This window comes from Eublepharis macularius, chromosome 9, assembly GCF_028583425.1.
Source record: "Eublepharis macularius isolate TG4126 chromosome 9, MPM_Emac_v1.0, whole genome shotgun sequence".
NCBI lineage: Eukaryota > Metazoa > Chordata > Lepidosauria > Squamata > Eublepharidae > Eublepharis > Eublepharis macularius.
The window spans coordinates 69336458-69408546 of record NC_072798.1 but is presented as its reverse complement, the minus strand read 5'-3'; the positions used below and the strand labels follow the sequence as shown (position 1 = coordinate 69408546).

General features: G+C 41.3%; 1 protein-coding gene and 1 long non-coding RNA gene across 3 annotated transcripts in view; one reads left to right on the top strand and one right to left on the bottom strand.

The window, feature by feature from the left end:
- LOC129336306 (uncharacterized) overlaps nt 1-10309 on the top strand; it is a 17702-nt gene extending 7393 nt beyond the window's left edge. Inside the window, exons 3-4 of the long non-coding RNA XR_008597660.1 lie at nt 9195-9308; nt 10078-10309. This is a non-coding gene — a long non-coding RNA (uncharacterized LOC129336306). The remainder of the gene's footprint in view (nt 1-9194; nt 9309-10077) is intronic.
- Nucleotides 10310-26983: 16674 nt separating this feature from the next.
- SLC38A4 (solute carrier family 38 member 4) lies at nt 26984-66690 on the bottom strand. 2 transcript variants are annotated; one of them, XM_054988067.1, is made up of 17 exons: nt 66565-66690; nt 61871-62045; nt 58324-58561; nt 55448-55538; nt 51731-51846; nt 49139-49212; nt 48534-48626; nt 44020-44101; nt 43846-43928; nt 43665-43723; nt 42703-42978; nt 41839-41918; nt 40386-40486; nt 38475-38599; nt 30236-30380; nt 28804-28901; nt 26984-28714 (listed from the first exon to the last, which is right to left on the bottom strand). In XM_054988067.1, exons 3-17 carry the CDS (start codon nt 58440-58442, stop codon nt 28613-28615), a joined length of 1644 nt encoding a protein of 547 aa, XP_054844042.1. In that variant the 5' UTR covers nt 58443-58561; nt 61871-62045; nt 66565-66690; the 3' UTR covers nt 26984-28612. The 2 variants fall into 2 exon arrangements, with proteins under 2 accessions (XP_054844042.1, XP_054844043.1); XM_054988068.1 differs by lacking the exon at nt 61871-62045.
- Nucleotides 66691-72089: the final 5399 nt, after the last annotated feature.

The following is a 72089-nucleotide window of genomic DNA, read 5'->3' as shown; positions in this document are numbered from 1 at the left end:
GCTTTTTGGGGGTGTAGAATGGGCCATTTGGTCCAATTCACATAAAACTCGAGGGTATTTATTGGACCAGTAGGACTAGGCGCCTTACAATTTTGATGTAGTTTGTGTGAAAAATGGCCTCTCCTCTCCCCCAGAAAGATTTCCCCAAAGGGAATAATGGAGCCAAATATATTCAGAACGTGGAATAAAACTTGAATCAGAATACTATACTGGTATTTTTGGATACGAATATTGGGAATATCAAACAAATGTGGTATTCTGGATACCCAAATCCAAATAACACCCCTAATGGCCAGTATTTGAATACAGTGTAAAAAAAAATCAACCCATTTGATCTTCAGTGGGAAGATGAATGAACAGGATTTTAAAAAAATGAACAGGATTTTTAAAAAATTAACTATAGGTCCACAGGGTCATTCTGCACCACTGATAGGAAGCAGGTTTAAGACAATGAGAAAAAAATCATTTTCCTTCTAAGGAATTTTCTCAGGCAGCCATAAAGGCCACCAGCACAGAATGTTTCAAGGTATTCACTTCCTTCACCTCCACTCTTCTTGTAATATCTGCTATAAAAAAAATATGATGTGATGTCACTGTACCCCAGATCTCTTCATACCCACCCAAGATCAATGACTATGGGGCTAAAGAATCTCAAATTGGGCATATTACTAATCATTACTTGGGAACAGAAGAGGACAAGATAACATTAAGTTCCTTCTTTACATAAATCTACATGACAAAAGGTTTACAAAAGATAGCAAGATGTGCAGCCTTCATGTTCAGAGAAAGCATAATTTTATCAGCCACTCTGGACAAAAATAGAAAAGCATTCTCTCTGTCTTGCCTTTCTTGTAAACCAAACGTAATATCCAACTAGCCAGTCTTTTAGACAAACATTATGGAACTACACTGACCGACCACTAACTCTGACTGGGTCTTCTGTTATACAAACTCTAGCCAAGCACACGGGCCTCAGGTTGGATAGCTCCGTTTATTTGCAAAGGAGAGGTTCTTTTTGGATTGTAGCCTTGGTTTCCACGGATAAGCCATCTTTGTTTATTTTGATGGGATAATTTGCTCATGTATTAGTACAGTTCTGATAAAAAGCAATAAACCACATTGTTTAGTCTGTGAATAGGATGGCAAAGGACAATGGAGGGTTTCCACTTCCTTAGTAGTTGCACTGAGGAGGAAATTTCTGGAATTGCAGTTTTTCTCACATTTGCGTAACAAACTGTACCTGCCAAAATCCCACCTCTCTGCAATTAAAAAAAGTAAATGAACCATGTCCTCCTTTGCATCATTTCCCTAAAATGAGAGGGAAAGGTGGGGGTGGAGGAGGGAGGGGGAGAGAGAGAGAGAGAGAGAGAGAGAGAGAGAGAGAGAGAGAGAGAGAGAGAGAGAATATATTCTTGTTTAGTAGGATGCAAATCATTTGCTAAAAACAAAACAGTGGTGAGGGGGGGAAAGGGAATCAAGGACAAAGACTACCTACATTTGCATTTTATCTGAATTACTCTAATTGTGCCCAGAATGAAAATTAAAACTTTCATTGTATACTTTGAATATGATATGGTATAAAAGGTATGAAAGTTGTTTGATGCGATTGCAACAAAATTATTAATTTCCAGCAAGCAGAAGCCCATTGACAGCATTTAGCCCCGGGAAAAAAGAGGAATCTGGTCATGGAACGAAGGCAACCAACACAGTTATCTGATGCTCTTCTCTACAAATCTTACTTGGGAAGCTGTGTCCATGATTATTCAGCGAACATTCTGATTAATGGATATTAGTTTAGCAGCAGAAGTCATGTCAGGAAAACATGCCCTTAGAGGCACTGTAAATAAAGAGGGAAGCATCCTGTCCTTCAAATTAGATTCTTTCCCTCCCTTGATTTTTGCCTCTGTCCCCTGAAGTACATACAAGCAAAAGTAAGATTTTGAAAAAAAGGACAAATTTGAATTTGAAATGCTGCAAACTGCTAAATGTTGTTCCATATCACTTTTCAAAGACTGACAAATACCCAATATCATATCCACAATCATATACAGCAGACTGCACATTCCAAAGCATGTCAGTTATCAGATTAACTAACAGCAATGCTGGCTCAGCATTCAATAAAGTCACATCAATCCACACATTCTTTAAAACAACAGAATGAAATAGAAGCTATTTTTATTAAAATGGATGAGGTAGTAGGAATTAAATGGGCTTTATAAGTAGTCTGCCTGCCCTGGATCTCACTTTTTTCCATTCTTATGGCATTGTCAAACAAAAGTCAAGTATTGAAATTAAGTATAAAATATTTGCTCAACATTTTAATAAGAGACAATGATTTCAGCTCAGTATCACACTTGCGCCTATTACAGCAAACTCAGATGCAGCAATCTCAGATTCCAGAATGGATGGGCCCTCCAGCCTTTTCTAACTTGACTCTTGCCTCAGCAATAAATTCTCATTCTTAGGCCAAGATCCTACTGGCAGAGAAAGAAAACCCTTACCTACAATCTGGATTCAATATAAACCAGACTTCCTGGCTCAAGCTGGAGGGGAGAGGAATATTGGTAATACCTGACTGGGGAAGAAGGAGCCCCCTATAGAACCTGTTTTCTTTTTAAAAAATTGAATATGGAATGAGGTCCTGAGGAGATTAGAAGATAAAACGGGTTTGGATGGCCCCCTGTAAGGCCCACGTTGGATTATTTCAGACCTCCTAGTCCTTCCTCATAATAATAGCTAGCAGTGTCATTCTTCAGAAATAGATCTTCAAGAAATACCCTTACAAGAGAGCAAAATTAATGGTACAGTGTCATAAAATTACAAAAGGTGTCATTTGGAAACCAACATCATGAAAGTCAGTGGTAGTAAATGCTGGCTATTCGGAGCTCCAGAAAAGATAAGCCAAGTTCTATTACAATGCCAGCCATTGAACAACAGGCCATAACATGAAAACTCTAGCCATGTACATTATATTTATGGCTCCCTGATATATGTACAGTGTTATGTTTCTACCAGTAGGGCTTCTAGGTCTCAGGCTTTGGTCTGAAGATTCAGTTTTTGTGGCTTCTTCTCAGAGCAGCAATTTGAAGCCATAGAATTGTAAAATAATCTAAATGATATATTGTTGAAGGCTTTCACGGCCGGAGAATGATGGTTGTTGTGGATTTTCCGGGCTGTATTGCCGTGGTCTTGGCATTGTAGTTCCTGATGTTTCACCAGCAGCTGTGACTGGCATCTTCAGTGGTGTAGCACCGAAAGAGAGAGATCTCTCAGTGTCAAACTGTGGAGAAGATGTTAGCAGGTAATTTATTTCTACTCAGGAAGGTGGGTTTGGGTGATCCTGTAAGAGTTTCCCAGGGTGTGGAATGCTAATGTTTCACTATATCCTGAGGAGGTTCTTTTGCATATGGATTGGTGCTTGATATGCTAATCTTATCTGCAGGGCTATTGTAAGATGTAGAGTATTTTGTTAGCCTGGTGTTTTTCAGGACTGGAAACCAAGCTCTATTCATTCTTAAAGTCTCTTCTTTCCTGTTGAAGTTGTGCTTATGCTTATGAATTTCAATGGCTTCCCTGTGCAATCTGACAAAGTGGTTGGAAGTGTTGTCCAGTATTTTAGTGTCCTGGAATAAGATACTGTGTCCTGTTTGAGTTAGGCTATGTTCAGCCACTGCTGATTTTTCAGGCTGTCCAAGTCTACAGTGTCTTTCATGTTCTTTTATTCTTGTCTGGATGCTATGCTGTGTGGTCCCGATGTAAACTTGTCCACAGCTGCAGGGTATGCGGTATACTCCTACAGAGGTGAAGGAGTCTCTACTGTCTTTTGCTGATCGTAGCATCTGTTGTATTTTTCTGGTGGGTCTGAATACTGTTTGTAGGTTGTGCTTTTTCAAATTCCCTATCTGTTTCACATTAACTATATCGGTCTAAAACTGGTACTCATCCTCATTCTGCTACACCTCCCCCCCCCCACAAAAAAACAGGATTGTCCTGACTTGTTCAAACCTGTCCTGGATTCCTTACACGTTGCTTAGTGGTTTTTCTGTGTCGTGATTTTATTGTTTACTGTGGTTGTGTTCTTTATAAAAAAAATTGAAACTAGCTTTGGTGAAAGGCAGAGTAAACACTTCAATCATTCACTAATAAAATAAAAAGGTGTAAGGACTGGAGTGCACAAATGAGTGGGTGTTGTTTGCATTTAACAGTTAATACTACCCTGCGGCCAAGCCAAAGTGCTGTTACTTCATTTCTGCCTATCATATAATTCAGTTTTCCAGGATTATAAAATCTGTGGATTGAGTGCTTTTGAGTACCTCTTTCAAAGGCTTATTTTACTACTCAACACAGTGCCAAATTGTTTCCTCTGTCAAAAATCCTCTTATAGTGAATACTTGAACCAAGAAGTCTGCAGTCCCCTTTAATAATAGTCTTATGAAACTATCTACTTGAATGTAACTTCCAAAAAAGCCAGTACACATTCAAAGGTTGTTGTGGTTAAATCTGACATTTTAAGAACAAGATTATTTCTTTCCGTAAAATTAACATTGGGCACAATCTAATGCCAAGTTCTCCTGCAGAAGCCTGGTTGTGGAGTGTTGTACACAGACACTCTTGCACAGTACCAAAACATTTCAGTGGGGATTTTTAACCTCCTGTTAAATCCTCCCAGTGCTTCATATAGGAACATTTCTTTTCCTTTTCTTTTTTGGCCAAAGATGCAAGATTGCCCATTAATTTTAAACTGTTGTTTTAAATCTAAGTGATTTGATCCTAAAGTGGTTCATTTTATCAGAATGAGAATTCCAGAAGCCAATGTAATATATACTGGACAATGGCTGGCATTATACTGGCTTAAGCTAACAAGGTCTTAATAGTAAGCTTAACCGGAATGAGACATACAGGAGCCAGGAGTTTCCTATGTCGAGCAGATAACGCCTAAATATAGAGCTTTAAGGAATTCCAAAGTTAAACAAGCATGAAATATCATCATTGTTGAAGATGCTTGAATGAGCTGTAGATTAATGTGACTTACTTTCGTGATCTCACCGCCGGGCTCTGCAGTTCTATGCAGAGTTGCTCCATTCTAAGCTCATTGATTTCAATAGATTTAGACTAGAATAACTCTGCACAGGATTGCACAGCCAATATCTTAGGCCAGGGGTCCTCAAAACTTGTTGAGACTGTGGGAATTTTGAGACAGGACAGTGAACATCACTACAAAATGGCTGCTGTGGAGTGGCAAAATGTCAAGTGTTTCTAAGCCAAGTGTGCTTCTATGATGAATGCTCCTAAATGAGTGCTCTCTGTAGACTAAGGCCTCCTGGCGCCGTTTGAAGCACCTCTTGCTCCAGTGAGATGGATGAAATCCAGGAATATCCCTTTACTTTAGGGAAGAGACAGTCTGGGAAAGAAACAAGTGGTAACAAGGAAACATTTTGGTGGACATTATTGTGCCCATGGACACCATGTTGAGGATGACTTAGGCAATATGATGTCTGGGAGGGTTGTATGGATTACATCCAGGGGTGATTTCGTAGAAAAAGAGCTGCAGGAACTCATTAGCATAACTCATTAGTGCAACTCATTTGAATATGCCACACCCCTTGCCATCACCAGAAGTGTGTCATTAGCATACCTGATTTGCATATGCCCCATCCCCTGACATCACCTATCCTGGCTGTTTTGGACCCAATCCTGGCCATTCAGGGCTGAAATTGGGCCCAAAATGGCAAAAAAGGGGCTGAAAATGGCTGAAAAGGAGCCCAAAATGGTCAGGATTGGGCCGCTGCTGAGCGGGAAAATGATCCACCACCCATCAGAGGCCCAATCCTGGCTGTTTTGGGACCAATCCTGGCTGTTTTAGGCCTGATCCTGGCTATTTTGGCCTGAATTGGGTGAAACGGGCCCCAAACGGCCAAAAATCAGGTGGGCGGGGCCACCTGACATGTGACCTTTTTGGAGAACTACCGGAACTGTGTTCCTGCGTGTTCCCCCTCAAAATGAGCCCTGATTACATCTCACCAAACCACATATCAGTAGTTGAGAATCTCACTGTGGGGAGGGGTCATGGCTCAGTGGCAGAGCACACAGTTTGCATGCAGAAAGATTCAATCTCTGGCATCTTTTGTTAAAAAGATCTCAGTTTTTGCCGTTGCTGGTCAGAGAAAGTGGGCTAGATTGTTATATTGTTGTGCAGCTGTTAGTGTACTTGTGATAAATTATTACTCTTAATTCCTGTTTACATGGTCTCTAACTGCAACAGTTGCAGCTGTGGCAATAACTATTGTAAGCTGTAGACGATTCAGCTACATAAACAAATGCTATTGGTGATCAGAGCTTACTTCTGGTCCTTCCATTTGCAAATTAAGGTATGTAATTCTAGTAGAGTTACCTGCATCTGCAAAAAGCACTTAAACAACAACTCTAAGTGTGTTTACAGCACTAACAAGAAAAACATAATTCTAAAGCTGGTGCTACTACTACTGTATTTCTAATACTGTAAATTACTACTGTATTTCTGCCCATGGTACAATAAACTAGGAAAGTCTCCTGAAGAAGTCCTTTCCCCCTTTTTAATTTTGTTTAGTTAGTTATCTGAAGGACTGAATGGCCTCTCTTCACAAAGCTGAAGAATGTATATGTGTAATTAACATTAAAACATTAAAAATGTTTTTTGAAGTGGTTAATATGTAAATGGCAGTCACTCTGCTGGCTGAGCAATTCTGTTCCTTCCACCTACCATCTGCTACATTGATATCACCATAAAGTCTCTGGATAGAACCAGGAGTGATGTCACACTAAAGAGAAAATCCTTTTTAAACATTCACACGAAGGAAAAGAAACCAAGGCCAGTGCTGGTCACCACCAGCCGCTAAGGTCTCATGATGTTTTGGTGGACAAAGTTAGACTCCCTTCTGCCCATAATATTTATGTATATAGCAGGTCAGTTGTTTCTTGTGCACCCCGAGAAAAATCTAATGCCTGCATGCATGAATGAATGAGAATACCTTAAATACATGCTGCACCATGTTTATTGCAAACAGGGGTGGGGCTGTGGCTCAGCAGTAGAGCATTTGCTTTGCATACAGAAGGTCCCTTCTGAGACTCCATGAAAGCCCATTTTTGGCCAAGAACAGACCCACTTATTGCAAATGGCAGTCAGACCCTTCTATTCTCTCACTCCGGGGATCCCTCTGACCCATGAGTGGCAAGTAACAATGACCCCCATTTTAGCAGTGAAGGGAGTTTGGGGTTGCTCTTTCTGACAGGTACAAATAAATAATACTCAGTACTCATTCCAGGATCAAAATGCCACTGGACTGTAAGTTGCCACTGGACTCAAATCCTGCGGTTCTGCAGCAGACCATCATGGCTGCCTACCTGAAACTATGTCCAGGATCAAGTAGATCAGGCAGAGGGAAATCTCGATTCTGGGAGTGGAGAAGAGTTCATTGTCTCAAAATGCTTTTAAAAAAAACACTTCACAGAGATTGAGTTTTAGACGTCCCTCTAGCCATGACCCAAGAGATAAAGATTCTTTATTAAAGAAAGAGGAAATTAAAGTAGCAGGGGGTAGGAGTGAAGAAATTTTGTTATTTGGGAAAGATCAGTGCCAGGAATGGGATATCTTCTGAAAGGTTCCAGCTTTATATTTTGCCTCGCTTATGCCTTGGTGTCATTTTAAACTTGCATGAGATGAATCATAAAATGAGATACCCATTGGACAAATAATGTATTCCTATATCTGGAGTGTAAACATTCATTTAAAAGATGTTTGGAACCATATGAAACCATGTTGTTTTAAACCAGGCACAGTATAGGAGGAGGACAAGGCTTTTGTACATTCCAAAGTAAAGAAGGGTAAAACAGTCTTAAGGAAAACGATATCCCTTCTTATCTAACAGATTTCCACAAAAGGAGCAGTGGGTTTTGATGGCATGCTTCTCTGATGGTATTGACTGACAGACTTTGTGATGGTGCTGCTTTAAAAAGACTTTGATAATGACACTCCACAAAGAAACAGTGTGGTCACATGGTGAGAAGTGAACACTCAAGGTTATGAAACTGGATAGGAGTGCGACTATGTGCTTTCACATGTCACAAAATAGACACCACATGAATGGATTTGCCAGATGACAGAGCCTGATTCAGGCTGGCTGGATTCATGCCAGTTTTACTTCCAAAACAGGACGGTAGTTGTATCCAGTAGATGGAGTATCTAGTTATGTCTAGATTTATTTCTCTCTCGATTTATTAACTAGACAAGATTGCACTGGTAAAACTGTTTGATGCCCTCCTCCCCAAAACGAACATTTGTCTTTTATCAAAACATTGTCTTGGTCCAGTTAACCTGTCACATTCTTTTGCAGACTCTTTCTAAAGAATTATTTTACATCTGCCAATATCCACCTCATTAAATGGAATACTTTATTTTGCACAGACTTCTAGAATGATATTCCTTTTTCTCTCCCTGAATATATTAGCAATATGTAGAAATTAGGGACTTGGAATATTTAACTGTGCTCAGCTGGACTATAAAATAGTTTATTGCGGAGCAATGTTTCTATCTGACAGCTTTCTTGTTTCGGCCAGTTTGTCCTTGGATGTCCACACACAGCTCCCTGCAAAGAATGAGCTGCAAACTATTTCTCTCTGTCTTCTATTGCAAGGTTGTTGCAGTTCAAAAAGAATCCTGTTCCTGCATTAAAATAGATCTTTTATAAATTACCAGAATATGAATGTCAAAGACCTTTTAAAGTTTACAAACACTCATTGTCATATTGCTGCTGGATCTTTCTAATAAATGGTATGTGCAGTATTTAGAGGGTGAGATTGAAAACTGGAAATTTACTTGTATTTTCAACAGCTTTATGACAGATGGGTCCTTCAACAAAGCTGGTATTTTAATAGAGAGACTCTTGTTAATTTCTTGGCAGACTTAAGTCCCCAGTAAGATGTTATTTTGATCTTTAGCTGGACTTGTAGTGTGTAAAGGGATTTGTTATCCAAGAGCAGAATGTGTGAAATGTGAAATTCACAGGCAGATCAGCCCTCAGAGAGCTTGCGGGAAATGTACTGCAATGACCTAGTTACCTGAAGAAACCCTAAACTTGAGACTGTGATCTCACAGATGCTACCAGATATAAAACTTGCTATTACAAACTCATAGGAAACTCTGGCCTATCTATCCAAAGGTGGGAAACCCAGAACTATTGGAAGAATGCAGAAATGGCCATTTAAACGCCTTCATGAAAATTGTGTCCACAGTTCCTGTGAAAGGCTTAGAAGTTAGAGAGAACATCTTAAAAGTAGGTGGGTTCATTGAGAAAAGCTCTCAGCCCCAAATCTTCCATTTTGAAATATGTCTCAGCAATTCATTTCCTACTACTAACTAGACATGGGTACGAATGGAAAAGAAACCCCGAACACCCTGTTCGATGCCAGAACCCCCCCCAAACCCCCCATTTAGCCCCCCTCCCCTCAAACCCACTTACCTGGCCCTTTAAAGATCCCTTTAAACTATCAGTTGGCACTGCCAGCTGATAGTTTAAAGGGCTGGGAGAGCAGTCACACAGCCAGGTTGCCTGCCCATTGTGAGAGAGGTGAGGAGATTCTCCCCGTCCCTCTCGCACCCAGTAGAATCTTCCCAATGTCCAATACCCACCAAATTTGCAGGGGATATAGTTGTCACTGTCTTCTGAAGACCCACCCCCCAGTTTCAGAGAGATTGCACCCTGGGAAAAGCATGATCCGTGGCTCTCCCCCTTTAGTCCTCACTGTCCTCTGAAGACCCCCCCCCCAGTTTCAGAGAGATTGCACCCCGGGAAAGGCATGATCCATGTGTCTCCCCCCTTTTCCGTCATTTTCTCTTTACAGTGTAAAAAAGGGGTCTGCATGTTCGAAGGCAGCTACTTTGAGGGGTTACAAACTGACCTTCCCAATGTCCAATACCCACCAAATTTGCAGGGAACATAGTCCTCACTGTCCTCCGAAGACCCCCCAAGTTTCAGAGAAATTGCACCCCGGAAAAGGCATGATCCATGTGTCCCCCCCTTTGTTGTCATTTTCTCTTCACAGTAGCAAAAATGGGACTCTCTGCTGGAAGTACTTTGAAGGGTTAAAGCCAGAAGGAAAGCCAGAAGGAGTTCAGACAGAGTTCAGTCCCTCCCTCTCTGGTTGCCAAGGGAATTGATTGCAGCAGGCTCCAGACTGTCTGGCTTGCTGGACCACTGCTGAAGGCAATGAAGAAGGCTTTTAACGACCACCCGTGCGTTTAGGGGCCTCCCGAACAGCTTGCTTGCGAACAGCAGGTTGGGCTGTTCGTGGGTTTTTTCTGTTCGTAATGCTGTTCGTGCCCATGTCTACTTCTAACTATGACATAAACAGGAACCAGAAAATGGGGGAAATGCGTGATATATAATTGTAATCATCATCATTTATCTAACTCCCAAGTGGCTGATGTGCAGATACTTAAATCTATGGATTGGGGCCACTTGGCTACAACCAGATAGTTCTACAAACTTGTCCCCCCACCCCCAGGATTGCAGAAAAATATGAAACCTTGAAAAAAATACATTGTGGGTTTAAATCACCCCCCCACAAGTGTTTTCTGTGCAAGCACGGAAAATGTAGTGTGAGAGAGCTTAGCTTACCAGCTAGGCTTCTTCCCTCAGGCATGCTGATGATGCAGAGGTGGGGGGTGGGAGGGGAGGGGCGGCCCAAACCCATATGCCCCCTTTGCAGCTGCCAACTCTGGGTGGCCCTCTGTGGCTGCCAACACAGCTATGTGCTCCTCCGTGACTACCGACAACACTGGCTGCAACCTTCTCTAGGGCACTAATGAAGCCTCAAGGCCCTCTGCAGCTGCTGCTGATGCCAGATGCAGCTATCTCCAGGCCAGGACTGCAGGAGCTGAAGTGACAGCAGGCGAGGAATTGCTGCCACCCTGCATCTGGATGCTTATCCAGGGGGGAGTCCCCCTGCCATTCAGGGACAAGGCTCATTTTGAGGGGGAACGCACAGGAATGCAGTTCTGGTAGTGCTCCAAAGCAGTCACATGTCAGGTGGCCCCACCCGCCTGATTTTCAGCCATTTTGGGCCCATTTCGGCCTAGATTGGGCCCAAAATGGGCAGGATCAGGCCCCAAACAGCCAAGATTGGTCCCACAACAGCCAGAATCAGGCCTCTGATGGGTGGATCACTCTCCTGCTCTGCAGTGGCCCAGTTCTGACCATTTTGGGCCCCTTTTTGGCCATTTTCAGCCCCTTTTTGCCATTTTGGGCCCAATTTTGGCCCTGAGTGGCCAGGATTGGGTCCAAAACAGCCAGAATAGGTGGTGCCAGGGGGTGTGGCATATGCAAATCAGGTATGCTAATGACACACTTCCGGTGATGGCAAGGGGCATGGCATATGCTAATGAGTTATGCTAATGAGTTCCTGCAGCTCTTTTTCTACGAAATGACCCTTGTTCAGGGGTAAATGGGGGAGTGGGCAAGTGGGACAGGGTAAGTGTTACAGAGAAGGGGTGGGGTGTAGGGGGTTAGAGTGACAGGAAGGGTGGAAGGGGGAGAGGGGGTAAAACAGGCACAGAAGAAGTGGGAGGAGTTAGGGGTAAGAGTGACCATTCCCTGAGCCTGGCATGGCTCCCTGTAGTGCCATCACTGCCCCGGGCCTGGCTCAGCTCCCTGACCCTCACTGTCATCACCACCACTCTTCCTCGGTTCCACAAGTTCCTTGCGTGACTCATCCAGAATCAGATGCTTTCTACTGTTCATCAACAGTCAGCCCATGAAAGCCAATATAGTGTAGCGGCTAGAGCTTCAGATTAAGATTTGTGAGAGACAGGTTCAAATCACAAGTCTGCCATGGAAGCTCACTGGGTGACCTTGAGCCGGTCACATAGCATAATCTACCCCACAGGGTTGTTGTTATGGAGGAGCTGAAATGATGTCATCTGCTTTGTGTCTTTATTGTGGAGAAAAGTGGGGTATAAATGCAGTATATAAATAATAAATGTAGCTGAAGATACCCTCACATGGATAGCCCAGGTAAGCCCGATCTCATCAGATCTCAGAAGCTAAGCAGAGTCGGTCTGGGTTAGTACTTGGATGGGAAATCTCTAACAAAGACCAAGGTTGCAGAGGCCGGCAATGGCAAGCTATCTCTGTTAGTCTTTTATCTTGAGAACCCCAGCACGGTTCACCATAAGTCAGCTATGACTTGAGGACACTCTCCACCATCATAGCTGAAGATGGGGTGGGGGCAGATAAAAGGTAGGTTGGGTGTTGGGTGGGAAGGAGAGAATGAAGCAGGGAAAGGTGAGAACATGGGAGTTTCCAGGAGGAAGTAAAGAGGGAACAGTGTGGGGAGGGAATTCAGGGGAAAGTGAGATAGTCCCATAAGTCTGTACAGGTTCCCCATCACATAGCTGGGCATAGCACAGCTGGCATCATGCAACCTGGCCAGAGTTTTCCCAGGGAAAGGCTGCCAGGGGGATGGAAGGAGGCAAAGCTGAAGTTAGGGAGGTAGATAAAGGTAAGTTGGCTGGCGGGTAGAAAGGAATGAAGGAAGCAGGAAAAGGGGAGAGGCTATGCGGCTTCCAGGGAAAGGAAAGAGGAAATAGTTGGGAGAGGAAATCAGATGTTTCTGTAAGTTCTTATGGCTCCCCACCAGTATATTTTAATAGTCAAGTGTGGCCCCAGATACTTAAATCTGTAGATCAGGGCCACACAGAAACTATATAGATTTTTCTCCAAACTTGGGGGACCTTCTAGGTTTGCAAAAAAATCTGAAACAGACATTAAACAGACTGAAACAGACACCAAACAGACAACGCAGACACTAAACAGGTTTTCTTGCAAACTTGGGGGACCTTCTAGGTGTGCAGAAAAATCTGAAACTTAAAAAAAAAACCCTCCGGGAGTTTAAATTGCCCACGAAACAAGAGCTGTGTAAGGGCAGACAACTCAGCTGCCTCCAGACAACCCAGTGGCAGTGCTGTCAGTGGGAGAGTCAGAGATGGCGGGATGCAGAAGAGGAGGCAGGCTTGTGCTATAGATGAGGGGGCGAGCAAGTAGCTTTGAATGGCGGAGGCAGGACGGTGAAGTGCCAACCATGGGGGGAGGTGAGCAGAGTGGGGAGCTGCTGAAACCACAGCAGTGAGTCTGGGGATACCCAGGATGGGGGACAGCTACCACGGCAATGAAGCCGGGGGCAGCTGGACTGGAAGGGCAGAATGGAATCACCCTGTGATTCTCATGGCCCCCTGCTTGTATATGCCTATCCTTCTATATCATCACCAAAACATACTCAAGGTAAGTGCCATTTGATCTGACATGGGGAAGAAAGTTTTACACAAGCGGCACTACCACAGAGAAGGCCCCGTCCCTATCAGTCACGTATCAGATGTTGGGGCCAACCAAAGTTGGACATCTGAAGAAAACTTTTAATGCCTAGTAGGCAAACAGGTTTTCTGATGAATTCATGGGTTTTTTAAATAAATTGCCACAGGGAGATACATTAAGGAACTGAGGGACTTTGGATGATTGAGAATTAGTATAGCATTGTGTCTCTTTGTATTTACTTTTCATAATTAAAAATACTAGTATATGGTCCTTGAGTGTCATCTGAGAAAAGTTTTAGACTGCATACTTTGCATACCCCAAAGATAGCTGTAATCGCTGCCTTCCAAACTGCCGGCTCTCCTTCTTGTTGCTTTGGGCTCTTCAGGAAATCAAGAAGCCTTTAGTGTTTCCTGCTTGAACTTACATGGTGCACAGTCCAGCTGGCATGAACTACTACTCATCTGGGCATGCAAAGACATTGACCTCTCTGACAAATGTAAGCTCTGGCAAAGATCCCCATCTGCTTGTCTTCTATGGCCTTCAGCTTGCTGATGTCACAAGATCAATAAATATATCTAATTCTCATCGTGGGCCCATCTGTGGATACATAAATCTGTGGATTGGGGCCATGGAGGATGAAAGGAGATTTTTCTACAAACTTGGGGCTCCCCCCAGACTTGCAGGAAAAAAAATGAAACGTTAAAAAAGACACTCCCTCAACAGAGGAATATGTTGTCTGCACAAATGCAGACAACGCAAATGTACTATCAGCAGAGGGAGAAGAAATTCAGGTGCCCTGAGGCAGCCCACCACCACCTCTCCTCTGGAAGCTGATGGGTGGGGTGGAGGAGCGTAACCCTCCTCCTTGGTGCCCTGCTTCAGTCAGCCTGGCAACAGGCAAGGGGGTGATTTGAGGAGCCAGAGCTGCTGATGTCCCCCTCCCCAGCAGTGGGGAGGACAGACAAGCGAATGGATGGGAGCTGCATTTTGAAAAAATCAAATGAGGCTGTTCAGATTTTCCTCCATAGTTTCCCTTATGGAAAGCTACACATAGTCCACATATTGGACTTTCTATAAATTGTTGCAGTCAGGTATTGACCGTGTTTTGCTTCCTGTTGACCTATTGGATTATACCTCATTAAACAGATACCGGCCATTCTCTGATGTCTTTTAGGAAACACTGGTTCTTTCCACAAACATTTTACAACTCCTCTGTGGCCTATCCTTCCTCTCTTGCCTTTGTCAAATTTAAAATCAGTAAAGATGTTTCCTTTTAAATTAGGGCTTAATTGGCTTCATTTCTAGGTTAATCAAGAGGGAATCCACACACATTGTTGGATATTATACTATAGTTATCATTCACCTGCTGGATATTCCTGCCCAAATAAGAAAATTAGGGAGGTAAATGTTTAGAAGATCACACTATCCAGTGACATGTGGATCCTCTGCAATGAATACTTCTGTTGATTAAAGCTTTTTTAATTTGCAAATTTTGCAGTCCTGTGTCAGTTGATTAGAGTAATGTGTTGGGCTGAATGTAAATGTCGAACAATAAAAAAAAATAGACACTCAAATAGTCTTGGTCTTAAGGAAGGAAGAAATTAATGTCTGCCATAAACTAAATAGAATATTCAAGACCAGAATCATGCTGCATAGGAATAACAAGGGGTGATGGTAAGAAACAAAACATCAAGGATTGTCATAAAAGTGGGCACATAGTTTATCCATCTTAAAAAGATTTATCTTTCTTATATATATATTTCTTAAATATATATTTCTTATTCTCTCTATATAATATACATAATATTATACCAAAAACATTGTATTCCAATTTTCAGTAAACAATATCCAATTCTTTCCAAAATCTATTTGATTGATTTTCTGTTTTGTCTCTTTTATAAAAGCTGCTTTCGATCCTTTAGTACCCAACTTTTACAGTCAATGGCTGTTTGATTTCCATGCAGTATACATCGTTGTCATAACCAGCTCTCTGTCATCAGGTTCAGCATAGCTCTTTTAAAAAATCCACAAAAAGCACCTTAGGTTGTACTGGTATCTCATAACACATTAGATCTACAATCAATATATAAAACTGTTATTAAAGGGGAATAATTATTGGACATGTCTAAAATATATGGATTACATTTGCATTCTTTGCTTGACAGCACTACAGTTTGCTGTATATGTTTGAGCCTACAGGCTATTAGATACCATCTCCATAGGAGTTTGGAAAACTTCCATATATACATTAATTATATTCTTATCAATATTACCCCAAATCTAACCCCATTCCCAGTCCAGAATGGGACACCAGCTATCTTTTTCTCATCTGTTTTTATATTATCAACCCTTACTTTTGCAAATCATTCAAAAGTCTATACATTTCTCCTGCTCACTCTTTACAAATAGACCTCTCTATTATTAATTAAAATTATGTTTTATGGAGGATTTCTTCTACACGTTGAAGCAGTCTTGACCTCCCACAGACCCACACTAAACTGAAAAGGGGCAAGACCAGCAGCCTTGGGATCTATTCTTCAGTGATTGCTGTGATAAAGCAGCTTGGAAAAACTCCTTTGGACATGAAAGCTGCTGCATCTGCGTTCCACAGGTCATACGTGGCCTGCAGATGGCTGAGAATGACTCAGAGCTTTTGAGAACTAGCCCACAGTTTCAGGGTGGACTACAAGTTACAAGAGACACAGAGTTGCTGCTTCATAAATTCCCCTCTCTATCTTCTTCATAGCATGATGATGCACATCATAACGCTGTGCATAGTTCTGTCTTCCATGACAACCAATGGTGGTTGTAAAGTGTGCACATAGAGGGGAGAAGCATGCTGCCTCTGAATATGGAAGTTTCGTTTCTCTATAAGGACTAATAACTATGGATAAAGCTGTTCTTGAATTTGTATTCTTTCCTTTGAAAGCTATTGAAGGCCTGGTTTGCAGATAAAGTACACTGAAGTGATAGAATTCCAGAGGGGTTATAACGGGTACTTCATACTGTAGGGCAGTGTGTGTGTGTGTGTGTGGGCGTGAGTCTGTTCACTTGCCATTCACTTGTAGCTTGGCCCTGTGTGTCACATTTTTAATGCTCCTCCGTGTAAAATATTTTTGTGATTAGACAGATGGCGACTGAGAAGAGGGCCTTCTTGGTCATGGCACCAAAACTCTGGAACTCCTTTCCCCAGGGAAATTCCTCAGTCCCCTCCTGTTACCATCTTCCACCAGCAGGTGGAGACTTTTTTTGTTTCATTTGGTATTCCCTCCTTCATGCTCAATGTTTTAATTGTTTTAAATGTTTTAATTATTGTTTTTATGTCTTGTATGTTTTTAGGTTTCGGTTTAATGATGTGTTGTGATTGTTTTGGTTAGTTTTAATCATTGCAAAGTGTAATTTTATTCTGTATAATTTATTAGCTGCCTAGGTGGCCCTGATGAGGACAGAAAGACAGTAAATAAAATGTGTTAAATAAAATAATAATAATAAATAAATAAAACATCCTTACAAACAAACAAAATGATTTCATTTTTTCAAAAGGTTCTGTCCCAGTGAATTGTGCACTGCTCAATTTTCCATTCTCACTGTTGAGCTGGGATCCCCAGTGTGGACCACGCTAATGCCATGGCACCTGCCAACGCGCCTCCTGGCACCTGCCTGCTGTTTCTTGAGTCTTGGGGATAAAATCCAAAAGGCTTGAATGGAGCAGGTGAAAAAAAATAACAGGTCATTCCTTACCAGTCTGACAAAATAGTGAAAGAGTGCCTGGGTACCACCCAAAGAGCACACCCTCTGCTTCTTTCCAAATGGAAGCCAAACAATGACTTTTCTCCAAAGCAAAAAACTGCCTTCTGTATGGCAACCCTTTTGTGATTGTCGCTGTTCCCCACAGCAACCATTTAGCAGTGGCACCCTCTACCTGTTCTCAGCTTTCCAAAAGTGCTCACAGGGTCAACACAGTTGAAAAAAATATAACTTTTCATTGGAAATGTGATGTGGTATGTTCTTTTCTGGAGGCAGTGCCATCCTCACAAGTTGTGCCAGTGAATTCTGTAAGTGCTATTGGGTGGAAAAGGCATGGCTAACTGTCATAAGAAACAAATGCCTGTAGAACTAACAGCCAGCTTTCAAAGATAAATTATATTTTTAAGGCGTATCTTGACAAAATCACAACAGCCTGAGCCTCTGAAAAGCTTGCAGAATCAGCTGTTAAAGATAGTAATAACAAAGTATACATTAGTAAGCATCCAAAATGCCGGATAAAATAATCAAGTACTTTAAAGTGGCATATATTTATTCATATATAATAGGGTCAAAATGTTTCAAGACTTTTGTAAAATGAACAATTACCAGGGACTTCCAGCAGAGTGCAGCATTACTACAGCTGAAATGAAAGGTAAATCTTCCATGACTACAGTGAGCAGTTAGGGAATGGAGGCTTCTTCTCTGCACAGAAGACACTTTATCTACCTGTACAAGATGAGAATGCGGAATGATTACAGGCCTGTGAATGTCACTATGCACGTCACAAGGGTAGATGAGCTGCGGCTTCCTACACCGTGCGTACGTGCAATATGTGCAGGCGTGATCAGTCATCACATGAGGTGTCTGTGTTGCCTGCGGAACTGCTGTTACACTGGGGGACACAGACCAGACTTTCCTTTTCTGTTGCCTCCACCTCCATTATGCTCCTTTCTGGCACAGGCAGCGTGTACCAAGATCATTATGAGCAGGGCTGCCAAGAGCCGCCGCAGTCCCCCACCCCTCCCATTGGTCCCAGACTTGGCCCATGTGCTTTCTGTGTCCTACGCAGGAGCACTCCGCTCCATCCCATTGATCAGTTGGCCAAACCACTTCCCCTGTCAGCTGGCCCAGGTACACCACAAGCCACCAACCAACTGGGAGTCTTGGGGCATACTTGCCTGATGATGCAGTAGGGGAGAGAGAGAGAATGCGTGGCGGGGGTGGGGTGGGGAATTGTGTCCAAACCCGGAAGTGATGACTTTTCTGGGCCATGCTCTAGGAACCTCTATAATCTTTTATGTTAAAGGCCATAGAGATTTGGGTATTCCTACAGCAGAGCTGTCACTTCTGCATTTTGATGCAAGTCCCCACCTCACTTTTCTTCCATCACAATGGTGGGCAAGTGAGATTCAAGCCACAAGCCATCCAGGGCATTGATGCTGGGCCAGAGGCTCTCCTAATACCCCTGCCCTCTGGCACTCTAGGCAATAGTCTAGGGCTGCCTGTTGTGAGGACTGCCATGCAAGGTCCACACTGACATCACTTACACTTAAGAAAATATTATATATGTTATGATAGAGAGAAAGATGGGATCCATTGATTAACCCTCAAGGAGTCCCTGATCTCAGAGAAAACATTGTTTCCTGGGAACATAGCACTAAACTCATATTTCAGGCCAAGAGATGTTTCCTTTATGGAGACAAATAAGCCAGATAGAGATGACCATTTCCCCACCTGCCAGGAAGTAGCAAATAGATGGCTATTTGGATATTCTGAGTTGCACCATAAAGGTTTTGGGATGCACACCTTGACTGGGTTGCAAAAAAGGCGAACAGCAATACACGTGGGGATCCAAACCCAATTTCATGATAAGTCAAAGGGAAGCTAACCCAGCGGGGACAGGAAGGGTTAAAAAGTCTGGACACCCTATCAAAGGTGTGCAAGTCAAGGACTGGGGAATAGGGAGAAATGGAGTCTGTCTTAACCAGCCTCTATTTTTCAAGGTTCCAGAGGGCTTGTGTCCATTCCAAGGAAGGGAATGCCAAGGTAATACCAGGGACTGTATAATTTAGTCGCATTTTTTTATTTTCTGAGTTCTGTAACACCCTTTAATGTTTTGATATAATTTAACAGTGCTCTTGTGCTCTACTGAATTGACATTTTCCTTTTAAAGATCTCCGACTGTGGTCAAAGATCTCACCCAGGGAGCCTGGCTGCTCATTCCACGCCTAATCACAAAACTCCTGACTGGGTTATAAACAGTTTGCTGGCCAAAGGAGGGGTGTGTGGGAAAGAGTTCACACACAGAGATGTTTGTAGCCCCTATCTGCACCTCAAGCCATGGACAGAGAAAGACAGGGCAGAACTTGAGTGGTAGTGGCTAGGCCAAATAAATGAAAGACTTCAGGGGGCTGGAGACGGAGATGAGGGAGTCGAAGCCCTCTCTCAAGCACACAGATTCTCCACTGCCTTTTGGGCAAAGACAGTGGGAAGGAACGGGGGAATATTTTACAATATGAACATACATCACATGAATTAGCTATCTCCATGGGCCTCTAGAGTAGCCCTTGGAATTTTGTACCCTAACTCCCCCCCCCCCAATAAACTTGGCATCTCTGTTGATGAGGAAATAGTATCATCTGCTCAAAACACAGAACTATCTCTTGGAAGTAGGGTTGCCAGGTCCCCTTAACCTCCTGGCAGGAAGAGGGGGAGGGACCTGGCACTTACCTTCTCACACATGCGCTTTGTACTCCCTGTGAAGGGCAGGAGCATGCCCACTGCCAGGTGCAATGATGTCACTTCAGGCAGTGATGTCATCAGGTCCATGGGGAGTGCACCAATTGCACACTGACCTGGGAGGTTTATTGTCTCCCAGGCCCATCCCCTGGGGCTCTTTTCCCCCACCAGCCAGGAGAGTGGTGGCAGGGGGCAGAGGATGAGAGTAGGGGAGTCCCCACCTCCATCGGGGGACTGGTAGCCCTACTTGGAAGCCATATTGAATGGCTGGATTTGAGGCAGGACATAACAAGTAGGTTGTCAGCAGAAGATGAAATGCCTTCACAGACAATATTATTATCTTCTGAGTACAGCCAGATTTTTGCTTGCAGGCCAATTGCCAAATAAGCAAGAGAATAAAAGAGTAGCCATTTTAAAAAGAAGTTGTTCACTGTATAAGAGTAGCTCACTTTAACACTCATGGCTTTGATTCCAAATCTCTGGGATCCACCTTCTGATTTTACCCTCTGTGTCTGGTCTCAGAGAGCTTTTTCCAAAGTTCTGCTCAAGAAATGCTGTTTATAAAAGCTATCATTGTTATTTGGTAAAATCAAAATTGTGTGCAATGGTATTAGAGAATCATATTCAGTCCTCATTTCTCCTATACTGTGGACCAGTCTACAAGAGGCTATTAGAAAGGCCTCAACACTTCTATTGTTTCAAAATAAGACTTCTTCAGGAGAGCTTTCTTGTTGAGGAAGCAACACTGTGGAGTAATGGTTCAGCTTAGGAGGTACCTTCTATTAAAGATAAAGTCTTTCTGACACTGATTGTCGTTACCTTAAACAAAGAGATTTGCATGCATTCTGTTTCTCGTTCCCTTCTTCTTTCCCATGTTATTTAATCTCAGCCCAATTGCATTATTTTGTCGTATTAGGAATCTTTGCTGTTAGATTCAAATGTTTTATATATATTTTTATCTGCTTACTGCTTAATTGAAAGATTTTATCATACTTGTAATCCGCCTTGGGTTCAAGTGAGAAAGGCGGACTATACATGAGAACAATAAAACTGGAGCTCATTCCCATACTTGTTCTGTTGTTATGCATGTCCATTTTCTTTTTGCAGCAGTGATATGTTATTTCGCCACAGGCAGCAGCATATTGCAATGTACCACTGGGAGCAAGGGAATAACTACTAGTTCATTTAACTGAATTACCGTCTAATCCAAGATCCCTTCAGAGTTTTAAGTGCCTTACTAGGAACCAGCTCAGGGCGGGCTCTAATCACAGGTTGAGGAAATATTCTGGATGTTTGTGAAATATATTTCAGTCATACCTGTTAGAGCAAAGTTTGAGAATGTGTACAATTAGTTTCCACTTAGATCCAGCCAGTTCTCTCAGAATAACCAAGTATATCATTGGTGCTGATAGCAAAGGCATGTTGACCGAGGTTGTCTGACTAGTAATGTGGGAACGTTCCTTGCTTAAACTGTAAGTGGCTGCTAATAATAATAACAATGGTTTTCTCCCCAACCATTGTAAATTTGATTTTTGTGTGCGCGCACACAATTCTGTGTGGGAATTGTAATGAGCTTGTCTACACCAAAGCTGTGGTCTACATAGGATGTTGTCACGTACCTCATTTACTGATCATTTGCAGATGCTGACCAAGCAGCCAGGAAAATACCTTCTCTTGTGTATCTTCCTGGGAACCTCACAGTGGAGGAAGATTAAGCAGAAGGAACAAGCGAACTGGATCATCCTGTCACCCAGCTCTACCCCACTCCAACACACATTCATTTTTGAGGGGCACCTGGCTTTTTAAAAACTTGGAAATTTCCAGTCTAACCCAGCAGATAAGGCATTGTTGTGTAAATACATTCTCCTGTTTTAAAAGCTTGAGTAAGTTTTAGCCATTTAGAATATCTTCTTATCAAGCTTCATTTGATAGTAAAGGACTAAAATCAATCAATCTCAGGGCCAAACTACAAGTGACGAACGACACTTGAACGGCAAGTGTATTCCTCCCTGTTCACTTGCCCTCCACTTGCTCTCCAATTGATCCACTTGCCATTCAAGTGTCATTCATCACTTGTAGCTTGGCCCTCAGTCTGTCTAATATGCCTGGAAGTCATACTTCCATTTGTAGTTCATCAGACTACCAGGCATACTGAACTGATAGGTAGAGGGACTCTAGCAGCTTGCAGACTCCTATTAGGTGCACCAATACTGCTATCCTACACCCAAGTCTATTGAAGCCAGTGGGTGTATAACTCTGCTTAGGATAGCACTCTATGGTACTGTAAAAATCCCACAGCCTTAAAATGTAACTCTGACCTCCAAAAGATAAATTAAAAATGATTTTATGAAACTTCTAGAAAATACTCGAGCTCAGAGGGCAAGACATAAACATTTCCCCAAAATATCAGAAAAGCAGGGACTTCCGGTTGGGGGTAATGGCGAGACCGACGTGATTCGGAGCTCCGGATCATCAGAGGTGCTGTTTTTTTTGGCTGGTGGGGCACACAGATCTCCCACAGCCTCCTGATTTCAGCTAGAAATCAGGCTGGAACGCTTGAAGCCCTAAGAGTGAAGGGTCTCGGCGGGTGGAAGGCTCTGAATAAAGGGCTTTCCTCCCAAGCCTTGAGATCCTCCTCGGAGAAGGGCGGCTAAAATCTCTGCAGCAGCTTTTGGAGTCATTAAATTGGCATAGGCTCGCTGTTCCCCCAGCCTCGGGAACAGAATTGGACAGAATTGGACGTCTGAAGCAGTGAGTACAACCCAAGAAGTTTGTGTTAAGATTACTATCTCCCCCAATGGACTGTTTTACTGAACAAAGACCGAGTTTTTAAAAGAATGAAAGACTGAGATACCAAGCTGAAAAAGCATACTAAAGAATTGAGCAGTTTAATATGAGATTTGAAAATGAGAAAAAGCCAAAAAGAGCTAAGAAAGAATATTGTTTTGCATACCTGTGGTTGGGGAGATAGCGACGCGGAGGGCGGATCGTGGGAATTGGAAGACGCGCTGCGAGACAGGAAGTGGAGGATAATAGACGGAGAGGAGACAGAGATAGAGCGGCGAGGGAGAGATCAGGAAGAACAGGAAGAACCGGAAGGAAAACAACGTTGGAAGAGGAAGTGAAGCACCCACCATTGAAAGTAAGGGAAAGGAAACGGAAGTAAAGGGCTCACCATTGAAAGTAAGGGAAGAATACTGTAGTGACATTGTTACCATAGAGAAAGATCGCCCGGCATTTTATATCCTAGAGAAACATCGCCCGACATTTTAAGGGAAAGGGAAGCCTCAACCGCCATTTTAACAGAGGGCAAACGTTTAATATATTGATATATAAAAACAGAGACTTGAATTAAAAAGAAGACAGAGCTAAGAAAGAGAGTGGATTTGTGGGGACCCAAGGCAAGTCCGATGGCCTCCAAAAAAGAAAAGGATTGGCAGGTTGCCATTGAGAATTTGTACAAGGAAATAACGGAGGGAAATAAAGAGATTCGGGAAACGGTACAACAACTACAGCAAAATTTAATGACGGAAATAAAATAAGTGATTAAGTTGGAAATAACGGAGGTTAAAAAAGAGATGGAGGCAATAAAACAGATTTACAGAATACCCAACAAAAGGTGCAAGAAACACAACAGATGGTGTATTGTCGAAGGCTTTCACGGCCGGAGAACGATGGTTGTTGTGGGTTTTCCGGGCTGTATTGCCGTGGTCTTGGCATTGTAGTTCCTGACGTTTCGCCAGCAGCTGTGGCTGGCATCTTCAGAGGTGTAGCACCAAAAGACAGAGATCTCTCAGTGTCACAGTGTGGAAAAGATGTAGGTCATTTGTATCTACTCAGGAGGGGTGGGGTTGAGCTGAGTCATCCTGTAAGAGTTTCCCAGGGTGTGGAATGCTAATGGCGGGAGGCTTCACTGGATCCTGAGGAGGTTCTTTTGCATATGGATTGGTACTTGATGTGCTAATCTTCTCTGCAGGGCTATTGTCAAGGATAGAATGTTTTGTTAGCCTGGTGTTTTTCAGAACTGGCAGCCATGCTCGGTTCATTCTTAAGGTTTCTTCTTTCCTGTTGAAGTTTTGCTTATGCTTGTGAATTTCAATGGCTTCCCTGTGCAGTCTGACAAAGTAGTTGGAAGTGTTGTCCAGTATTTTGGTGTCCTGGAATAAGATACTGTGCCCTGTTTGAGTTAGGCTATGTTCAGCCACTGCTGATTTTTCAGGTTGTCCAAGTCTGCAGTGTCTTTCATGTTCTTTTATTCTTGTCTGGATGCTACGCTTTGTGGTCCCGATGTAAACTTGTCCACAGCTGCAGGGTATACGGTATACTCCTGCAGAGGTTAGGGGGTCTCTACTGTCTTTTGCTGATCGTAGCATCTGTTGTATTTTTCGGGTGGGTCTGAATACTGCTTGAAGGTTATGCTTTTTCATAAGCTTTCCCATCTGATCAGTAATTCCTTTGATATATGGCAAAAACACTTTTCCTGTGGGAGACTGTTTTTCTTTGGTTGTTTGCTTCATCCTGGTATCCTGGATACCTGGGTCATCCGCAAAGCAAACTTTCAGTTAGGTCACAAGGTCTACAGGAAACCAACTCACACTGATCGGTACCTACACAAAAACTCCAATCACCATCCCCGACAGAAAAGAGGCATAATGAAAACATTAGTGGATCGTGCAAGACGGATATGTGAGCCGCACTTGCTAAATGAGGAAATTAATCATCTAAACCACGCACTTCAGGCAAATGGCTACTCCAGAAATGAAATCCGAAGAGCAATCAAACCCAGGATGAAGCAAACAACCAAAGAAAAACAGTCTCCCACAGGAAAAGTGTTTTTGCCATATATCAAAGGAATTACTGATCAGATGGGAAAGCTTATGAAAAAGCATAACCTTCAAGCAGTATTCAGACCCACCCGAAAAATACAACAGATGCTACGATCAGCAAAAGACAGTAGAGACCCCCTAACCTCTGCAGGAGTATACCGTATACCCTGCAGCTGTGGACAAGTTTACATCGGGACCACAAAGCGTAGCATCCAGACAAGAATAAAAGAACATGAAAGACACTGCAGACTTGGACAACCTGAAAAATCAGCAGTGGCTGAACATAGCCTAACTCAAACAGGGCACAGTATCTTATTCCAGGACACCAAAATACTGGACAACACTTCCAACTACTTTGTCAGACTGCACAGGGAAGCCATTGAAATTCACAAGCATAAGCAAAACTTCAACAGGAAAGAAGAAGCCTTAAGAATGAACCGAGCATGGCTGCCAGTTCTGAAAAACACCAGGCTAACAAAACATTCTATCCTTGACAATAGCCCTGCAGAGAAGATTAGCACATCAAGTACCAATCCATATGCAAAAGAACCTCCTCAGGATCCAGTGAAGCCTCCCGCCATTAGCATTCCACACCCTGGGAAACTCTTACAGGATGACTCAGCTCAACCCCACCCCTCCTGAGTAGATACAAATGACCTACATCTTTTCCACACTGTGACACTGAGAGATCTCTGTCTTTTGGTGCTACACCTCTGAAGATGCCAGCCACAGCTGCTGGCGAAACGTCAGGAACTACAATGCCAAGACCACGGCAATACAGCCCGGAAAACCCACAACAACCAACAACAGATGGTGCAGGATGGGGAGAAAAAAACAGAGGCTATACAGACAGAGACTATGGGTATGGGTGAAAGAATTGTGATGATGGAATGCAAAGCAATGGACAGACAAATTCGTATGAGGGCGGTCCTGGAAAAAATGGATGGATCTGCTCTGAAACAAGTGGCTGAAATATTGGCAAAATTTTGGGTACAAACAGAGGAGGAAATGACAAAATTTCAGAAAAGCTTTTTCTTAAAAAAATTGGCTTTTGGTGGCCAGAATTGAGTTTTTTAAGCTGTGTGATTTTGGAGGGATAGCGTAGCTCTTTCTGGTGTTAAATACACATACCATACAAGATGCTTAAGTAAATAACTCATCATTCGACGGCACTGAAGTCAGCATTCAGTGCAGTACTAATTTGTCCAAAATTACCCATCACAAATATCGTAGGCCATAAGGCAAAACTAAACACCGTACAGCAACATAAATGTCTCTGAGAAGCAAGCAGAGTTACCAGTTGACTAGGGCCATTTCCACCCGTCCTTATTTTAGGGGCATAGTATTGCTATTGTGCCGCTGTACTCACATTAGTACACATGTCCTCATAATGGAGCCATGCAAATTCCATCATCCTTCCGTCATCACTGCATTTTCTCCGAGAACGCAGATTTCCCACTTTTTCTGCTTTGAAAAGCGTTTTTAGAGCTATTTTTTGCATGCATGAGAACACTTAGAAACATTTCTTCAGAGACCGCCCAGTCAACCACTCCTCCTTTCTCCGTTTCTGCTTCCTTGGAACAGTTTTTCCCACCTACTACCTGGAATCCTGCAAGCCTCTGCAGAGGCTTTTCTGTCAACATTTCTGTCAACACTGATATAGCGCAAATCTGAACACAGGTGGAAACTCGCCCCCCCCCCCCGCCCCAGAAATGGGTGTGAATGTGCTTCCATCAGCTGTGACGCAAGCTCACCCACCTCACCCACTGCCCATAATAGCACTTTTTCTGTGGCATGTGGAACTTCTGGAAGCATGACACAGATGCACAAGTCAAGGCATTTGAGCAGGCATGTGAATGGTGTGTCATGATAGCGGGATCACAACTAATGGCATCATTGCGTGAAAAAAGCGTGAAATTAAGTACATGTGGAAACAGCCCAAGGTGATGTTATTTTGTCCATGCCATGAAAAGATTTGGCTGCCCCTTTCTATCCATCAAGCTTCTATTAAGAGACAAGATATTGTTCACCCGGCCAGCTGGCAATCTTAATTGTGAAAGGTTTTGCCTAAATTGCTGAATTTTGCTCTTGAACTGTTACTCAAAGGTAAGGTGCTCATATCACTTTAGTGTAATGTTGGCACTGCATTGAATCTGGAAATAGTGTTTCCAGCAGAAAGTTTTACAGAGCAATCCTAAACACAGTTACACCCCTCTAAACCCACTAACTCCAATGGAAGGATAATCTCTTCTTAGGATTGCAGGAGGTCTAGTCTATTTTGCCTAAATATGACTTTTTGAACAGGTGGACAAAAGCAGGAAATAGCCCTGAATTCTTGAAGTTTTATTACAACCAATTTTTGAAACACTGGACTGTCTCATTATAGTCAAATAACCTCTTGGACTTTCACAGAAGAATTTCAAGCACTGACATGTAAAGCCAACCTTTTAGGACCTTACCAAAGTGACCCCCCCACACATCAAAATGGGTATAAAGTTTATGACTATGAAAACAAACAACAACTACACAAATAGATATATAAAAATCAAAAACACTGTATCATACATGAAAATTCTGAATGAGAATAAGATTATATACATAAATATTTATATAGTACATATATAGCAATGATTACAGTTTCCTGCACTGAACATTTATGAAACAAAAAAATGCCTTGAACAATACTGGTTAGGGTGCTTTCAAAATTCCTTGTGCTCTCCTTACATTCCTTTGAGTCACAGTGGAAGACAAATCATAGACCAAGACAGAGCTTGTTCAGTATTTTAAATCATAACAGGACTATATTCGCTGGATCCGAATTCAGGCTGGCATAGACTGGACGTTGCTCGCCTAAACCATGGCAAGCAAGTCCTATGGCAAGCAAGTCCTATCCAAGCCATCATGGTCAGAAGCGCTGAACATGATGATCATCACTCTTATCAACATTTCTAAATTCAAAACAGGCTGTTTTGAAAGTAATACAGGTGTCCTGATATGTAGAGTGGTTTTGAATGCTATAGGTAGGGTGTAAATGGCTTTAATGAATGGCTGGCCCCGGAGTCATTTTTCTCTCTCTTAAGTGCAGCGCTTCTAACAGGAGACACTGTTAGGGCTATGGCCACATTTCCTTGATAATGCTTCTGGTAACGCAAGGCTTGGAAGTCCTGCAGAAATCAGTGGTGGGCAATTTTGTAACAGATAATGTTTGAAAGCGGGTATAAGTGGGTACCACTTAAGAATTTATCAGCACACCTCCAATGCTGGGTGTTCCTGTGATCATACTTTGATTAATAGAATTTATTGCTTAAGAAGTAAAATACTTACCAAAGTTGCCATGCACAGCTTGTGTGCAAAGCCTGATTTGATTGTACTTGCTAACTTTATGGACAACTATTTAAAACAACAATTGTTTCTTTTATTTGCTCTTCTGTGTCTATGTATATACACTATACATACATATATACACTCTAAGTTTGGCAGTTACACTTGTGAGTTCGATAATCTCAGTTATTGGATAACTTATAAATATTTTAGCCTCATTCAGTTTCCAAAGGCACTCGCGTAACTCTGGAACTGCTGCATTGCCTTCCAGCATTCTGGAAATGGTGGTTATCAAAACGAACAAATAAAAAAACCACAGTAACAGACTGTTTTGAGTGCTATGTACAGAATGAACTCTGTGTATCCCCCAGCACACATTTTTTTTAAAAAAAATCTCTCCTGAGCCAGAAAAGAACGGCACAGGCTTTGATACATAAATAACTCACCCTTATAAAAGGGTGTTTTAATATTCCATAGGTTTCTAGTAGCATTACTAGTAAAGTCTTTGGAATCTTCCAGTTATTGACTAGAAGTACTGTCCCCATCTATATGTCAAAAAGTTTTTTCGGTGATAGCAGATGAGCAGTCAACCATTTCGAGCAGGAAAGGAAAGGCTTCTTTCTCTTCTCTTCCCAATTAATGTTGTTTGGATCCCGGAGAGTTGTAAACCCAGTCCAGCACAATGAGAGTCATGCTCCCAATCATAAAGATTACGCCAACAATGAGGAATACCAGTGCCTGAGAAGGTAAACAAACAAAAATCCCATATGAATACAAGAGAGAGCTGAAAATACTGGACTAACCAAACCCATTGTTGGCCTACTTACCCCAATCTTCTGAGGTGACCTCAAAGGCTCTTTTTTGACAATACGAAGGTAGAAGGCAGCAGGAAGAATAAAAATCAGCATTGTAGCAGCAGAGGCACCTGGGGGTAAGAAATGCAAATATTCACAATGTGGCAAGAGAGACAACACTTAGGGGGAAAACAGAAGTCACTGAGTAGAGAGATGTTGATTTATTTCTGTAGCATAATGTACTTTCAGTAAATTATAGCAACACAATGTTGCAAAGAACGTGGGAAATGTTGCATAATAATGTTTTACATAGAATCACAGGGTTGGAAGGTACCTCTAGGGTCATCTAGTCCAACCCCCTGCACAATGCAGGAAGAGCTTGCCAGGAAAGCAGAGGTATGTTCTCCCACCAAAAGTAATTGCTAGTGCAGTGACTGCTGGTATCTGGCCTAGTTGCTCTGGAGCTAGATTCATTGACACACAGCAGTAAAGGGCATAAAATATGCTGTAGACAGATGATTTATGACTTTGATATAGTTTGGGCACTGATCTAGAGCAAATAATATTTTTACTTATTGCAAACTAGTGTGAGATGAAACTGTAACCATCCTGTGGTAACATAATATGAAACACAGGTCACAGATCAGTTATCCCAAGTAGAGCTTTGATATCATGTGAATCAATTCCTCCTCAACAGAGGCAAGCTTACCGACGAATACATTTATCTGCTAATAGTTAGAATCATTCAAACTAATGAACTAATTCATATGTGGTAGCTAGTTAAGATCTTCCAACCATTTCGAGAACTGGTTTGAGTACTGTACCACTTCATCCTATGGGTGGAGGCTCACTTGATAGAAAGCACCTCCAGGAGAAAACGTTCACACACACATAAACCTATCATATTCTTGAGCTCTCTGGTGCTGCCTCAACACTCTTATTCTTCCTTGCTTGACTCTATTCATGCACTGAGTTTCCAAGACTCCGTCCTGAGCTGAATCTCTTTCTGTCAGTTACTAAATATTTCAGCCTCTGGAAGCTCTTCCTTTAAGTTTTCTCTGTCCAGTGGGGCCTCTCAAGGGTCTGTCCTTAGTCACTTGCTATCCTTTCTCTAGACATCAAATTCCATCACTTTAAATTCCACGAATAGGCTGGTAACACTGGGCTGGAAGTTTGCCCTTGAGCTTTCTCTCTCCACCCAGTCCTGTCATTATGACTGTCTGAAAATTTTACTTGAATGTGTTACAGCAACCTATAGAGTAGCTTTGACTGAGTGTGTGTGTAACTGGTCCAAGATCACCCAGCAAATGTTCATGCTAGAATGAGGATTCAGACCTGGGTCTCCCAGATCCTAGTTTGACGTTTGAACAACGACATCACACTGGCTCTCTCTCTTTTTAAGCTGTTGTGTTTTCATCAAAGACTCATTAAGCTGAGGATTTTTTAAAAAGAAAAATAAGCTTACCTATGAATCCAAAGATGTCTCTAATGGTAGGCACAAAAATTACTAAGAGGTTGTTAAGCGCAAGGATTACTGCAGCAATCAGAAAATGTCTTATCCAACTGAAAGGCCTTTTTGAGAACAAAAGTGTAGAAACTGATGTCCGAATCTGCAAAAAAGTAAAAATGGTACATCAGCATATTCTATTTATCTTAAGATGCACTCTATGTACTTTTGCCGCAAGAATTAATTAAAAATAAACCTAGCTTTCTCATTCATTTCCTTCTCTGTGAGCATTCCTTTTGATGATCATAAACTAGTTTTATGAACAGTTTGTCTTGTTTTAGGCAGAATATCAAATATTAACAGTAGCATATGAGAAAAATGGAAGCATACAGGACATAAATAAAAAATAAAATGCTCAAAAAACACTAGAAGAATGAAATGTGACACAGAGAAAATCTTGAGCCTCAGCATAAAGTATACAGGGAACTTTCCACATTATTTGGAAACTTGTCTTCTAAAATGCTTTCAGTAAAAAAAAGTGCATTTGCTCAATCATTCTATCTAAATCAAAAGGCATCAGGAAAAATGGTAGATACACCAACAGTGCAAACTTAAGAAGAGTTACAACTTTCTAAGTCCATTTTAGAAGGGTGTAGCTCTTTTCAGGATTGTACTCCCTTAACAAACCTCCCAAACCTGAATGGCATTTCTGTAGCTTCCAGTTAGTAAGTAGGTAAAAGGTCAATAGCAGCTCTACTTGCCAACTCCAGATAGTGTTACACTGATGTTCTCTGACTAGCTCAAGAAATTCTAAGTGCAGAATCTCAATGACCAACAAATTGTTTCCCCAGAAAGGATTATTCAGAGCCATTAAATCAATGGGAACTTTAACACCGACTTCAAAAGCATGCAGACAGTACTTCTGGATTCCAGATTTTTCCCATAATTAAATTCTATTGATGGATTTAACAGTAAACTGACCGACCCTGTGAGCGAATGACTTATGCTGCCCAACAGGCTCACCCCTTGAAAAGGAAGAGGTGGTGATAAAATGATATTTCACCCCAGGTATCTGTGGAATCCTCATGGGTTAAATTCAAACTGCCTATACAGTAGACTAGTCCTATGAAAGAGCCGGGCCCATTCCAATTCCTTCAAAATTCCAAGCATAAGAGTTTGTGGGAGTAGCCATTGTAACATTTATGAATATAAGCCCAAGAGTACTAAGAAGTGTCAGGACTAGAGATGGGCACAAACCAAAATACGAACCAAAGTTCGGCATGAACCAGGGTGGTTCGTGGTTTGCGAACCGGCGGTTCGTCAGAGCCCAATTCTGATGAACCGCCATGAACTTTAGGCTGGTTCGTTTGGATCATTTTTTGGTTCATCACTGCAGGCAGCCTGGCACTGATCAATCAGTTTCCTAGGCAACAGGGTATGGACTTCCTGCAGACCTTCTGCTGACCTGGAAGTGGCCTTCTGCTGACCCGGAAGTGATGATTTGCTGACCCAGATGTGACGTTTTCACAAACCAAATGAGCCGGTTCGCGAACTGGGTTGGGTTTGTGAAAGTTCATGGGTCGTGAAATGCGACGAACCACTAACCGCACAGTTTTTCTGGTTTGTGCCCATCTCTAGTCAGGACAGGGGTGGCCTGAGAGCACTCAAAGTAATGGGGACCTCCTGAGTTAGAAATATTATTTTCTAGTATTTCTCTTCTCTAGCTGGTGAATTTCTAGGAGGAGGGGATAGGGAGAGCTTTGGGAAATCATAGTCATAGAAGGGAATCAGTCATAGAAGGAGGCATATAACAGACAGAGAGCCATTTAGATATTTCTGTATAGCTCTTTAATATAATAGGGATAACTTACAGACCAAGGGAAACAGTATTGTGTTTGTTTAGTTTTCCCAGTGTCTTTTACTTGCACCCTACATCATCTTATAAGAGCCCAGTGGTACAGAGTAGTAAGCTGCGGTACTGCAGCCCAAGCTCTGCTCACTACCTGAGTCCGATCCTGGTGGAAGCTGGGTTCAAGTAGCTGGCTCAAGGTTGACTCAGCCTTCCATCTTTCCAAGTACCCAGTTTCCTGGAGGTAAAGTATAGATGACTGGGGGAACCACCCCATAAAAAAGTCTGCCAAGAAAACGTCGTGATGCATCCCCCCCCCCCCATGGGTCAGTAATGGCTCGGTGCTTGCAGAGGGGACTACCTTTACCTACATCATCCTATACTCAAATGCTATAGTCCTTTACTTAATGTATCCAATGTTTGCTTATATACTTAAAGATAATCCCTCCCCCTGAAATTAGAGTTATTGGGTTTTTGCAGCCACAGACAAACCTAAACACCTAGCTCACACATATTTTACCCAAGTATAAAGAAGGGACTGTCAAATTCTGCTTAGCTTTGATAAATTCCAACTGGGAGATTTGGAAGGTTCCCCTATTTCTAGGTTGGACATGGAATATGAAAAGAGATTTTGAATCTGGAACAAATTCTGGTTGCAGAAGAAGGGAGCTCTGACTTTTGAAATCTCATAACCTTGAAATCTAGTTGGTCTTGAAAGTGCTACCAGACCTGAATTGGGCTCTTCTACTACAGACCAACAGGGTTACCCACCTGGAACTATCTAGTTGCAGATTACCAGGCTGCAATGATCCAAGTGATCTGCTAGTGGCAGCCGAGAGTAACCTCTATTTGCAAAAGGGAATGGTGGGGTACAACTGGAGAGGTGAACTCACTGAAGTCTAGCCACTAGAGACCAGGGCCAACCAAGTCAATCCCTTATTCCTCAGGGGCTGTGGAGTTTTGTGTAGTGGTTAAAGAGCACAGGACTCTAATCTGGAGAACCAGGTTTGATTCCTCACTCCTCCACTTGAAGCCAGCTGCGTGACCTTGGGTCAGTCACAGCTTCTAGCTCTCTCAGCCCCACCCACCTCACATGGTCTTTTGTTGTGGGTATAATAATGGCATACTTTGTAAACCGCTCTGAGTGGGTGTTAAGTTGTCCTGAAGGGCAGTATATAAATCAAATGTTATTATTATTATTATATTATTATTTCACCACAGGTGTCTACAATCTCCTTAGGAGATTCTCCAGATATTCAGACCATTATGGCTTGGTAAATTAACTAAAAGGCCACTCCAAAATGGCTGGGTGATGACTGAACATTCTTCAGAAACAGAAAATAGCATCAAATCTGTCAAGGGAGAGGAAGGGGGGGGAGGGTGATTTTCCAGCTCAAGCCTTAGAGACTATAGAATCTTGGAGAGGAAGATTTTGGAGCTGTGGAGAAGATTCCAAATTGCTTCCCCCTCCTTACTCGTTTTGTTTGTCCTAACTGGGTATGCTTTCTGAGGGAAAGTGCCAGTTCGGGATCATTTCGGGAGTGTGGATTCTGTGAGGGTTCTGTAAACCTGTAGAGCTATAGCATTACTTTTTGCTGAACATGACGTGATGTCCAAATGCAGGGAGTGCGAGGGACTTGTGGAACAGAATGCAACTATCAGGAGAATCCTTTCCAGACCTTCTGCAGCTGTAATTTGAGAAACTCAGTCTGCTGAGAACTGTTGTAATACATCAGCTGGGAAAGTCTGATGCACACTTTTGGGGCTCTGTCAACAATACTTGCCATTTATCTCTACATGTCTTTCAGTTTCCTGAAGAAAGCAAACTTTATTGTTATTTTGGCCCAATAAACAAGAGTTCTCTAAACTCATTGAAAGCTGCAGAACGGAGATCATTGAAACCCAGGCCAGTAACAAGCAATACTTTTCCCTTTCCTTCTCACCTAGCCAGTTGTCCTTGAACATTTTTTTAGAAATGGCCACCAACTCAATTGTTCAGGCAACAGGATGCCCCAAGTTTCCCCCCTCTACCTGTTTATGAGTGACATAAGCATAGCCAAGTGGCTCAGGAAATCAGTTAAGAAGAAAACCAGTTTTAAAATAAATAGGCAAAATAAGCACAGTCAAGAAAGCAAGTTAATATATTTATTTAGTACATTTTTATTCCACCTTTCCTTGAAGGAACTCAGGCTAGCATATGCCATTCTTCCCTCCTCTGCCCTTTCATACTCACAACAACTCTGTGAGGTAGATTAGACTAAGAGAGCATGACCAGTCTAAGGACACCCAGTGAGCTTCATCATGACTGAGAAAGGATTTGAACAAGCACCTTTCAGGTTGTAACCACAACTCTCTAACTACTTCAATACACTGGCTAATTTATAATCTGTCAAAAAAGAGGATTCTTTTTAATGTGGGGAAAAGACAAGGTGCATGCCCTGATAGTCACACAGGATTCTAGTCCATTCCTCAAACCACTAGCCCTGCTATAGAAGCCTGGCCCCCAGCCCCCATCATGGGGGTCTGAGAGACAGCAAGAAACAGGAAAAGACGTTTACTGCAAAGCCCGAGAAAACTGGAGTTACTTCTTAAAAGCTGTAGGCTCCATCCCTTCAGAAAGAGCATCTTGCTACTGAGCTTTCCCATTCGTGTCTGGGACATGAACCAATGGAAAGCTGACACATTTGTTCCAGGGAAGGCCTGAGGGAAAGCTTTTTAGAAAAGGATAAAGCATCAATGATGTCACATGCTAAACTGGAGCGGAGGAAGGGGTCAAATATGTACGGTCTAGTGCAGACATTCCACCAATCTCAAAGCCATCTGCCAACCAATACCAGCCTGTTCAAATTGTTCAAGATGTTCAGCATTCACATTTCCTTCTGTTTTATTTGAAATGCATCTTGAGCAGTCAAAAGTGCCTTGAGAAAACTGCAGACGGTTATGTATGAAAGCTATGTGGTGTAATGGTAAAATGTCAGGCCAGGACTGCGGAGGCCCTGATTCCAATCCTCAGTCAGCAATCAAGCCGACTGAACAACCTTGGGCCAGGCTCTCTCTCTCTCTCTCTCTCTGTCAGCTTAACCTACATCGTATGGCAGTTGTGAGGATAAACTGGGGGAAAGGAGTGCCATGTCCCCGATGAAAGGGTGTTATGAAACTAAGATAGGATTTAGTGTTCGTGAAACTTTTTGAAATGGGATACACTTCTGTGGGAAATGGGATCCCCCATCACTGCCAGCACTACAGACCAGGGTTCAGCTTGGACCCAGTGTCTGCTGCTGCAAGTTCGGTAGGTGACTGGGGTTTTATTGTGGCCACCATCTCCCACACCACCACTTGCCAGGAGTCCCTACAGCATGGTAGTGTCAAAGGCTGGGGCTCAGCTGGCATCAGCAAGTGGTATTGATTATGGCCATTGCCTCCTGCACGGCTGGTAACTGAGAATGAACCAAGCAGAATTGAGCAGGGAATTGAGCAGGGCAAAGGAAGGAAGTTCTCTCAATGAACTATGTAATAGGGTTATATAAATGCACATTTGCAAGATTCAAACCCTGCAGAAATCCCATACAGAGTTCAAGAAATGCTGAAACACTTCATAAACAATTCTAAGACTGACCTATTAAACAACATAGAACTACCCAATAGAATAATGCTTAACGAAACCCGAAGTACATAGTAGCATATAGTAGTACAGTCAACAGTTCCTATTTCTTTACTCTCTTTGAGACCACTTCCTTACAGTACACCCTTGAGTAAAAAAAAAAAAAGCCTTCTTGTAAATAATTCATTTTAGCATCATTTGCAGAAAGTCAGGAAAGTGGGAGCTTTCGGGTAGGCTCTTCCATAAGATGGGGGGGGGGGGGGGCACCACAGAGAATGCATGTATTTGGACAGCTGTTGATTTTGCCCATGAGTAAAGTGACACCTACAGAAGGCACTGTTCTGATGAATGAAGCTGCCATGGCAGAACACAGGGAGAGAGGTGGCCCTACAGATATGCTGGACCAAGACTATGAAGAGCTTTGTATGTGATATTCAATACCTTGGAATTGAGCCTGGCAAGTGATAGGTAGCCAATAGAGTGACTGCAGAATGGGAGTGATATTCATGCTCTTCCTAGCTCTCAATAATAACCGAGCTGCAGCATTCTGCACCAACTGGAGTCTCTGAGTTAACTAAGAGGGGAGACCTATGTAGTCAACTCTTATTATAGTAGTATATACTATATACTACTATAGTATATCAGTATATATAGTAGTCAACTCTTGATATTACCATGGCATGCACCCAGATGGTTAGATTGAACGTGTCCAGGTAGGGGGCTATCTTCCAGGCTAGACTAAGGTTGTAGAAAGCATTTTCTGTAATTGCCTTAACTTGCTTTTCTAGCAGTAGTGCTGGATCCAGTATAACCTGTAGGTTCTTAACTGAGTCTGCAAGGGTCAAATGTACTCCCTTGAAAGTGGGGAGTATTGATTTACAATAGAACTCAATGGCTCTTTTATGTGGTCCTTACTTGATTTTAACTGCCAAAATGAGCAAGAATCCAGAGCACAAGTAGTGGCTTTCACAGATGCCAGGCTCCTGTCAAGATCCATTACTGTGACTGTTTCAAAGTGAACCAGACGGCGTATTCAGTATTTCTTACATCTTGTCTGTATTACAGCTGGCATCCAGATCAGAGCATATTCATGCTGTTTTATTGGCAAATTTTTTTTGCAAAGTCCTCACACCTGTTGTCTGTTCTTCAGACTGTAACGCTTCAGATTTAGGAGCCAGAAAATGTTGAGATACCTTGAACAACTGGGATGGTCATGGACTAGCTGATGCAATGGTTGTAGAGAAATAATACTTCTTTCTTGTGCTCTTTGGTGCTTCATAGGTCCTCCAATGGGCTTTGTAGCACACTCTATCAGTTTCAGCACAAGTTTTCCACCAGTGTCTTTCCAGGTGTCTTCCAGCCCTCGTTATGTCACCCAGCTCCATGGCAAACCATGGGACTGGTTTCCATCCCAAGGCTTGGAGAGGTCGGTGAGGAGCAATGTTGTCAATAGCTTCAAGGAATTTTGTGTGCTCCTACTGCAGCCTCAAGCGAGCATGTGTCTGGTACCCTACCCCCCCAGGGCATTTTCGAATCTTAAAGGCTCCATGACCCTTTGTGGGAAAATCATTTTAATGGTTCCCCCCTTTTTGTGGGATGTTGGGGCCTTATTCACTTTTGCCTCCAGCAGATGATGATTAGACTCTGTGCAACGTATTAAGCCCAAGGTGCAGCTTCTTTCATGCACAGGGCCTGTCATTATCTGAAAGAGAACCAGGGCTGCCAGAGAAGCTCTAAATTCTGGGGCTGGTCTGACATGGAGCATTCAGCATGGAATCCCTCAAAACAATGAGTCTAGGTGTCTGCAGGCCCACATCTGAGAGTGCCTCTGCCAACTTTGAAAGGGTGCTTATTGGGGCGTTGGGCAATTAGTAAACAAGCAGAATACCTAATCTATCTTTAGTTCCAAACTAACATACAGTCAGTATCAGCTTGTAACAGAAATCTGAAGAAGTTGAAAGACTTATGAACAACAATGGCCACCCTTCCTCCCTGGTTACCATTACAAAGTTCGTGTAGGACTGCATTGAGATAGACAAACCATATCATTTTCCTGTAACCATGTCTCTGGTATACAAGCCACATCTATTTCCTCTTCTTGTAGCATCCCAGTAATGCATGCAACTTTGATTCTTACAGAACTGGCATTGCATTGTATAAATGTAGCAGTGGCGGAGGTAGTAGCCCTTGCATTGTCAACTCTAAGGATGCTAGAGAGGTTAGAGAAGCAGCAAGCGTCTTTGCTTGGTACTGGCCACCTCTGATAAAATCTGCCCCCATATCTACCAGCTCCCATCTGCTCTGGAATAGTATTTTAAGGGGTCACCATCCACAGGGTAGGCACTGCCAACTTAGAAGAGATGTTTATCCATGACTACACTTCATCAGCTGAGGCTATACTAAATATACAGGAGGTGGAGTCAAATAGAATAGCTCCCTCCTCACACCTCTTGGGAAGAAGGAAAGTACAAAGGGGAAATGAAACTAGACACTGACTAAGGAAAGCCCAGGTGCTTACCTGTCCTCCTGATTCTCCAGAAAAATTTTTTTTTCATTTGAATGGGGGCAGCCCTACCTTACAATGGCCCTACCCATTTTCTTTTCTGAAAAGCTCCGTGGGCACCAAGAGAATTATTGGCAGGCACCATGGCACCCATGGGCACAATGCTGAGAAACCCTGTGCTAAACTATGGCAGGATGAAGTATTGTTGAGCAAACGAATTCTCATTAATGTACAAGAGAAAAAGAAAGAGAGAGACCAAAGTTCTCAGATGTGAGCTAGTAACATAAACATTCTTTTGACTTACAGGGAACAGTACTATTGGCACAGTCAGTGTCACAGCCACAAGCACCGCAAAGCGAACCATCAAAAGCAGAGTGTCAAAATTGTACACTTTGGTGTATGTATGAAGCAGCTCGTCTTCAACTTCCCCTATAGAAAAGAAATTTTAAAAATCTTTCAGACAATCCTTCATTCACTCAATATACCCCCAAAGGGGTGGTTGTAGTATCATTAAACGGACAATTCAACAACACTGGGGATTTACAGGATTTGGTTTAGAGCCTGTGTAATGACAACACTTTTCAGAATTGGCAATAATTTCTTGCCTTGCTGAGATTCTAACACTGCAATCCTAACCAGAGTTGACTTTTGTGGATGTAGAAGGGTTAACTCTGCTTAGGATTGCACTGAAAATGTATACTCTTGTTCTTCTTATCACCTTGAAGAGGAGATTAGGTAGTTGCCACAGTCATGCTTTGTTTTGTGTAGATGTAACAATTAACCATGGTTCATATAAACCACTATTGGCAAACCCATTTCAAAACATGGTTTCATATCTTGGTTTCAATTGATCTTTAATTAAGGCTTAGCTATTAACATGTAATGATTAATCATGAGTAAAGAAAACCAACTATGTTCATGCCTGCATCTACTATTTCTTTTATATTGTGCAATATTAGTACTTTCATGAATTTAAAAAAATACCAAGTGGGGCACCCACAGGTACTTGAGTGGGGCATTTCATTTTCCTCTCCTCCACCATTTCTTTATGCTCCTTTCCTGAAAATCCTCATAGCCTCTCCACTTTGCCTGCTTCCTACTCACCCTACCTTTATCTCCCCCCCTCCATGTTCAGTTTTCTCTCCTTCTCTTCTCTGGCAGTCTCTTCCCCAGAAAAATCTGGCCCAGTTGCATAATGGAGAACATGCAAAGATTGGCAGGGGCCCCCTCATTTTACCCTGTGATGCCTCCCCACCCAATTTCCTCTTTCCCTTTTTCTGGTAGCCCCCATATCCTCCCCCATTCTCAGCTTCCTTCTCTCTTCCCACCTACCAGCCAAACTACCTTTTATCTACCCCTCCCCATCTTCAGCTATATTTATTAATTTTTACTTCATTTATACCCTTATGGGGAACCAAATCATCTTACATCATTCTTATCTCCTCCATTTTACCTCACAACAACCCTGTGAGGTAGGTTAGTCTAAGTGGCCTAAAGTCACTCAGTGAGCTTCCACGTCAAAGTGGGGATTAGAACCTGGGTTTCCTAGATCCTAATCTGAAACTCTAAACACTATGCCTCAATGGCTTTCATGGGGTGACTGCTGCTGAACAGTAGCAAGCAGCCCACCCTGGGTAAATCATGTAATTTTCATGATCGCAAGTCATTTCTGTTTGCTGGTGGGCCTGGATCCAATGAGTCCTCATTCAAAAGCCAAAACAGACTGAGAAAGGGCCCTTTCCCCCTTCCCCACCTTTTGCTTACAGAAACCAAGGCTTGAATGCTGGCAATAATTACTGTGGTTGCCTAGCAACAGCCACTAAGGGTATTTGTTTCTTAAAGCTACAGGTGCTGCTTCTATCATGGGGGAGTTAACCACCCAATGGAAACATGTTGAGAATTAAATATATTGATGGTTTAGATCCAGCCAGCTTTTTCACATCTCACCTTAATCATCTCTTTACTGCAACCCCTCTCCCACATGGCTTTTGTCCATGCAGGTCCCGTGATCTCCAGCTTAGCTTTTATCAACAGTGGAAAAACTAGTTGGATCAACAGTAGAAAAACTAGTTGGATCCAACCCAAAGCCAGCCTTGCATTTTGTTAAGCAAAAGTAAAACTGAAGACGATGGGGAGGCGGGGGAAATTTAGTACAAAGAAACAGAGGTTTCACCAGGTTTAAAAAAAAATAACCTTAAAGTTTCCATAGACTCACCATAAAAGGTAAGATAGCCAAACAGGGCAGCTAGTAAATACATGACAAGCATACCAGTGATGGAGACATTGGAAACATTTTGCATCCGTTTTCGTGATCGGCTGGAGAAGAAAATATGAAGAAATAATATGAAATTAATTTATTACAGATTTTCAAGAAATAAATGAAGATAGAACATAAGAAGACACCTTGCACTGAGTCAGACTGCTGGTCGATCTAGCACAGTATTGTCTACTTTGAATGGAAGTTCTTCTTCAGCATCACAAGCCACGAACGATACAATATACATATGAAATTGCATTTTACTGAATCAGACCCTTGGTCTGTCAAGGTCAGTAGCAGCTCTCTAGGGGGTCAGGAAAAGGTCTTTCATATCACCAGGGCCATTTCCACATGGCTTACCTTGTTCCAGAAAACAGCGAAATCTTGCAAGAAGATGCAGTTACCGCGCGAGAAGATGCGATAACAGTGTCTTCTCGTGAGATTTCATGCAAGATTTCACTGTTTTCTGGAACCAGGTAAGCCATGTGGAAACAGCCAGCTACTACCTGATTCTTTTAAACAGAGATGATAAGGATGGGATCTGAGAGGTTCTGCGTGTAAAAAAGATGCCACAGAGTCACAGCCATACCTGCAATGGCTAGTCCTGATACTGGCTACCTGTGATCGTTAACAGGAAATGCCAAGGAGATGTTCTGCATGCAAAGCAGGTGATCTATGGCTGAGCCACAAACCTCCAAAAGTCAGCCTCACCTCCCTATACATCCAAGCTTTCGATAGAGTATCATTTCAAGTATTCCAAAGCCTTTTCCAGATTTTATTTCTGACCTACTCCTCCTGGAGTCTTTATTTTATCTTTTGTATCAGTTTTAAACAGGATTGGTATATATTCCCCCAGTTAACTGTTATGTATCTTCTCAACAACTCCAGCTGTGTGGCTACTAGAGATCTTGACCAGGAAATTCTGTCTCCCAAAACTACATATTCACTCTGGAAAGACCCAAGTAAACTGGTATAATTTAGTAGTGCGGATACAGCATTGCATTAATTTTTGTCTAATGATCCTCCACAGCAATGTCTTTCCTTTTCTTGAGCTGGTTGTATAGCTTTATTTTATTGTCTTCATTAAAAAAAATAATTGGGAGCTGCACTTGTTTCTGTGCACAGAATGAATATATTGCTAGATTTTATTTACAAAAGATGCACAGTGATCCTGAACGGAAATGCTGTTCTTCTCAATTTGTTACAGACAGACTGGATACCATATTCTTGTCACTGGAATGGCAGTATCAGTCAATGAATAAAATTATTTTTTACATGTTTTTGGTATTAAGGAAAAGCAGGTATAGAATGTAAAAAAGAAAGACCCAAAGGGTATAAATATAGCAACAACAATTGATTCCTGCTTAAGTACAAATGTTCGATAGGGTAGATCTGTGAGCAGTAATCTTACTTTTTCAGTTCACTGTATATTGGTAGCACTTCAGGGTGGCATACAAATGCAAATGCCAAGATCGGAATAGTATAGGCAGTCTAAAAACAAAACAAAAGCAAGAATTCCAGTTTAGTAGTTCAGTATTTCTACTAGTTATTGAGTAGTCTGAATTTGGCCAGTGTGACTGGTTTCAGGCTGCAACAGTAGCTCTGGCTAAAATGTGTACTCTTCACTTTTGGAATGTTACATAATGACCAGTTTGGAAGGACATTTTGAGTATATATCTGGGGAAACTATAAGCAGAAAAAAAGAAATGGCAGAATCATGGCAGAGCCACTGGCTACTGAAACTTCTGTATTTCCCAACTCAGCAGACAAAAACTTCCTGATAACAGATGTCTGATGCAGCCTTTGAATTATGGTGGTCCCTGAGACGGCTTCAAACTTGTCTACTGAACAATCTGAGTAGGAAGTGTAACAAACTGCACCCTTGCCACTCCCACAATGGCTGCTCAACTACCTTGAGCCCTATTAGAAGGGAGGAAAGGTAGGGTTATTAAAATAAACATAAGTTAAACAAAACTCTAAGCCTCCTTTCTGTCAGGAAAAACAGTGGACAGTAAGTAATAATAATAATAATTCAATTTATATACTGCCCTTCAGGACAACTTGATGCCCACTCAGAGCGGTTTACAAAGTGTGTTATTATTATTCTCACGACAATCACCCTGTGAGGTGGGTGGGGCTGAGGTCACCCAGCTGGCTTCAAGTGGAGGTGTGGGGAATCAAACCCGGCTCTCTAGATTAGAGTCCCGGCACTCTTAGCCACTACACCACACTACACCAAACATTTTCTGCCAAACAAATGCTCATGGAGACTTACCCGTGAGTTAAACACAAAATATTTGGGTTGGCACTTGTCATTGTCATCACTGTGAGCTTCGTATTGCACTCCACTTTGATGCTGATCTTTGGTTTCTTCAGGACCTGAATAGTGCCACTGGGTGCTTTCCATCATAAAATTGACACCTGGATTAGCAGAATCATTTGGTAACATCACTACGTGGATCGGAACTGTGGTGTCATTGTAGGACCTGTTACCAACATCATTGTCCAAAGGAGGGAGAGGACAAGGTATTTGATATTTCTTGTAGATCACCTAAAATAAGATTATAAATACCATCTTTAGTTTTAAGTTGGCAGCACCTTTACCCTACTGTAGCAGTGAGTATCATGATGTATATAATTTGTGACAGAATTTGTGCTGGGAGATTTCTTTCTTTGCTGCAACTGCCATTTTAGGTAACCTTCTTAACATCAAAACAAACTTTGTTTGGATCTTGCCTAAATTTTCTGCAGATGGAAGAGATTTTTGAGTGGGTAGCTGTGTTGGTCTGCAGAAGAGCAAGATATGAGTCCAGTAAAAATCTTGTTGGCCTTGAAGGTGCTACTGGCTTCAGATCTTGCAGATGGAAGGACTCCTATTTGCAGAGCGCAACTTCCCCACAGACCCCTTCCAGTGCAGCCAAAAATACTGCTCCTGAGGCAAGGGGGACCTCCAAGAATAGCTTGGTGAGGAATGAGGGAGACAGACATCTGCTTTGGGAAGGGGGAAAGATAAATTCAGACTCCCCTTCCATTGATGGAAACTTTAAGTGGGACCCAAGGCTTTATGCGTTAACAAACACAGAGAAGTCATATTAAAATGACAGTCACATAGAGGTCGAACTCTGGATAATCATCGCAAAAAGTAGGAGTGATCCACATTCATCAAGTATTGCATCACATGCCCTTATAACGCAAAATTCAACGTACACTAGAAACACATTTTGTACAATTACTTACCACACTTAAAAAGAAGACCATGCAGGTGAGTGAAAATCCACTTGTATAACCAAGGTACCCTACAAAAACAATAAAGCGAATGCACAGAAAGTTAAACCACAAGTGAAATCAGAGGGGTAATGCAAACATTTAATGGGAAAAAAGCAATTATATATGCATTTGAATAAGACTGAAAGTTTACCTAAATTTTTTAGAAGTGAGAGTGGAAGAATAACTCCAATGGTCACGAATATCACGAGGTAGTTGCCATTTAGGTACCATTCCCTAGAATGAGAAAAAGAGATGATATAATAATTCTGTTGAGATTTATAAACAGACAAATTATTTTCACTGAATTAAAAATGCAGGCACGTACCCAGAATTCTCTTGAAGCCCCAGAAATGATCTGATTACTTCTGGAAGCTCATACTTAATAATAAAGAGGTAGCTTGACATTGCTGGAATGAGAAACACACGTACTTAGTATGGATTAAGAGAGCAGGGTCACATTGACTGAAAAAGAGAAACCAAAGCTTTCAAAGAACTGAATTTTGATTGATAAACAAAATCGTTATGTATTTCAGGTTCCACGGAAAACCCAGTCATTCAGGCAACTAGGAGTTTGATATAATTACAAAACACTGAGAATGATTATGCAAAATGTAAATGAGAATGTATGAAGGGCCCAACTAGATTACGAGATCTGTCAGCAGAATGTGTGAAGGTTTGTGAAGAAAAGATGTGTGAAGGGCCCAAACAGATTAGGCAATCTGTTACCAGTATCTTTTATGTTGCCGCATTGCATCCTTATAAATTACCCGAGGCCATTTTCTAAACTCCCTCTGTACTGGCCTGTATCCTACCACTCTACTCAGATAATTTGAAGCCTTTCTCTGGCATAAACAGCCTTTTCCCACCTTCAGTGGCATTTCTACTGGAAAAATGACTTAAGCCGCAGGAAACTCCTTACATGGGAAAAAGGCTTTGAACTTTGCTGAGTGTTTTCCTGATTTAAATTGAGGGGCTGCTTTAGGACTGTTGCTCATAGGCAGAAGCTGACTGGTCTTCTCCATATGTTCTCTCATACCTCATACCAGACATTGTGTCTTATTTTTCACTACTGAAGCATCCACAACTAGGTCTGAATTCAACTCTTCTGAATGTCTTTGCCAGCTAGCTTTGCATTCCCTGCTAAAATGGGGCAATTTACTATAGCAGCTCTTGCTTTTACATTGAAAACCAATAAAACACAGCACATTCTCACATGAATTAGTTCCCTTCCTGTTTGCAACTTATTTCATTGTCTTGCACATGCTTTCAGAATTCTGTGGGATTTAGCCAAATATTCCATAAATGTTGTCACAAATATATTTCAGCATCTTGCCCATTTAGGATTGTGAGCTGAGAGCGGGCAACAGATGGGACAGTCTGGGGGGACAGAGATAACATAACCAATGTTGTGCTGATGCAGCGACATCACTCCTGGTGGAAGTGACATCACTGTGTTGGGATGACTCTCTAGGATTCACCCAACGATGTCCAGTGTGGTGACATCATTTCTGTGTTTGCATCAGATGTTACATTGGTGCAACACTGATTCCTTCCTCTTTTTTCTCCCCCTGCTCCATGAAACTCCAGCAGATGCCATGGGTGCTGAGTACGAGATCTCCCTACAAAGCTGGAGACCTGGTAGTCCTACACCAATTCCATAAGGAATCTTTACTTTTCAGCTGAGAGGAGGAGGAACTGGGCATGGGCAAATGCTTTCTGTTTGTAAGACATTTTAATAAAGTGACAGAGGACAAATGAAATAAGTAACAGCATAATAATTGCTCTATCTGAATTGGAGAGGTGCATACAATAACAATAAGAGTCTTGCTATTGCAAGGATGGATGTGACCCATGCCACATTGCTATGGTATTGCCTGACTGGTTTTAAAGCAGTTAAATATGTAGAGGTTGCTTTCCTGCCAGTCTCTATCATGGTTGCTACCATCTGATTCATGAAGTTTGAAATATTAGAAGCAGCTTGGGGAGCCACAAGCATGCAAAATATCAGAAGGATCAAAATCTGGTAGCATCCACTTAGGGTTGCGTCATCTATCCATGTTCCTAAATTATACATCCTATTTAAGCTTTTAAGCAGACAGTCTAGACAACATTCTGGAAGGTCCATGACTAGATCTTTCCACTGTTTTTAAAAAATAAAATTGGAGCCATGTGATGTCTTTGATTTGGACTGGGGCCATGGCAAGATGAGAAAGTGGGTTCAGTCTCTCCATCCCTGCATAGTTTCACCTATAAATGTCCCTTCCTGCCATGTGCATAAGTCCCAGATAAAGGGGGGAAAGACATATACTCAACTTTTGCCCAATTTAATATTTGATCTTTAAAATGAAAAACAGAATGGCATGTATGGGTGTATGAGAGGGGTCAGGGATGGAATGATTAATCTCCTTCTGCTTTGTCTGCACATGGCAACAATTTACTTTACAAAAAGACTTTGAACTAGGGTTGCCAGGTCCCTACAGGGGGAGGGGCTTGGCACTCATCTGTAGCACATCTTCCCAGCGCAGTGTGATGATGCCACTTCTGGGAGTGATGTCACCGTGCAGGCCCTGGGAGCACTCCTAGATTTTTGCGTTGGATCGATTTGGGCCCCAAATGGAGCACTCTCAAATGAAGCACTCTCAGAGCCTGCATGATGACGTCAATCCTGGGAGTGATGTCATGCCATGCTAGGAGTGTGTCCCAGTTTGCCTGTTCCTATGGCTCCTGTCCCAGCCAGATGAGTGATGGTAGAGGACTGAGGCTGGGAGCAGGGGATCCCATTTTAAAAAGCAGTGCTTTTTACATTCAAGGTGGGAAGGAAGAGAGGGGACGACGCAAGCACCGTCCCCAGTGTCTTCAATTTTAGTCTATTCTACAGGAAAGCACTTGGGAATTTGATGTTCTTGTCAGTTCAGACTACAAACTGTGAACTGATACCAGAAACATCCTGCTATTGCTTAATTGTACTGAAGCAAAAGAAAAAAAATATGTGCTCTCATGCGTGTAAGTTTTTGGACCCCATTACCAAAAAAAATACACCTCCACTAAAATTTCTATGAATAACCATCTTCCTTTTGATCCCATGATGCTTGTAAGAAACAAATCCAGCAAGAGAAGTGCCTGACCATGCTGTGTCTACCAAGCAGAGAATCCTCAAAGCAAGGGCCATCTAGGGGTGTGCAATTCGGTATACCTGGGCTGAAAATACCTTATTATTATTTTTTCAGGTATGTTTAGGAATCCTAAATAAATCAGGGATTATTTGGGTATTTCAACATATGCTTTCCTGAATAATCTGGAAATATTCAAGTTTTTCGGTAATTGCAGCACCAGCCATTTTAAATGTTGCATTTTAATTTTTGAAAAGATATTGCTGGGGAGGGCGCGTTCAGGTTGCTGTTGTTCCAGGTTGTTTGTTGGTGTTCTGTTTGGATCTGGTTGTGGTTGTGTTGCAGTTTAATTTTTAAAGGGTTGTTATTGCTGTTTGGGAGGCCCATCAAGATCATTTGTTGCTTGCTTGTTGCTGTTCCGTTTGTATTGTATAGTTCTTGCAATTTAATTTAATAACATTCGATTTATATACCGCCCTTCAGGACAACTTAGCACCCACTTAGAGCGGTTTACAAAGTACGTTATTATTATCCCCACAACAATCACCTGTAAGGTGGGTGGGGCTGAGAGAGAGCTCTGGAAGAGCTGTGATGGACCCAAGGTCACCCAGCCAGCTTCAAGTGGTGTCTGGGATATTATACTGGGATATAATATATAATGGTGCCTAATATACTGAGATTCCCAAATAAAACCGCAATCTGAATACTATACTAGTATTTTTGGACCTGAATATCAGGAATGGCAATATTTATCAGGTTCCTGATATGTAAATCCAAAAAATACAGATTTTTTTTTTTTAGTACACACGTCTAAGGCCATCAACTGAGTTATGGTGTGGACGGCACATGATAGCAAAGATTAGACTGCAGGTTATTCCTTTCAAAGATCAAACTCCTTGGTCAGTGAAATGTCTGCACCAGTTTCTCTTCTTCACATTGTGATAAAATAACATTTATGGAATACAACCCCTGTTTGGGTAGAACCTATCCTCTTGCTATCCCATTAATTCCAGAAGGGAATATTGACGTATTTGTTCACTGTTCTAATTCCCCATTCTGATTCTTCCAAAAAACAAAAGAGACCAGTTAGGTTTGAATATTTCTTCTGAAGCAGAGGTTCTGCCCCTCTCTCTCCCAGCACTGCCTCCAGCTCAAAGACAGGGAATCTAGACCTTTTCAAAGTGATTTCAATACAGACATAGTTTCTCTGTAGCCCTCTGTAGCAAAGAATCCTTTCTGTAGGTACAATAAAAACCATTTCTCTCCTTAGGTTCAAAGTTTTTTGGTTCATGATATTGCCCCAAATAGAAGGCACAAAGACTGCTTTAAAAGCAACCAGGGAGGCACATTTCATTTGACTCGAAAGCTCCTTCAGTCAGTGTATGCATGGGGTTTGGCAAGTCACTTTGACAGAAAGGATTATGTGACCAAATCAGGTGTGTAGAGTAAGAGAGGTTGGTAGGAAATTAATGTGGTAAATAAAGATCCTACCTAGGGTGATAACATACGTGGATCTAATTTGAGAACATAAGCTGATCCACAGATGGAGATCACACTGCCCTCCTCAGCCAGGCATAGAGAGACATGGTGAAGAGATCCACGTGGTGGTAGGGGGCATGGAGGGACCCTGAACTGAAAGCATACTTCTTAGGAGCTTCTAAAACAGCAACTAAGGGGGAGTCTGGCATTTTGTAATTCAAGAAGTGTTAAAAAGCCATTCCCCACTTACCTCCAATGTTCTGCATTGTAAGAGAAATAAAAGCACCAAGTTTTCCAGGCCATCCAAATGCCTTTTCACCTAACTTTTCATAAATGAGCGAGCCTAGGAGCAACAGAAAGTTGAAAGTTTTATTTTTGTTTATTGGTTGGTTATAACTTTTGAGGTAGTACATGCCAGTGGCTGCCTTGCACAATGAGATGTGGATTGTCAGGCCATGATCTGGCATAAAAACTTTAAAATTCAATAGGAAAGTTGAGCATGTACTTCAAGTTCACCCATGGAAATAACTAGTAAGTAATAATTATTTGACTTTGGACGGTGTGGGATTGTTGTAAAGCAGACAAGAGACTTCCATTCTTACATTCAGCCAGCTTAACAGTGTGCTGATTAGACTGTCAACTTTGTCTGCCAGGTTGGATCCTGCCCACCCAGAATGAACTAGATAGATGTGACATTGCACTATGGGCTGACATCATATCCAGAAGAAAACCGGCTCTAGACACTCTATGGAAATAGCTTGTCCTCAAAGCTCCCACAGGTGCCAGGCAGTGGCCTAACATACCTACAATTAACCCCTAGTTAATAATAAGTACGTAGTAGTTTGCATATAATACCTCCTTCTTTAGCTGTCTTCAGTAACAGGTGAACTGAATAGAGAGACATTATGGCCACACTAAACAGTAAGAGTCTGCAAGAAAAAAAGTTCCAAATAAGTAGACAATAAAAAACATTGCATAGGCGGGCTGCCCACCGTAGACTTGACTACTATTGCGGTAAGTATGATCTTACTGGGTAGTTCCTATGTTGTTTAATATATCAGTCATGGAATTTGCTTATCCTTCCTTCCTTCCTTCCTCTTTAAATTCTGCAAAATTGCATGTATATTGAAATGTCTTTGATATCAATTGTACTGACTCACACTTTGTAATCTGCCTTGAGTCTCAATGAGAAATAAATAAATAAATATCAACGCACGGGTGTGTGCTTGTGTGCGCATGCGTGCACACACTTCAATTTATGGTGTACCACTTCAAATTCTAGTGGTGGATGAATTAGATTTACATCAAATGTTGAAAATGTTGGTTATAGCCTAAATTAATTAAAGCGCATTTAGCTAGCAGTAAGACCTCTATGAACACAATGGGATTTTTTTCTAGTACAAATACACAGGGTTTTGATGTCAAATTGCAAAACATTCAAGGTATTTTAATTTTAAAAAGAACAGTGGTGCTATATCTTTTTCTTAGGATCCTGCAAAGTATTGAACATCATCTTTTGGGTCCCTTGAACTCTTTACCAAGCTGAAAGCTAAGTAAAAAATAAACAGGGGAGGGGGGAACAAGAGTTCTTACTGTTCAGTCTGGGTCTCTGATAGCTTTAGCTATAGTTTAAGAGTTGCTCAGAGGCATCTGTTGTTGCCTGTCAAAACATATGCTGTATAGATAGTATATGTCAGCTACAAGTCATTAACTGTCAACAGTGCTAGTATATTTGGCACGCTCAGATTTTAGAGGGACGGCAAATCTGTAGCTGCAGTACTATTCATGATGTTTCATATTTAGTTCCATATGGACAGAGAGCATTCGCCTTCCACAGTAGGACAGTAACACTCTAATTACAATGATATATAATTAGGAGAGCTATTTATTCTTTAGGTAGAATTTTCACACTTGGAATTGCAATGCTGCTGTTGCAAAATAGAGGTCTGCCATTTTTATTTTTTCCATAAAAATTCTTATCAGAGACATATGCAGGATAGTTGACCTGTATTAGTCAGACTTGTGTTGTGATGAAATGAGCATTGCTAGCTATTTTAAGACATGCTGTCTACTTCTAGGGTCAAAGTGTTGTTCTTGACCCCAACAGTAACATCTGAATTGGATAGAGCTATGCATTTATTTTATATTTTATTTATTTATTCAAAAACTTGTATCCACCTTTCTCCCAGCAGGAATCCAAAGTGGCTTTCAGAAAGGCTAAAATGCATGAAACAGCAAGGAAATTATATATAAACCACAAGCCATTCATAAGCAGTACAAACTGCTGCACAGGCAACAGAAACCAACCATCTAATCAACTAGCCATCTAAGTTGACAGACATTAATCCTCAAGTGGCAAATGGAACAGCTCGTTTCTTTCTCTTCCTACATTCTGAAACACAGTCAGCTGGGTGATGTCATATTTTAAAGCACTGATTTAGCAGTGGGAACTATATGATCGGCATGGACAGACTTACTTACTTGAAAGAAAGGGGACCCTGATTGTAAGATGACCTCCATTAAAAATGTTATGTACACACAAAATTATTATTGGAAATAACTTTAACTTGTATATGGATATAAGAAAACCCTCTCTTTTTTACGGCATACCAGTAAAAAAAGCTAGCCTTGTATTTGAGTAAATGCTACTCAAATACTCCTGCCTAATTACAGTAGGCTGAGAACCTACCATGATTTTTGTGCTAGGACTTGAATGGGTAGCTTTGCACTCTACTTTTTGTACATTGGGTACAGGAACAAAATACATACAGATCATTCTACTCAGAAGTGAAGTTCCAGTCCACTCCTATTGCTGCCCGCATATCTATGAAAGCAGGGCTTTATTTCTGGGGAAAGAGGTGGTGGAACTCAGCTCCCAGGACCACACAATGATGTCACTTTGGGTCAGCTGGAACAAGGGGGGAGTTTTAAAAAGTTTAAATTGCCGTCAGCAAGAATGGTCACATGTCTGGTGACCCCGCCCCCTGATCTCCAGACAGAGGGGGGTTTAGATTGCCCTCCACGTCGAGCAGCGCGGAGGGCAATCTAAACGTCCCTCTGTCTGGAGATCAGGGGGAGGGGGTCACCAGCCATGTGACCATTTTCAAGAGGTGCCGGAACTCTGTTCCACTGCGTTCCAGCTGAAAAAAAGCCCTGTATGAAAGGGAGTCGCAGTTATTAATAATGTGCACATGTGCAATCCATGTTTGATATATTACTGTACACAAAATATATGAGTTTTTATATTATAACCCATATTATTAAATAGAAAATATATTGCTTCTCCTCTGTGTTTTGTAAGATTTGGGGGACTGGCAACTTTTATGATACTCTTTTAAGAACTTTCCCCTCAAGATCTTAATCTAAAATTAAAACAGGCCTATAATGGTAGAACAGAATGCTAAACCAACTCCCCCAATTTTTCTGACACATATCATGGGTACCTACATAAAAAGTATGATTCCGGTATTAGCCATGGCATAGGAAAGTCCTAAAATGCCACTGCCCATGATGGCATTGCTCAGGTTAAATGCAGACATTCCAAATGAAGTATCTCCTGGGTGCTGATGGAAAACAACAATGAAAAGGTATAGTTGGTTATGTCAGCTCAGGCAACATCAAACATGTCTCCTTACCTCTACATTTTCCCAAGCTAAACCAAGGCAGTCTTCACGAGTGACACTTTAATTGCTAAATACTGCGATCTGAATATAAGACATACATGGTCCTGAATGTACATTTTATTTTAAAATAGCTCTTTCTTCATACTACCATTTACCGGCAACAATAATAAGTGAACTCTGGACTAAACAAAATTCTTACCAAGAAAGCACTGCGGTCTTATCTTTCACCCTAGTACTGCAAACCATTACGCCCTTGACACTGCATTCATTTTATTGATGTTTGCAGGACTAGCAAGCAGAAGGCACTTACAAAGGAAATCTTGCCTTGCCCTCTCCTTCATACAGCAGCTATCTGTGTGAGCCCTGAAAAAGCATTGCTGGAGGTCATGGGGCTCTTCTGGACAAAAAATCTTCCAGGTGTGAGGGGCTGCAATGAGGACAGGGAATCTGGTGAAATTACCCCAACGCTATTTGAGCCGCTGGCAGAGGAAGTGGAGCGAGTAAAGCTTGCTATTGGTGCAACTGTGAGGTGAACAATTTTGCCTGGTCCCACCTCCTCACTATGGGTTTTTGTCCACAGAGGTCCCATGACTCCCATTAAGGAATTTTATATGGCCACTGTGTCAAGGAGAAGGAGGAAAAGATCTGCCTCTGTGAGCATCTTCCACTCACACGATCACAGAGTAGTTTTTCCATAATCTAAGATGAGCATATTTTTTTAATTGTTAAAAGGCTGAGATCTTTAGGTTGGATCCAGACTAAATTTTCCAATGCCAGAATAGAACTTTCCCAACTTTCCCCTCCCACAGCAGCCCACTTATCACCACAAAATGATGATCCTGTGGGATTAGGATAAGGGTTGCCCGCTTCAGGTTGGGAAATTCCTGGAGATTTTGAGGGTAGCACCTGGAGAGGGTGGGGGTTAGGGAGGGAAAGGACCTCATCAGTGTATAATGCCATAGAATCCACCTTCTAAAGCAGCCATTTTCTCCAGGGGAACTGGCCAGAATGGCCTGGAGATCAGTTGCAATACCAGGAGATCTCCACTGACCACCTGGAGGTTGGCAACCCTAATTAGGATCCTAAGGACTGAAACAAGGATGGTCTGCAGCAGGAAGGGGAAATGGGTAGAAATTGCCAGATTAGTCTGGATCCAACTCTTTATATCTGCAGGAACATCTAATGCTCAAACCTTCAGGAATACATTTTAAAAAAATGTTTCCTAGGACTACGATGTAGCACACAAATAAGTAGGGTAATCCTGTTTAACACAGTTTTGCAGTGATTATTTAACTGATGATTCATTTTCTGCAAACAATGATAGCTCTACTCAAACTCAATTTGAGCTCTAATATGCATGAAAAAGGGTGTCTTCATTTCATGCCAGGAACTGCTAAATGGGATGTGAATGCAAAATACCCCAGGACACTGATATTTTTGAAGGGTATGTGAGAATTGCAGATTGCACAATGAACCACTCTATCAAACTTTATTAATTTTTGAATGTTTTTATATTTCAGTGGAAATTTGTATTTTTGCTCTAAGATTTGTCATTATGATAAAAGAAATGTTCTTTTCTATAAAAGAGCTAACATTTGTGTATCTGAGACCTGTTTTCTCCCCAATCATTAATTTTTAAAAATCCCTAGTGGAAGGTTTAGGTATACAATCAAAAGAAGCAAGTAAATTGAGAATGTCTAGGTAATACCTTTATATTCTCACTTAAAGATGAAAAATTGAGAGTTTCATATCTGAAAGCTTAAAGCTTACACTTAAATTGTGTAACATGAGCAACAGAACTAGAAGCCTGTAAAATATAAGCCAGCTCCCTGAAGACTCACCGTTACAAGTGCAAAAGTTATACATAATAGGATCACACCCAGATAAAAACTGAGCTATCTGAATTTTCACTACAGGTAAGTAAGAAACTAAATAAACTTGTATCTAAGTCTTACAATATTTTGACAGCTAGAAAAAAACCTTGTTTTTCTGAAAAGCAACACAAAGCAATGTTACCAGAAGAAATTTCATAGCTATATATATATATATTTAAAAAAGAATAGTCTAGGTGGAGGCGCATTATAGAACTGGAGTGCAAATACTTTCATGCAGATTAGCTGCTGTTTTTTCTGAAGTGCCATTTGGATAAGTAAGAGAGAAGGCATGGGTTTCTGAACCACTGAATTCATCTTCCAGAGAGCTCTTCTGGTGAGCTCTAATGCTGTTGGCCCCAATCCCTTCCCATTCCTATTTCATATGTGGGGATGGCAACTCTGGAGGGCCAGGCAGCATCCCTTTGAGAACCTCATTTGGTCCAGAAACCTGCAATAGCAGATTCCTTCTGCAGAAACTTAAGCTCATCTTATTTTCATTGGAGATTGCTTGAACTTAAGCAAAAGTAAGTAAGTGCAAGACTGCAACTTTATAACAATTCCTTTGTAGAGCAATTCCTTCTGTGCTCTGTACATAGGACTGGCCCCAGGCATTTTCGTGGCAGAGGCAGAAAATCCACACAGAACCTGCCCCCCCCTCACTTCTGCAGAAAAAGTTGTTTGATATTATATTAATGACCACTTCCTGACTCTTAAAGTACTCAGACCGTGCTCCTCTGCTCCCTCTGCTCTCCAAAATGCTGTTCCTAGAGGTTAAGGGACTCTAAGAGTAGGTTATGATGTGGAGTTACAAAGGATGGTAAAAATTTCTCCCTCCTTGTGTGATCTAAAGTACCTTCAGTTTCCAGAAGGAACCTTTGGATCTAAAACATTAATAATAGTGGGTTATATCCTACCACTTTCCCACTGTTAGAAGCAGATATTTCCCTTCTTCCTCCTCCCACAGCAACCTCATATGATCTCCAAAAAGATATTGACAGGACAAAGGCCCCTCCGAGGACAAAAGCTATGTGAGTGGGTGGACTGCAGTTAGGAGTAGAGATGGGCATGAACCAAAATTTGTTACGAACCAGGCTGGTTCGTGGTTCGCGAACCAGCAATTCATCAGATCCCATTTCTGATGAACCACCACTAACTTTAGGCTGATTCATTTGGTTCGTTTTTTGGTTTGTCACTGCAGACAGCCTGGTGCCGAACAATCAGTTTCCTAGGCAACAGGGGATGGACTTCCTGCAGACCTTCTGCTGACCCGGAAGTGACCTTCTGCTGACCCGGAAGTGACGATTTTCTGACCTGGGTATGCTGTTTTCACAAACCAAACGAACCAGTTCGCGAACTGGGGGGGGCAGGTTTGTGAAAGTTTGTGGTTCGTGAAATTTGACGAACCACATGGTTCGTTTTTTCCCCGGTTTGTGCTCATCTCTAGTTAGGAGGGGAATTGGGTAATATCACTCTACCTCCTCTTCCTGTCTGTGGATCAGTGGTAGGATACAACCTAAAGACAGCTGCCCTTTTCAATAGCTAGCCTTTGTAATTTTTTTGATGAGAAAATACTTTCAAAGGAGTGCTGTATAAAGCGATTTGTGAAGGGCATGCCTGCTTTCAAATGCTTTTTTTCCCTACAACTCACCCATTACTAATAAACTTACATATTCATCCTTATAGTCTTCCAATTTCTTTTTACCCAGAAATCCATTGGTAAGGAACTTCTGACTTTCTGATTCATCACCAACAAACTGACTGAAGACAAACAAAAAAAAAGCAATAAAATAAGAAATAAATGTCATTGCACTCTAGAGGTCATAACTGGGTTAGGTTTTACATGGTAAAGTCTTACCATTTCTACATGGTACAATCAAAATTGTGGAAGAAGGCTTATCTCTTCTATTCTAAATTAAAAATGAAGCCAATGTCCTAGGCTTTGGCTATCATCTGGCTGGACAGATATGCTGAATTTGTGAAAATCCCCAAAATTCTAGTAGGCTAGGTGAATCTGCCCTCTGTGCAAACAGATGCACTTTTCTTTTGCCGATTGGATTGTTGCCCATAGTCCACTGGAAAAGTTGGATGGATAGGATGAAATGTGTCCAGCTCCCCAACCCCAAGGCCATAAAACAGCAGGTTTAATAACTACCAGATGGCATTACTGGATGGAAGACCTCTTCCAGCTTAGAACTTCAGTGGTCTGCACTAGGGCCTATGTTTTCCTCTTCTCCACTCCTTTCTGAATTGCTGCTTGGCTGCATGTGTGTGTGTGGGGGGCATACTGTTCAGAAAGGCGTTCTGCAGCGGAGAGTGTAAGAAAAAACAAAGTATCTGAGAAAGTGGCAATGCTATTTTGGGGAAATTGAGATTACGCAATATTTATCACAAGTGTTTCACACTTGTTCAACACAGGTTACATTGGATTGTCCAGTTTTATCTTTAACTAAACCTCAAAAGATAGGATAGGCTGAGTGGTTTGCCTAAAGCTAACCAACCAGTGAGCTTCATGGCTGGATTTGGATCTAGATTTCCATTCCAAGTCCAATGCTATCTTCTTCACCTCTGATATGTTCCCGCTTATAATATTTCCTCTTTGTCATCAGGTGATTTAATTATTATTAGGACAAGTTGATATTGTGAGTTGGGCAAGGTAAGTGAGGAACTTACAGACCAAAATAAATGAACAGAAGCCTCATGGAATGCATGCAATTTTAAGCTTTGCAAGGAGAATACAATGACTGAAATACTCACTGAACATAATAAACTAGTATGTAAAGGAAAAGATTAGCCAGAACTTGCTGAAGTTTCACATTAAAACATGGAGTAAACTGAACTGAATGCTTATGAAAATGATCATATATCATTAGAACCATAAATGATATATGGGCAAATTGTAGATAAATCAATAGAATATTATTTATACGGTTGGGGGAAAATTGCACCCTTAAATTTTGAAAGCCAGTGTCGGGTAGTGGCTAAAGTGTCAGACTAGGATCTGGGCAACTGAGAAAAAAATGGAGGAGAGGAGAATGATGTAAGCTGCTTTGGGATCCTAGTGGAGAGAAAGGTAGAGTATAAATAAAGTAAAAATAAATAAACGAACAAACAAACAAACAAACAAATAAATACTGTATTTAAAAAGACATTGTGCTTAATTAAATAAACACAAGTTTTACCAGCAGAATCTAATCCTTAAATCATTTCACTGATCTCTAATGCTTGATTTAATTAGAAACTAGGAATGTGCATTTGGATAGTAACTAAATCAAGACGTCAAATGAAAATTCTCTGTTTAAGATTATAGTTATTCTAACGAATCCAAAGCGAAAAACGATATTACTATACAGAAATCTTTCTATCAGTCCACTGTTCTGGCACATAGCTCTCTGGCTTAAAGTTGACAGAAGTTAAAGGAAAGGAGGGAAGTGAGAAGAGACTGGAACAGCCAATAACAGAACTGACAGGAATGCTTTCCAGTCAACAGAGTTACTCAGATTCTGCCATCAGAGAAGACTGCATCAACAGATTATCTTTCTAAAGTGTTTCCTCATATCACTTTAATGGTTCACTGGAACGCATACTGTTTTCATTCTCTTTAAGCAGTGAATCCTGTTTGCTCAAGATATTCTGTTCTCTGATGCTGCACTGCTAGCAAAGTAACTGATAGCAAACTTAGCAAAGTATTGTGTACAGGTAGTGTGGCAGTCGGGGTGGGTGGGGTGGGTTTGGGGATAAGATAGATGCAATGCTATGCTAACTTTCCCCTGGACCCCAGGGAATGCCTGTGATCTTTGACAATAACATGTGTACCACAATAATTAATACACACAAACATATACACAGACAGGTGTCTTAGTGTGAAGTTTTCCATAGTGGAGGATAAAATGGTATGGGAGGAAAGAGTTTAAAAGCTCATCACCTCCCTCTTGAAATGGCTCTCCCAGCAATGGCATGAAGTAAAATAATATAAGTTAAAAGGATCATGAACTACATATTACACACTGTTCTGTCTGGAGGTTGGGGAGGAGAAGGAATTACTTAGACATCAATGTTCCCTGTTGGGGTGGCTTTACAAGCTGTGTTCTCACCCTGTCTCTATGTACTTGGTACAGAATTTGCCCCATGTTTCCACTAAATGAAGTGCCCAGTTGCACTTTATTCAAAACAATGTCCACTCTGCATTACTCCCTTATTTCTTGGCTTCTATCTGCCTCTCTGTGCAAACAAGAATTTTAATTATTTATACCAAAAAAAGGCTTTCTCTTATTAATACGATATTTGGCAAGTAGGATCCCTTAGGCGAGGGATAGAATCCTTTACAGTTTCAGCCCAACCTGGGGAGGGGGAGGGGGAGTTACATCCAGGAATGTGTTTCCGTGGAAGCCAGTGGAAACCCACACCAAGCCTAATAAGTAAAATTAATGTCTTTAATCAATAACTAATTTAAAGAAGGCAAACTGAAAACTAAAACTGAAATGAGAAATATGGGCTCCTTGTGCTACACGTGCAGTTTCTCTTATGCAGTTCAGCCCTTCCATACCTGCTAATAGTAGCCTTCTCTGGATCTACCATCTCGGTGTAGTTGTCTTCAGTGCTTTCCTCACTGTTGCTCTCCTCATCAAGTTCTATGTTGATTTTGTGCAGTTCCATGCGATCCATTTGAGCTGTCAGCGATTTTCAGTATGCACACCCCAAAGCGTCTTCAGTGTCAACAGAACTGTACCTTCTGCTTTAAAGGTTCTGCCTCCACAATATGTTGACTCTCAGAACACTCTGTTCTATAAACAGGACACAAAAGAACTCATTAATATTCTCCTCAAATTAGATAAATGAGTTAATTTCACCCCTTTTGTGTTTACTTTTTGTAATAAGATAGAAACTTAAGCAAGAAGACATTCTTTTCAAATAATTATAAAGAACAACTATTTCTGATGTTCAAAAATCATGTGATTTACCTCAGCATAATTAAATAAATAAGACTTACCTCCCTGAAAAAACAACCCTATAAATAATACAGATTAAAACACCCAAACAAATATCTAACACTAGAGTTTTAAAAATTGAGTACTGCAGAAAGCACATTCTTTAGATAGCAATCTGAAGCAGGTCTATTCAGAATCTTATTCAAGACTATTTAGTGGTCTTTCTCTTAGGAAAGTGTTCTTAGAACTGCACTGTTCGATTAAAAAAAGTAAACACTTGGCTAAAAAGAAATGACTTGCAGTGCTATAAACAGCCTGTCATAGTTTGCCTCAGCTATGTTCAATTTCAAACACAATTCTGAATGTTTAATGTTGGTCTTATTCATATACTGGACTATGGGAGGATTAAGGAAATTGTTGATCTGACCTTAAATATAAAGCTGAACTTAGTCAGAGCTGAATGACCAAATTATGTTTTCTTAGTCTTCACATCTGAATTTTAATCATGGTATTCTTCTGTAGTAAACCTTTAAATTCAGACATACAGGCCATATGTGTTTGAATATACATCAATTTAAAATTGGCTCATTTCTGTTTTCTGTTTCACATTGACAAGATCCCCAAATGATGCTTTCCAGATGAAAATATGTCATGTGTAGAAATGCCATAAGAAAAAAAAAGCTTACACTAAACATGTTTTTCTTACATGACACACTAGCAGAATCCTGGTTTTGTTGTTATGTATATTTAATGCCACACACTAATTGTATTATGGTTGATTATGACTGAAGCTGAACACCTGTGTTTGGGAGAAGTATCTATCTTTCAGCAATATTTGATTGGCTGGGAACTCTGGCAGCGTTCCCAGGGAGAAGAACACCCTGTGACAAAAAAGCTGAGCAATACTGCACCACTAAGTACAACTAGGAGACAGGTGCAATACCTCTAAAATCCCACTGAGGAGAGTGAAGGACACTACTGAAATATTCACACTCAAGGGTATATACATAATCAAATCAGCTGCTTTTGCTTCTCTCCTGTCCTTCACACTATTTGTATCTATTCCAACATGATTTCAAGAAGAAGAAAAAACATTCAGAAGTACAGCTTTCTCCCTACAACGCCATCTGGTTATCCTGTTTGTATATCCTTAATCCTATCCAGACTCCACAAACTGTGAAACCCAAGATAAACACATTTCTCCTGTTGCTTGAGAGTTCTACCTTCACCACTGCAGCATCACTGTCCAGTTCACTTGTCCTTTCCTTGATATAAAACAGCAATTGTCTTCCCTGTTGAGGACTGCTTGCTGGCTCTTTCTGCATGTTTTTTCCTCCTTGGACAGTTGCCATCTCCCTTTTAAGTTGAGACTTTGAAAAGGCCCATTTAGTCAACTTCAAGATTCATCATCTCTCTGCCCTACTGTTCTTCAAATACACAACATGGAAATCTTTGTAGAGGCCTTTGTAGAGTCACTGCAGTACAAGCTTTCTCTCTTCTTTCTCTAACCAACTTCTTCAAGCTTTCCCAGTATCCTGGAATTGTTACCTCCTTCCCTCTTGATTAGTACTAAGGAGCCATTGTAAATAAATACGATTGTATTGGCACAGTGATCGCTTCTGGGTACAGGCCTCAAATATGAATCCTTTGCAGGTACAGATCTGCTCCTTTAATTGAAAGAGGGACATGTCTAGAAGTTCTGTATGAATATTAGCATCCACGTGATGTTCTGTACTGTGATGACTGATCAACATTGTACCATTTGAGAGAACAACATGGCTGTTTTCACAAGTTCTAAATTTTCCTCTAATTTTGCACTATGATTCCATTAGTTGTGATCCCGCTATCAAGATGCACTGTTCACACTGCCTTAACTTGTTGCTCTTCCAGAAGTTCACATTCCGCAGAAAAAGTGCAATTGTGGGCAAAAGCATCTTCCTGCTCATTTTGCCTTTTTTAAAAAACAGGAACCAAGATCACTGTTGCCAGGAGCCCGCAAAGGCTTGCAGGATTCCTGGTCGTGGGCGGAAAAATCTCTTCCTAGGGTGCAGAAAATGAAAAAGGAGGAGGGGTTGAGTGGGCGGTATCTGGAGAAGCATTTCCAAGTGTTCTCATGCAGGTGAAAAAAGCACGAAGGAAGTGTTACAAAGCTGAATAAATGGGAAATCTGCATTCTTGAAGAAAGCACAATGATTACGTGAGGATAATGGGTTTTCACAGGTGGATTACAAGGATGTGTGCACAGCTGTGAGTATAGCGATACTATGGTGCTACAATAAGGATGTGTGAAAAACGGCCCATATGTGGATCATAGATTTATGCACCTACTATAATCTCTCCTCACCAATGTACAAAACTTAAAAGAGGGCAAAGGGGTGCTAAACAATCACATAATCTCATTCACCACCAAGCAACCACTCATTCGGAGATTCCAGTGTGTCCTACCAATAGACACATTTCTTACCATAAAGTGTGAACTGGATGTAGCATTTATAAATGACATATTCCAAGGAATAAATCACAGGCAGTTTTCACTAGAATATATTCCCAATTGGGAGGGAGGTGAGTTCACATATACTGAGTCCAATTTATATTCATGATCCAGATTTACAAGTAAATGCTGCTAATGGTTGAATACCAAAATTTTCAATGGTTCAAAAACTATTTCATGCCTTACAACGAAGGCTACTTTCAAGAGTTACCTTTTTACTCAGAAGAGGCAACTGAATCAGTTATCAGCCAAAAAACTATCAATCCTGTGTCTGCCACTACAACACATTAATTTCAATATATCAGGAAATTAAGCATTAAAAATGAAAAGGTTATATGAGAAACCCCAGTAACATGAACAGTTACAATTTCTTCTTTTTATTTAGCCCCTTTTTAATTTAATAAGAATCTTCCTAATCTACATGAAGAGTAGAGTCCACTAATCTTCACAGTTCTGCTTGGTCTAAACATGCCCTTCCAAACAAACACCCAGTCATACATTTATTTATAGCATTTATTTTTAGCACAAGTGCAGTAAAATGGATGTGCAAAAATCATAAAAGTATTTTCCAGTATTAGCACAGCAGCTAGAAGTTGAAAGTAGATCACATTATTTGTAATCTAAAATCAAAAGAGAGGCAAAATAATACCAAGCTGTTTAATATGGTTTCCTACCATAAAATGCCGTTCTGTATATTCCTTTCAGTGATCACTCCGGTCTCATAAGTAACAGTGGACACCGAATCTGGCATTAGCTCAGGGAAAGTCAAGCTTACATTCCAGGGACCTGATTCCTGAGCTACAAGGAACTCTAGTTATGGCAACACGAAATCAAACCGCTCTTCTTTTGCTAGAGGCATAAAAACAGGTATTTTATCCTCTGGCAAGCAGAATGACATTGCCTAATGTCCAAATCATGCTTAAATCCTCTCTCTCTATATGAAAACAATTGAGAAGTATAACTGAGTTTTAAATGATATGTGGAATTAAGTTAGAAGATCATAGGAAAACACAGGTTACAAAACAAACATGCAATCTTTGCTTCCCAGTCATCACCCACTGTGGAGATTGTCAGTTCATTCCTGAGGTGCGGGTGGGAATGGTTTAGACAAAAAGTATTACTTAGGCAATCTGGGCGGGGATTTAGGTTAATGTATATATAAGACAGCCAGAGTTATACTTCCTGGCAATGTTTATTTATATTTTAAATTCTTAGTTTACAAAATCCATAATAGTAATCATTCAGAAAAGGAACTCCCTTATAAGTAATTGGTCTTCGTTACATCTGAGGCAGCTGCAAAGGCAAATTTGGACGCACGTCAGTATCTTGGAACTCATATGGGCTTCACGGGACTGGCAAGGTTGCATTATTTAAGTGGATGCAGAGTCTATAAGCTTAGGATAGCATTTACGTCATTACACTTCCAGTCTATGCCAACTGAGATGCTACTCGGGCGATTCCAAAAAACCCCCATCGATCTGCGGATATGTATCTGTGGAACCTCAATTGAGGACCTACCACACTATGTTTTAAATTGTCCCTTATACCAGGAACCAAGGGGAAAATTTCTCGCAAATATTTTATCTGGTCGCCATCTTCTGTCTGACTTTGATAAATTAAATCTTATTCTTTCAGGTACAGACCCCTTTATTTCGAAAATAAGGGCAAATGTGGTAGCCAGGAGAGTAAACACCTGACATAGATTAGAAACCATTTGGTTTTAATGTTGTTTAATGTTTACATTTTAGGTAAAATGAATTTTATAGTAATTTTATTTATATCTATGTAACTATATCTGTATTGGCTGTTGTGGGTTTTCCGGGCTGTATTGCCGTGGTCTTGGCATTGTAGTTCCTGACGTTTCGCCAGCAGCTGTGGCTGGCATCTTCAGAGGTGTAGCACCAAAAGACAGAGATCTCTTGGACACTGAGAGATCTCTGTCTTTTGGTGCTACACCTCTGAAGATGCCAGCCACAGCTGCTGGCGAAACATCAGGAACTACAATGCCAAGACCACGGCAATACAGCCCGGAAAACCCACAACAGCCATCGTTCTCCGGCCGTGAAAGCCTTCGACAATATATCTGTATTCTTGTATTTTTTGTTCTGTTTTTAATGAATGATTTTAGATTGTGTAGGCCTGTGGCCACATACAATAAATTCGTATCCTTATCCTTAAAAGTGGATGCAGGGGTGTATTTTTCTTTGGGGGTAGGTCACCCCCAAAGTAGATTAGAACTGTGTCAGAGCCAGTATTATAGAGACTGATCCCATAGCAAAGGGCTACTCAAGACAACTGGTTATTGTGACATGAGAAATCATTATCATGAGAAATTATTATAAAATGTATATCCTACTTTTGTGCTATTAAAATAGCATCCCAAACCGTATTAGGTTACATTAAATGAAAATTAAATTCATCATGGATGCATTTAAGGAATTAAGTAAATGAATTAATCTGAAATTAAATTTGTAGAAAGGAATAAAAGCAAACATAATCACTTGCTGGTTTCATTACAGGACAGCGATCACCATGACTAATCAAGACCAATGTCTTGGCTAGGCAGTGAGTTGAACAGAACTCACAATTCATGGCAGATAATAGTGGACCAAAATCATGATAAAAGATATTAATAAAATCCTAAGAATAATTACTTGGAAGTCAATCCTTTCAGTGAGACTTATTTCTGAGTAAGCGTGATTAAGATTGAACATCTCAGTATTCGCTAGGGAGCACTCTATTCCTGGGACTCCATTCCTATCTCGTGAGAGGATTCCAGAGGGTGGCGCTGGGGAACTTCTGTTCTTCTCCCTGCATTTGTGCTATTTCACATGCTACTAAACATTTACATAAGGATAATGTTGAAAATTTTCTGTAGATTTAAGTGACGGTGTCATTAGCATGCTGCTGATGGTGGGGATGGTGGAAAGTGCTATCAAAGCACAGCTGACTTATGGAGACCCCACAGCGTTTTCAAAGCAAGTGATGTTCAGAGGTGTTTTACCAGTGCCTGCCTCTGCATAGTGACTCTGGACTTCCTTGGTGGTCTCCCATCCAAGTACTAACCCAGTACTTGGATGGGCACACCCAGCTTAGCTTCCAAGATTTTACTAGATTTTACTATCCTGGGCTATCCAGCTCAAGACATAGTGGTGATAACCAGCTCTATTTATGCTTTTCATCTCATCCAGGTGTGGAACTACATGTTCTGAACAGATGTTTGTCATCAGAAGAGGGTTACATTAGGGTCAATAAACTGAAACTTAACTCAGCCAAGATGAAGTTCTGTTGGCAAGAATGCTAACTTGGGAGCTGCTATTCAACCCATTCTAGACAGGTTGCACTCACTACAGAAGGTCAGTTTCGCAGCTTTGGGGGAGGGGGGGAGTGTTAGTTACAGCATTGAATTGGATGGCCAATCAGCATCAGTGGCCTAAAACACTTTTACTATTGTGCCAGTTTCAATCCTTCTGCAGAAACCCTGATTTTGCCCATTACCCATGCTATGGCAACAAGTTAAATTACTGTAAAGCATTGTAGTGGAGCATCTGGAAGCATCTGTAAACTTCCAAAAGTTCGTATTATGTGGCCATAATGTTGCCTTTGTCCCATAGAACTGATCAGACCTTCAATATCTACCAGTTTGTTTACGAGTTCACATCTTTCAGGTACTATATATTTAATTCTTAAAACTATTCAGCCAGGCTTTGGAAGTGTTTGAACCCTGATTACCAATACGTATGAATTCAGTTCCTTCAAGCCATTCTTCTGCTCTGGTTTTTAAACACATTGCTATATAGTCTTACTTTTATTATACTGGATTGTTTTACATTTTGTCTTAAATCTGAAATGTTAAAGCTGCAGGGAACCAAGTGCTGAAATAAATAAATCTATATTCTTACACACTGTGCTGCAATTGCCAATGTGCCACCAAAAGATGCACATTCCATTGCTGTACATATGTATTAATGGGCTGGATTCAAACTAAATTTTCCAATGGCAGAATGGAACTTTCCTGCCACGTCCCACTGCAGCCCACTGATCTCCTCAACATGCTGTCTTGGATAGAGTTGTCAGCTCCAGCTTGGGAAATTCCTGGAGATTTGAGGGGTGGAGCTTGGGAACGGTGGAACTAGGGTATGATTCCATATAGTCTATCCTCCAAATCTTCTTCCAGTGGAACTGATCTGTGTTGCCTGGAGATCAGTTGTAATTCTGGGAGATCTCCAGCCTAGAGAATGGGGCTTCTGAAGAATTGCATGAGGGGGGGGGGTCTAGAGCAGGAAGAGGGAATTTATAGACATTGCAAATTTAGTCTGGATCCAACCAAATGTCATGATGCTTTCTACTACTAGTATGAATCGTTTTTTAAAGTACCACTTGCCTGGAACTCCTAGGGATAACCATTGCACCAGTGGCACATGTGGCATAACTATAGAATTATTTCTGCCCATGTCACAGAGTGATTAGCATTAAAAATGATACTATGAAATGGGTTTGCTCAGTGGCAGAGGGCTTCCCTTGTATTTCCCCCATGTAATTCAAGCATGGATCAGACTTTGTAAGAAGTATTGTTGCTTTACAGCATCCAATACCTACATATTCTAGGCTGTCACAGGGTTCCTGCTAAGTTTCAGTGGGCTCTGCAGGCATACAAGCATTTCTAAGAAAAGCCAAAGAGCTGGGTCCCACACTCTGAAGAACGTGCTCGATGCAATATTTATTTCAAGTTTATCAGCCTTTCTCCTTATAACTTGCACAAGAATAAATCCCATGTGCTCAGTGCATAGAATAAAAGTGCACGAGACAGTAACTTTGTTGAAGACAAACAGGTCTGGGTACGACTGCAGCGTGGAGCCCACAAATTAAAGGATGTAAATGAAACAAACAAACAGGTAAACTGGATTAATCAATTAAATTCTAGCTTAACTGGCGTTTCGCTTCAACAATGCATTAAGATGTCAGTCATCACAGGCAGATCTTCCAAATAATCACAAAAGCAATTGGTGTGGGAAATGAACATATTAAACTTTTATAAGAGGAAAATACAGTTTTAATACTTTGGTTGGTATTTTCATGCATCTGCACTGAAGTAATTATAACTAATGTCATAATTAACTATATAAATCTGGTCTAGACAAAAAAACTAGTTGACAACTAAATTATTTAGAATCAAAGATAGCACTGAATTTCCTGTCCGACAAAAAAATTAAATGTCGAAACAAATGTCCCAATGAAGGCTACTATTTTAAAAACTTAGCTGCAATTAAATATTTTCCACACCATCTATATTTAAAGATGAGCTGTAATTTTATAATAATGAAAAATGCTTTACTGAAGAGCATAATGAACTATCAAAAATAATTACCTCAAAGTTTTACTTTCTTTCTTTCTTTCTTTCTTTCTTTCTTTCTTTCTTTCTTTCTTTCTTTCTTTCTTTCTTTCTTTCTTTCTTTCTTTCTTTCTTCACACTAAGTAATAGTTCCTTTATTTAAAAATTGCACCTGCCTCTCAGAGGTTCTTCATGTAAGAACTCCCTCAGCTGGACAATGATTTAAAGGCAAATGGGAGTGTATGTGATAAACCAATCAACTATGAAGATAACTCAACACCACCCTTTGTTGACTTGCGTCAGCTCTTTTTCTTAAAAAAAAGAAGAAAAAAGATAAATCAATTCTTAGTTCAGATCCAGGGCAAACATCACTGTTACCCAAGCTATTTGCTTTTTGAACTTGGCATGATTACAAAATGCACATCTGTAAAAAGTTTGACATAGACTCTTGCCATGCAGACAAGATGCTGTAGATGGCCTATTTTGCTAAATATGACTTTCAGAGAAGAAGTACAATAGTTATGTGGTAATTTTCTAAACATCACAACTGCCACAATGTAAACCACAAGCATGAAACCATAAAGAGCTATGGGCTCACAGCCAGCAGCTACCTTCTCTTTTTTTTCAGATACACAATTATTCCCTGACAAGTCACTTACAGTGCACTTCTAAACAAAGTTACACCCTTCTGCCGTCATTGAACTCAATGGGCTTAGAAGAGTATAACTGTGTTCAGATTGTGTAGTTATTTCTTCATGCAACTAATTAAGGAATTCCTTACCACTGGATGCCATTAGTACCCATGAAAAGGCTGAAAAATATTAAGAAAATAAGGGTACAACAACAACACCAGTGCTGCCATGTTCTCAGAGAGAGTATATGGCAAAAGGAAACCAGTGGGTTTTCTTGTCTTGTAAACTCCCCCTAGCCGCTGAACTTGAAGCTAAAGTACATATCACACAGGATGAGATTTCCTGACATTTTCTTTGAGCCTAAAAAAATGGAGCTGTGGAAGATGGACAAAACAGAGTTGCCAGCCTACAAGTGGAGGCTGGAGATCTCCTTGGATTACAACTGATCTCCAGGCAATAGAGATCAGTTCATCTGAAGAAACTGTAATGCTCTGTAAGAGTGCTAATTCTGTAAGAGTGTAATTCTATGGTGTTCAGTGATCATTTACATAAGGGCTACAGCAGTCTTGGTTTCCACTACTTCAGAATGTAAATCACATAATTCCTTAATATTGAAATTTCTAGGCAGAAAACTACCAAAGTAAAAGCCATTCTTCTTGATGGGATAGTTTACCACATCCAAGGAAATGGGTGAACATTCCAATATGCAATCCCCACCTGCAGTCAGAAGAATGTATAATGTGATTTCTGCATGTCGCTTGATTTGAATAAAGCGCATCTGTCTTAGCAACGCCCCTCAGTGCACTAGAGCAGCCAATAATATTTGAGCTATGCAGCCAACAATATTTGTGCTAAGAATGAGCATCCAGTAAGAGATATATGCCTTAACAGAAACTAAGTCTTCTTATCCTGAAATAAAATAAAATTGCTTATGCAAATACCCACACACTCTTGAAATTTAGAAGTTGGGTGAATAAACATGCTGAAAAAATACATTTGCCTTGTTTGTTGCACACTACCCCAACAACAGTCTGATCAAAGGAAAATAAAACAGTCATTCTTTTTAAATGCAGTGTAAGAGATTGAAGTCCTGAGCCTGTTATAACTGATTTATTCTTATTGCCTAGGTATGGTACATAGGCTGGCCTCAGTTAGTCAGCTTTTTCTAGAATAAGTTAATAGTGGGGGATTCAGCAATTTACCACATACCTTTTGGATTTCATGACAATCAGATATATTGTTTAATTGTTTTACTTAAGGAAAACATCCAAGTATGTTTGAATTGACAGTTTTTCAGTGCAATCTTAAACAGAGTTACTCCAGCCCATTAGGACTGCACTGTTTTTAACAGAAGTCCTTTTTATGCTACTACACACTTGGGCTACGTTGTTAAACATGGGGGGAAATGTCCGGGAAAAATTAAATACATTATACCCCTCAATTGCAGAAACAAAAATGAAAAGAAAGATTCTGATGCTTAAAACGATGGTGTTATAAGATTAGATTCTTATTTATGATTTTAACCATAAAATTTATGATTTTAATTATGCTTTAATTATCACAGTTGTTGGGACTTCATTTGGCTAGGGCTCAGAAGAATCTATTTTCAATACCACAGTTAAATAATAAACAGGAGAATGTTTTTGATATTTCTCAGGCTGGAAGAAATTACTGATGCAGTAGAAAGGGTGAACTGCATACAGGTTTGAATTCAGCACCGATCATACAGAGCAAAAGAGATAGGAAAGATACTTTAGCATGACCTGAAAATTTGTACCAATATGTAGTTCCATTAGATAAACAGTGCTTTGTAACTTCACAGGGTCATGTGCTCCAGTGAATAAAAACTTCTAGCTTGTTCCAAGGTTGCTTATCAATAGCCCATTTCATCTGCCCAAAGGCACTCAGAAAATTCAAACCTGAGTAGGGGTTAGACATGGGCATGAACCGAAAAAAACCAAACCACCTGATTTGTAGTTTGTTGCTATTCCACGAACCAGGAACTTCCACGAACTTTTACCAGTTCACAAATCAGTTTGTGGTTTGTAGTTCGTGAAATTCAAACACTCAGCACTGGCTTCTGAAGCCGGTACAGGGTGTTTGAAACTAACAGCCCCCTTCTCCTATCACCCCAAAGCTGCAGGAGAAGTCTGTCAGTTTCAAAACACTCCACACATGCTTCATCTGATCAGGTGAAGCCGGAGCGGGGCATGTGAAACTGACAGCCCTGTTCTCCTGTCCCCTGAGTGGCAGGAGAGTGGGGCTGTTAGCATCACTCACCCCACACCGGCTTCAGCCCATGGGCTGAACTCAGCACAGGGTGAGTGAAACTGACAGCCCTGTTCTCCTGTTGCCTGAGCAGGAGGAGAATGAGAGCTGTCAGTTTGACAGACCCTGTGCCCATGGGCTGAACCCGGCATAGGGTCTATCAAACAGACAGCCCCTGTTCCCCTGCCACTCAGGCGGCAGGAGAACACAGCTGTCAGTTTCACTCAGTTTCATCGCACGAACCGGGCCAAAAAAGTCATGGAGTTCATGGAAAATGCGGTCCCATGAACTGTTTTTTCCTGAACCACGAACCAGCCCAGTTTGTGCGGTTCTTTTGGTTTGTGCCCACCTCTAGAAGGGATTTCTTACTCAGGTCATGTTCTACTGAGTGTCATGTCCAACACTTAAATAAAAAAATGAAAGTAGAAAACAAACAGAATCACTTTCACATAATATTAAAGAAAACCACAATGATGAAGTCCTTTCGGGTACATGATAGTTCACAGTGCAGAAATACTAATTCACAGGGTTTACTTCTACTCAACAACAGTTAAAGTAGAAGGCAGACATAGTTCATAAGTGATGTAAGATATGTGAAGCAACACTACAGATTTATTATGCAATACAATGCAATTTAAACAAGTCTAATTTGGTGAAGTGGTATCTTTTCTACACTTCAAATAGGAAAGTTAATTATGCTTTGCCTCCAGTCCAATAATGGAATTTCAAAATTGCTTGGTCTATTGGCTAAGCTCAGCCCAATCTGTTTGGCACACCCAATCTCAACTAATTAGGGAGATCAATAATATTTCACAGGTGAGGGGAAAGGGTTGTGCAGGGATGGTCTTTTCTCATTGTCCCATTTCTTTTCTCCTGCCTTTCTCCATTCCTTTGCCACATCTACAGCCCTTTTAAACACCCCCCCCCATCACAATCTCTACCATCACTTGTCAACATAGGCTGAAGCTATGTCCCTCTGCCTGCATTAATAATGAATAAGAGGACAAAGAGAGGAGAAGATTTTCTCCACTACCAAGGCCACAGACAACAAGATCCAAAAACAAACCAAAATCCAGGTAATACTTTTCATTAGGACCAACAAAATAACAAAATAATGTGCAAGATTTCAAGGTCTACAAAACTCTTCATCAGGCTGGATGTCACAAAATGAAAAAAAGAGGTGGAGGGAGAGAGAAATCTATGTTTCATGCCATGATTTTAAGGCCTTTTCTCTCCAGCATCTCTGTGCTTAATGTCAGTAAATCTACAACAGATCTACATTGGTGCCTTTATTGTCAGACTACACTCTAGTGTCTGTGAGCAAGAAAAAACAAATATGGTTGTTGTGGATTTTCCGGGCTGTATCGCCATGGTCTTGGCATTGTAGTTCCTGACGTTTCGCCAGCAGCTGTGACTGGCATCTTCAGAGGTGTAGCACCAAAAGACAGAGATCTCTCAATGTAACACTGAGAGACACTCTGACACTGAGAGATCTCTGTCTTTTGGTGCTACACCTCTGAAGATGCCAGTCACAGCTGCTGGCGAAACGTCAGGAACTACAATGCCAAGACCATGGCGATACAGCCCAGAAAATCCACAACAACCATCATTCTCCGGCCGTGAAAGCCTTCGACAATACAACAAAAAACAAATAGTTTTTCTCCACTGAAATTACAAATGCCAGCAATTTTCCCTGTATTTCTCTGACACCACAGGCAACAAGCCCTACCTTCTGACATCAGCTGGGTGTTGGGAGGATGAAATATTAGAAATGACCTCCCCCACCCCCCATCGGCACTACTTCCAAATCTAGATCTAAAGAACTCTGAATGTGACAAACAGGAAGAAGATCAGAAGCTAGCAATTCTGGAGGGGTAAAATATTGACACAACACAGATATAAAAATGGCCACTTAAACTCAGTAAGCTGAAAATAGGGGTCAGTTTACAGAACTGGTGCCTTTCAATGAAGTGCTCCAGAAGATGCAGCAGAGAATATTCTATTGTATCTCTGCATACTGAATAGCCACAGTTAGGAAATGTTTTCTGGGCTGACAAAAAATGAGGAAACTGTTTCTCAGAAATGTCACATGTGGAAGTGGTTAATGATATTGCATATATATGGTTACTGCAGGTTAAAATGGTGCAACCCACTTATTTTAACACAAGTGAAAATATTATTCAGGTAGATTTGCAGTTATTTGGAAGAAAAAAGATGAATGGAGGATAAAGAGATGACAGAATTCCTGAATCCTGGAATTCCTGAAAACAAACATTCTCTCTCCATTGAATCAAACTCCATCAAATTCATTGTCTTCATTGAATTGTCTGCCAAGAAATATCTGCATGCCCAGCATGGAATTCCTGTACATCACAGAAAACTCTGGAGGATGTTTCAGAGAGCAGTCAGTTCACACCGAATGTTAGCCATACTACTGAGCCTTGCTTCTCTGCATAAGCTGAGAGTAAAACTGAGAACATTTCCAACACACCCCTGCAGGAGAAAATCAGTAGGTTTGCCAGCTCCTGGTTGGGAAATTCCTGGAGATTTGGGGGGGGGGGGTGGAGCCTGGAGAGGGCACGGTCTTCTGCTGGCCATAATGGCATAAAGTCCACCTTCCAAGCCAGCCATTTTCTCCAGGCGAACTGATCTCTGTCACGT

Coding starts and splice junctions, on each gene's coding strand:
- SLC38A4 (XM_054988067.1), bottom strand. CDS start 58,442: ATGGATCGCATGGAACTGCACAAAATCAACATAGAACTTGATGAGGAG. Junction 44,102..48,533: donor TACAATGCAGAACATTGGAG/GTAAGTGGGGAA, acceptor TTCTCATTCCAG/CAATGTCAAGCTACCTCTTT. Junction 41,919..42,702: donor ATTTTGTGTTTAACTCACGG/GTAAGTCTCCAT, acceptor TTTTGTTTTTAG/ACTGCCTATACTATTCCGAT.